The 60,948-nt window shown below is 39.1% G+C and overlaps 6 protein-coding genes and 1 pseudogene across 6 annotated transcripts; 3 read left to right on the top strand and 4 right to left on the bottom strand.

Annotated features, from left to right (window-relative positions):
* Positions 1 to 1,275: 1,275 nt before the first annotated feature.
* Positions 1,276 to 5,268, top strand: LOC125217154 (uncharacterized). Its single transcript, XM_048118989.2, has 6 exons — positions 1,276 to 1,717; positions 3,009 to 3,223; positions 4,127 to 4,301; positions 4,408 to 4,493; positions 4,568 to 4,659; positions 4,829 to 5,268. The coding sequence occupies exons 1-6, from the start codon at positions 1,439 to 1,441 to the stop codon at positions 5,086 to 5,088; spliced, it is 1,107 nt and encodes a 368-aa protein (XP_047974946.2). The 5' UTR covers positions 1,276 to 1,438; the 3' UTR covers positions 5,089 to 5,268.
* Positions 5,269 to 6,312: 1,044 nt separating this feature from the next.
* On the bottom strand, positions 6,313 to 9,739 carry LOC125215067 (protein DEHYDRATION-INDUCED 19-like). Its single transcript, XM_048116373.2, has 5 exons — positions 9,364 to 9,739; positions 9,094 to 9,275; positions 8,362 to 8,439; positions 7,976 to 8,235; positions 6,313 to 6,868 (listed from the first exon to the last, which is right to left on the bottom strand). Exons 1-5 carry the CDS (start codon positions 9,425 to 9,427, stop codon positions 6,769 to 6,771), a joined length of 684 nt encoding a protein of 227 aa, XP_047972330.1. The 5' UTR covers positions 9,428 to 9,739; the 3' UTR covers positions 6,313 to 6,768.
* Positions 9,740 to 11,261: 1,522 nt separating this feature from the next.
* Positions 11,262 to 14,164, bottom strand: DBE1 (debranching enzyme 1). The gene has a single exon (XM_048116730.2). The coding sequence runs from the start codon at positions 13,855 to 13,857 to the stop codon at positions 11,371 to 11,373; it is 2,487 nt and encodes an 828-aa protein (XP_047972687.2). The 5' UTR covers positions 13,858 to 14,164; the 3' UTR covers positions 11,262 to 11,370.
* Positions 14,165 to 21,972: 7,808 nt separating this feature from the next.
* LOC148930032 (uncharacterized) lies at positions 21,973 to 23,277 on the top strand. Its single transcript, XM_089066348.1, has 2 exons — positions 21,973 to 22,524; positions 22,780 to 23,277. The coding sequence occupies exons 1-2, from the start codon at positions 21,973 to 21,975 to the stop codon at positions 23,275 to 23,277; spliced, it is 1,050 nt and encodes a 349-aa protein (XP_088922474.1).
* Positions 23,278 to 24,190: 913 nt separating this feature from the next.
* Positions 24,191 to 28,253, top strand: CSLD5 (cellulose synthase-like D5). Its single transcript, XM_048114859.2, has 3 exons — positions 24,191 to 25,198; positions 25,280 to 26,093; positions 26,279 to 28,253. Exons 1-3 carry the CDS (start codon positions 24,333 to 24,335, stop codon positions 28,043 to 28,045), a joined length of 3,447 nt encoding a protein of 1,148 aa, XP_047970816.2. The 5' UTR covers positions 24,191 to 24,332; the 3' UTR covers positions 28,046 to 28,253.
* Positions 28,254 to 30,709: 2,456 nt separating this feature from the next.
* Positions 30,710 to 32,648, bottom strand: LOC125213866 (putative galacturonosyltransferase-like 7 pseudogene; annotated as a pseudogene).
* A 13,303-nt stretch (positions 32,649 to 45,951) lies between these two features.
* LOC125209127 (uncharacterized) lies at positions 45,952 to 52,861 on the bottom strand. Its single transcript, XM_089066347.1, has 4 exons — positions 51,668 to 52,861; positions 50,618 to 51,625; positions 50,333 to 50,428; positions 45,952 to 46,305 (listed from the first exon to the last, which is right to left on the bottom strand). The coding sequence occupies exons 1-4, from the start codon at positions 52,859 to 52,861 to the stop codon at positions 45,952 to 45,954; spliced, it is 2,652 nt and encodes an 883-aa protein (XP_088922473.1).
* Between the last annotated feature and the right edge of the window lie 8,087 nt (positions 52,862 to 60,948).

Genomic DNA, 60,948 nt, shown 5'->3' with positions numbered 1-60,948 from the left:
AATTAGAGCAATAATAATTTGACTACATTGATATCTCACTTATTACTTATTACTTTATTAGCGTTATCTAAAATTGTAAATGTAAATTAATCATAAAGTGCAAACTGCATTTAGAGTAACAACTTCATTTCTTATATGTCGAAAAAAATTAATAAATGAAATAGTTGCTATAAAATCAAAAAACTAGTATCTGAAACCATACTAGCCAGATCCCACCCAATGTTACTACAATTAATGTGTGTTTCAAATCGTACCATATATTACATCTAATTATTTAAACACATTAACTAATTGTAATTTACACTATACACTAATAAAACATGATGAGAAATGTAATGACAAACAAAATAACGGTAACAAACGATTAGATTTACTTCCATAAATACAATTCCGATTTTTTTTTTCATTTTACAAAATTAAAGAATCAAACCTCATGAAAATAGAAAAAATCCAACCTCTATATTGTGTCACTAATAGTAATTATCCCTCAATAAATGTTAACTACATTCTGTTTTTGCTAAGTAGGATTCATATTAGACTAATGTACTCATGTATTCAAATTCTATTACAAAGCTACTCCAGAAATTATATTCATATCCACTCATAATACTAAACTAATTCATTAAAATTTTATTAAAAATAAGATTATTTGATTATAAAATCACAAAATGTGATCAACTTACGAAGAACAATCACGAAGTTTGAAAATTTCTCATTTATTTTGCCTTTGCGATAGCATTTTTGGGATAAATCTAGTGCAAAATTAGCGCAAACATGTACAAATTTGGTCATTTCAATGAACAACAACTTAAATATGTATTAATATGGCAACGTAGATGCTAAATGATCATTTTAATCCTAAAATCTACAAATGAAAAAAATAAATAAATAAAATTTGATCAAATAGAACGATAGTTACATTATTTCTCATTTAAAATTATAAAATTGACTATAGTAGTATTTTACATTAACCCAAAAATATATACAAGGAATCTATTTCCCCCCTCCTTTCACAAATTTAAAATCGCATAAAGGGGCAATTCCGTGAAATCGCAGGTGGAGAATTGACTATATCGCGTTAGCATGAATGGAACAAAGTTGGCAGCCGAAAATGGCTTTGTTGTATCTCCCACCAAATTTCATTAATATCTCCATTTCCAAAAGTACCCCCGGCTGAGAAACAATCCAAAAGCAGGCTACGGAGTAGTGAGTCGTAAACCTTCCACCTCCTTTGCATATTACTAACAAAACCTTCAAACCAAAATATAAAAGTTCCCAAATTCAGTTGAATTCAATCACATCTTCACATCTTCAACCTTTCAATCGCAATTCCTCTCAAGTCAAAACGCTTTTTCTGCAACTAATTCACGTATAAATAACCAGGCATACTTTTCAATTTTTCTTTTCTCACTCGATTTGAGCCTGAAATTGAAGAGTGATGCCTGGTAAGGGAGGTCACGGAGGGGCTCCGCGGCATCGGAATGGCGGAGACAGGGCTTGCAGAGAGAGGCTGGCTCAGCAGCAGCAGCAGCTACTGGTTCGACAGCAGCAGCAGCAGAAGCGGCAAATGCAGCCGGAGGCGGAGGCGGAGGAGAAGCCGCGCGATGGAGATGATTCGTCGATTTTTCCTGCATTGTTCGTGCCGCGCTCTGTTACCAACTTAGATCGTCTGATGGAATCGGTTGCTCCGTTCATCGAGGCGCGTTTTTCGCCGGAGGTATGCACAGGAGCGTGTTGATTATGTTTATCTCGCTAAATTTGGAGTTGAAACCCTGAATCGCTATTTGAATAACTGGATTGTGATGATGCATGCAAAACTAGATCTCTATGTGTTTTTAGTGTTCCGTTTGATTAAAGAAATCAAGATTTTGCGATAAGAAGGCTACTTGAAATGGTTCATGAAATTTGAATTCGTAGGCAAGATTTGTTGCGAGCTTGTTTTAATGGTTGTGGTAGAGTGTTTGTTTGCATGTAAAAAAGTGATTTGGAATTGAATGGAAATTTTATTTGGACTCAAGATCCTGGCTTAAACTTAATCAAATGTAGCCTACATGCAAATAGAGTTGAGTGTTTGGATGATGTGGTTTCTGAAATCTTGATTTTAGGTGGTGCTTCTTGTGTCATTCCTGGCTGAGCTTCCAAAAAAATTTCAATGGCCTTGTGGCTTTTGTCGAAAGTGCTTGTTAGTAATGATTCTTGATGTTGTACAGAGTTCTTTTGGGTTGTTTGTGCCTGTGTAGTAGTTTCGAAAAGTTGTTAGGTTCGCGGTCTTTTGAAAAAAATAGTTTGTATTTAATGATTCTTGATTATGCATAGAGTTTTTTTGGTGTGTATACCAGCGTATTAGTTTCGAAAAGTCGTTAGGTTCGCGGTCTTTTGGAAAAATTAGTTTGTATTCAATGATTCTTGATAATGATCAGGGTTTTTTTGGTGTGTATCCCAGCGTATTATTTCCGAAAAGTCGTTAGCTTCGCGGTCTTTTTGGAAAAATGAGTTTGTATTCAATGATTCTTGATAATGATCAGAGTTTTTTTGGTGTGTATCCCAGCGTATTAGTTTCGAAAAGTCGTTAGGTTCGCGGTCTTTTGGAAAAATTAGTTTGTATTCAATGATTCTTGATAATGATCAGAGTTTTTTTGGCGTATACGGCAGCTTATTAGTTTTGAAAAGTTGTTAGCTTCGCGGTCTTTTGGAAAAATTAGTTAGTTTTTTCAAAGGTCGACACCAAAGACGTTTCGAACACGTGTTCTTCGGAGATTTGTTATTGAAGAAAACTGTTTTAATGATCTTTAAAACCAGCTTCTAATTGCCAAATATCAGGTTACTTTTGCAAATTTAATTAATCCGTGGCTGCTCATTCATCGAAAAAAGTTATTACTTTTGGAATTTTAATTAATCCGTGGCAGCTTATTCATCGGAAAAAGTTTTTAGCTGCATTTGTGGAAGTAAATTTTTTAATGAACGCGACAAAAAAACAATTAATTGCACAAGTATCGTTTTGTTGACAGGTGTATGCAAGGGGATTCGAGACGAAAAAGGTGGATTCGCGTGCCTTTTTTTACTTGGAGGATCTATGGGAATCTTTTAGCGAATGGAGTGTGTATGGAAGAGGAGTACCTCTTCTGTTACCAGGAGGAGAACCTATCCAACAATACTATGTTCCGTCTCTCTCTGGCATACAGTTGCACATTCATAAGTCAAAGGCTTCTTCTACTTTGACTGCGTGAGTTCTAACTCAACCAAGCTAGGTTCTCGTAATATTCGCTAGTTATTGTTTACCTCACTAACCTCTTAACTTGCTGATATTGCTTATCCATAATGGTAGTTTTGTTTCTTTTGCTGATGTGGTGAATTATGATCCTCTGGTCCTAGAATCTGTTTGGTTTACCACTTGTTTGATCTTTATGTACACATCTTATTCTTTTTATCCTCATTCCTATCTTACAGTGTTATTGTTGAACATGAAAACCTAAATACAGCTTTTAATTTGGACTTGAGATTTTTATGCATGTACACACTCTAAGACTTGAAATTATTATGCATACATTTAGAACTTAATTACAAATGCCCCTGACTGCTTTCTATTTCCATAGTCCATTAGATACGATACGTCTTTTGTATGCATTCTTTTGATAACCTGTGACAATGTCTTTTGCTTGTTATATTTATTGATACATTATACTTAGTGTTTAATGAGGTATTGTTAATAATCTAGGATGACTCCTGTAGTTTTTTCTTCATTTGCATTCAAGTTAGTATGCCCTCATAATGTTGGCATCTTTGTACATGAGTTTATGGCAAAAAAGGAAATAGATACTTTGTATCCACAGTAAAGCACAAACGGTTTCCTAATGTGTATTCGTGATTCCGTTGAGCTCTGTGAGAGATCTGTGCTGCATAGTTGTAGTAGGAAGTTTGGTAGATGTGTAGTTCCCTGCATTATTGATCTTTTTTCACTGTATGTTCCTTTTCTCTTTCTACGAGACATTTGGTTTTTACATAGCATGTGGTGTATTTACCTATTTTCATAAATGCTAAAAGTAGAAAGAAATTGAACTTCTTATGTGCTCTTATTTTAGTTAATTTCCACTGGAACCACTCAGGAGACTGATGCTGATTTATGTAGGTTGATGAGCAGTGCTGGCTGCGGCAACTGGGAAGTAGATAAAGGAGATGAATATGTTTTTGATCTCAATAGAAGACAACTAATTAGAGTTGATAATGCTGATTCACCTGGCCAGTTTTCAATTCAGTTTTTCGAAAGGGAATTACCTCACGACCGTAGACCCTTATCTGATAAGGTGAATCTAGTTAAAAAAAATTCTAAATGCTGAACTGTCGTCTTGTTTTCCATCCCATCAAATGATTGTGGACTTGTGGCTGAAGATGTTGCTAACTCATGTGCAGATGTCGTTACTTGCTTCCCCTTTTCCTGTGCTTAGTAAAATCAAGAGCTGTGATCTGCTCCCTACAAGTTGGATTTGTGTTGCTTGGTAAGTTCTTCACACTAGTATTATTCTTGTGCAGCAACTGTGTTTCATGGCTAATGCATGATGCTCTTTTGCAGGTATCCCATCTATAGAATTCCAGTTGGCTCAACGATGCAAGAGTCACAGGCAGCCTCTTTGACATTCCATTGCTTATCGACACAGTCTAAAAGTATATATCTCGTCTCTTATATCCATGCTTTTTCCAAGTTTTTCTTTGGGGGCGTTGTGCTTTTGGGTGGGGGAGCTAGATCAGCCGAGAGTGATGAAGCGTGCCATTATATTTTCAATGCGTGGTTCCTACGCTAGAGTTCGTGGCTAACTACTATTTGTTGATCCAGGTAGCTCCGCATCACCTAAGTTCCATCAAGCGAAAACCAGAACTGTTCATGGCTTGGTTGATCCAACTGCAAGAATCTCCTTACCAGTCTTTGCCCTCGCTTCAATCAAACTCAAAGAGTCGATTTTCGGTCCACGTGGGACTGAAGAATTGGAGCAAGAGAAAAGTCTTACGCAAGCTGCGGAGAATTGGCTTAAATATGTGCAGGTTGATCTACCTGACTGCGTGTACTTCCGCAGAAGAAATGGAGTGTGTTTCTAGCTGTTTGGAATGTTGTAGTTTTATATACTTACTTGACAAAACGAAAGAATAATGAAATCTAAAAGAACAAAAAAATTGTTCTTTTATAGAATATCATAATGATTTAGCGTTTTGGCTAGATTCAGGAGAGATGATACAATTGAGAGTAGTTAATGGTATATGTAAGTTTGTACTCTTAGATATACATGCTCTTATTTGACTAGTTTTCGATTTTGTTTACTATTTGCTAGTTTTGGTTCATATTTGATTGCCATTTTTAATTGGATGGTGATGTTTGTGATGGAAATACTGTATTCATTGTTTTAATTGTCTTTTATTAGAAAAGTTTATGGAGACTTTATAATTTATATGATTCTCTTCCTATATATACAATCCTAATATACATGATAAAATCACGTATAGGGATTTACTTGGAAAATACAACTAAATTTGGATTTTTTTTATGATGAATTGTAACTTAGTTTGTAAGACGACTACATGTGGGGTTTGAGTAATTGCGGTTATGATAATGAAAAAATGGTTAATGGTCATTTTTAGGAAAAAAAGAAAACAAAATTTTAACAAGGATTTTTTGTATTTTTTATTTGGTGAGAAATGAATATGGAAATTGAACAGGAATACTCCATGATAAGAATAAGATTTAAGAACCATTGGTCATGCAATTAGTACTAGTAATAAATTTCAAGCTCCCAATAGACAGAGGAAAAGGGGATAATCCGAGAGTGTAATAAATAAATACTTAGTATAAATAATTTGAATTTTATCCATTCATACAATTTATTACATATATCCCAGAGTGTAATAATAGAATAATGTAAATAGAAATGTGCCAAATGAGGAATGTCAGAGTGAAACGAATTGTAAAGAGAAAATCACAAATCAAGATTCAAACATTACATATATCTACAAAATTAGAATTATTATAAATTTAGATTGAAATTTGATATCATTGCAATTATTTAGTAAAAATTATTTCAATTATATCTTCATTGTTCACTTAATAGGGAGTAACAATTTTGTACAGTTTAGGAAAATTCTATGTTTGATCTTTCACCTTTTAAAAACATACTATGAAATTGTAACATTGTATGTAGCATATTAATGGTTCCGATGCCTAGAAATTCACCATTGAAACCCGAGTTCAGGAGATGATTTTAGAATAATCTCTCAAACAAACTGATTGTTCAAACAGTATAGAAAAAGGAAATTCGAGATATTCCCAAATGAAAAAAAATCAAAACTTGGCCAATATTTATTTGATTATTGGATAAATCAATAAGAAAGTGAGCAAGGTTACAAGGCAATGCTTTAACAATAACACCAAGTCATCCTCTGAAGCAGATGCAAAATCACAAATTAAAATTTACTCGTGAAAATGTATATTGATAAAAATAACCTACAAAGAAGAAAGCAGGCAGCTGACCATGGTCTTATCACAATACATTAGCTGCTTACATTATTACACTATACACTAACTAGCTCACGACGATCGGACCAACACAGTCAATATAAGGAGCTGCATCTAACTGACCACAGAAACTGTTTGTGTCTCCGATCACGTTCAATTGCACAGGCAAGATGTGGTTAAAATCACAAGCAGAGTCAGTGCATGAGTTCAACAATCGCCTCTCTGTCAATAATTAGGCATCACAAAGTGGAGCTTTGGCATACCAGGCTCTTTTACAAATCATCCAGAATGGTGGATAGCAGCAATCCCTGTGCGAACTCAGACCTTCTGGCCATCTCGTTGTTCCTGTCTGTTGACAGAGACGGTGGAAATCTGCAATGACACGCACATAAGAGAATATGTTACGAGTTCTGAAATCAGAAACACATCTGATGCATTAGGAGAATATGCTGATTGCACTTGGTACATCTTCACCAATGTTAGTTCGATAGTTTAGATCCTATTAGCTGATGTAACATCAAAATACTGTACAAATAAGATACGTCCAATCCCACCGCTACCAACCAACACAGGCTTGCTCTGTCCAACATCAACTATGGAAAGAACTTCACTACCACAAAAAAAATATATAGATAAATTATGTGACTGAAGCAAGAGAAAACCAAATAGATGATTTCTTATCAACTACATGTAAGTATCACCTAGTGAAATGCTTTTAAAAATAAAATAAATTATGTTGCAAGTCCCAAAGTGACAAGAAAACTCATCATAATTACTGGTTCTCCAGCAAGACCAAGATGATATGGTTCGATGAAGGTTCTAAGGGGGAAACAAGAAACGCAGCAACAGAGATAGGCCTTTATTTGAAGGCTTCTGGAGACCTCTTATCAATATCTAACTCTTTTTAATGTCCCAGAACTAAAAGGATAAAGGTCAATCAAGAACATTGTTTTACTTCTCACTGAGTGACCGAAGTATGTGGATGGAATGGTGCAAAAAATTGTCTATGACCTATAATGCCAAATACTCCTACTTATATAAGTAGTTTTACAACTTTGCATTAAGTAACAGAAAGCTAGTTGATAGAACTCCATATTAAATACATAGCTAACTATATGCAGGATATATGCAACACAACACCGCCATCTAAGATCCCAAACCTACTTTCAAACTGCAAACCCTTTTCAAGTTCAATCCAATTCCAACCATCTGCAACATACTATGTAGAACTGATGAATTTCCCAGCATCAAAAACATTATAGTACATAGCAATAACTAATCAATCAGCATAAGCTCTATGTTCCACTCTACATGTAAACAGATGAAAGTTAACAGCTTATGTAAAAATTTGTATAATCATTTCCCCGTTTAGTTGCTATAAGGTGATCCTCTTTCACTGCTGGACAACAATCACATTTCTCATTTCATTTGTATGGGGTTCGATAACATGAAATTTGAGATGAAAAACCATTGGCTTACCTCTCAGCAGAGTCATCATGGGAATTTTTTTCTGATAAGCTTGCTTCAGACGGAGAGGCAGCTTCAGTGATTTGGGGTCTGTAAGCTGGTTGAGGACTATTGACAAACGACAAAAGCATGGAATCAGCTGCTGCATTAGAGGAAGAACCAACAGAAGGAGACTCCTTAACAGCGCGTAAATGTTTCTCCTGCAATTCCTTCCTCAGTAGATATATTGATGAACGAGAGCGAGTGCTACGATGCTTCTTATTGCAGAGAGCGTACAAGTAAGTTAAGGTAATCTTTTTCATAACGAGTAAGTCTTTAAATAACTCAACAATCAACAGAGGAAATCCAGATGCGATAAACAAACCAAGAGAAGAATGTAAACATATTTCAAAGGATATCTTCAAAATACTCTCGTGATGAGTAATCACATGTGAAGCCATGTTTATCCGTACCTTCACAGCACAAACAGGGCAAATCTGGAAACAAATGAAACACTATATTAGGTAAATCAAATATTCCTCTTAGCACTAAAAAGTACTCCAAAAGACAGCAAGCCTTGCATGACCCAACTTCCACCTAATATTCAGCAAGCAAGAATCATACTTTCAACGGAAAAAGAGTTTTTCTTTATATCTATCCGCTATTTACTAGAATCCCCCATTCTCCAAAGCAAAAAAGTACACACTTCCACCATTGGCAGCTAAAAAGCCACTCCAGTCTATCAGCTCTCAATCATCTCATCACTATCAATCGAAACACTTTTTGGCATCTATGCCGCTCAAATAGAAACCAGCCTTATCCTTGACCCTCAAAATACAAACCCATCCCCAAAACACACACATCGCTATACTAACTAAGCTGTTTCTGCAACTAATAATGAACCAAAACACAACAGTGCACCTATCATGTTCTTAATCACTCCCTCTTGAATTTATTACCATGCAGGGGTACCTTTAGGTGTGATGATAACTGTTGTAGTAGCACCTATCATGTTCTTAATCACTCCCTCTTGCTGCTGCTGCTGCTACAACAGTTATCATCACAACTAAAGCACTCCCGCATGGCAATAAATTGTTGACTAGAAACCACCCAAAAACCAGGGAAAAAAAGGCGAAAAACGTCAAATTTACCCCGGGTTTAACCTCCATGCGATGGTCGGCATCAATGTGGCAGCATAATCCCAACACATCAAAATCCTCGGAGCAAAAAGGGCACGCCAGTTCCTCCGATTTCCCCCCAATTTCAACATCGTTGACCTCCTCCTCGTCCTCATACTCCCCCTCGGTCTCCTCATCCTCTTCATTGTAATCATCTACAAACATTCACAATTAAAAAAAAAAATCAATCAGCGCAAATAATCACCATCGCGAACAAGCTGGACCGCGATTCACGAAGCTCACCGTTGCTATGTATGGAATAAGAGGACAGCGCAATCTCCAAATCATCGTACAATCGATCGGCCATGTCTAATTAAAAAAATGAATCAAATTAAGCTGAAAAAAATCGAGTAGAATTACACACGACGTGGAAAAATCGGAAATCGGAAAAGGGGAGAAATTGAACGGCAGTTTAGTAGGGTTTGGGGATGGTTTATTGGCTTTGTAGGTGCGATAAAATTAAGGGGAAAATTGAATAGTTGGAAAGAGAGAGAGCGTTGAAAAGGGCAAATTTAGGAGTCGGCGATTTGGAAGAAACGCGGATCGGGCTTTCCAAATACTCGTCGACTCCCGCGTTATTTCATCAACGGCTGCGACTTTTTGTTTGGTGGAATGGCTACTCACTCACCTTTTTTTTATTTCCTTTTCTCTTTTTTTTCTTCTATGGAGTGTTAAAGAAGATGACCTGGCATTTTGATAATAACAATAAAAGATACTAAACTATAGATATTGCAACAAACAATTTAGTATGTTCTTGCTAATCAATTTTTGGACGGCATGCTGATTCACGTTTATAAAGTTCAAATTTCACTAAAAAACAAAGATATATAAAATTATTCTTTTATTACATTTATTTTCGGCATAAAATTTAAGAAAATAAGATTTTCTCATATAGTATGGATTTTGTCAATCTAAACACATACAATATCATATTTTACTATTTGTAATATCAATGAAAGTTTAGGATGTTTTTTGAATAATGTACTACTTTAGGATTTTCATGATTTCTTTTCTTCAATAGTACTAATGTTTTGGGATATATGTAAACTTACCTTCTGTATTTTCAAGAAAATAAAAAGAAATTGTATACATTGTTAGAAAAAATAGAATTATTTGTGAAGAAGATAACATTGAATCTTATGACAAATAGCCCAGTCCAATCCTTACAGCTGCCGCCCAAACCCGAGAATGAAATCATGAAAACCTAATTGGCTAATTTAGTAAAAAATAGTAATAATTTCCTTTAGGTATATACGAAGTTTGTTTAAATGCTTTGTCATTTTCCACACTTGGAAAATATTGTGAAATAATTATAGTTTAGTCATTTATCCACGTAACATTTGATATAACTCTTTGGTCATTGCGCACCAAATTCAAATTTAATTTTTTGTGATATACATGGTGAATTATTATAAATTGTTTATAGCATCATTATCAATTAGAAATGGAATTTTTAGAATTTGACTCATTACCATGAAATATGGTTTATAGCTCAAAATTTGAAGGAGAATGCTTCTAGGGGTGGGTAGGTACGGTATACCTTACCGAAACCACCATACCGTATACCTTACCTTAAATACGGCATGCGAAAAAGTCATACCTTTACCTTACCAAAGTTTTCGGTATACCGGACTTTGGTATACCTTATTTTCAATATGAAGAATTTCCATACCGATACCGTACCTCATTTTCGGTATACCGTACCGAACTTCGGTATACCTTACTTTTGCGATATACCTAACTTTCAACGTCAACTAAAATAGAAAATTAGAGTTTTTAGAATATTATTTATATTTTATAATTTTAAAAATAAATTAAATATAATTTATTCATAATTATATTTATATTTCACAGTAGATTTTATAATTTTAAAATATATAAAATATATTTTATATATAATTGTGTTTATATTTTTGTGGTATATACCTTAATTTATGGTATATACCGAATTTCGGTATGGGGCGGTATACCGCGGTATTTGAAAATTCATACCGTTACCTTACTGGAATCTTTCGGTAAGGTATCATACCGTACCGAAAGTCACGGTATACCAAAAATTCGGTATTTTCGGTATTTTTTCGGTACGATAAGGCCGGTATTTCGGCATTTCGGTATTTTTCCCCAGCCCTAAATGCTTCAAATAGATCAAAACCTTATATTACAAGAAATATGGATTTAACATTTATTTACACACTCTCATAGAATATCTATATATGTAGTATGGTAGTGTATATCATAAATAGAGCTGAGTCAAGACAAACTCAACCTCCGAGCTTCAAACAATATGCAACTGTGAGACTTCATCTCATATGTCAGCTTCTCATCTTCTTCGAGCCGAACGCCTTCCTCACTGAAAAACCCCGGGAAGGGAAGCGCCGTGTCCACCAGAAGCACCCAAGTCGTCTCGTCATCTGCAGGGCGTGGCAGACCTACTTTCTCCAACTGACCAGCTGCATTGAAGGCGACAAACAAGTCACCGTAGCTTGATCCTGCATCAGCTTTCAGAGTCATGGCTAAAAATTTGCAGGCTGGATCATCCCATCTCGGCGGTAACTGCTGCTTTCCGTGCCATTCGATACTGTCTTCCTCGAGAAAGCTCCTCCTCTGTAGAAGATCACCTCGCCTCATCTTCAGCGAGCTCAGAAACGAGATGAACTGACTGATCTGAGCGCAAAAGCTTAACCCTAACGCATTCCAGTCCAGAGGTTTCCGGTCAGCAGCAGCAGGGCTGCCTCCGGTGGATTGGCCACACTCGTCTCCCATGTTGAGCACGGGGACGCCCAGAGAGATGAACAGTGTGAAGAGGAGGTTGCGGATTTGCTTAAGCCGCGTCTCAAGCACAACCTTCTTGTTCGTGGCTCCTTCTTCCCCGCAGTTCCAGCTCAACTCCAATTCCAGTTCAGTACTAGAGCTGAAGCTAACCAAGTCCAGTAGAGTGAGCCCTGCATTTCTCGTGACGTAATTGAAAGAAAATGAAGGTCCTCGTCCTGCCAAGAACAGATCCCCGCTACCACAGAGACGCGTAGCAAATTCGCTGATGAGGCCACGGCCCCTCAAGAAGTTCTTCACGTCGATGCTAAACTTTGAATTCATCTCTGCCCATCTCTGCCAGTGAGGGAACCCCACCTCCTTCGTCGCCAAACCATGTGGAATCCATGAGTCTGCAACTATCTTGACTCCTGCAAGTACAGGATCGAAAGCAATCGCTTCGACCAAGGGAGGGCGCGAGAGGAACTCGCCCTGCGAACCTCTAGTCAGAGAAAATGCATCTATGAAACAGAAACCATCGACATGAAACTCAGTCACCCAATAACGTAGACTCTCTAAGACTAATTGCTGAACAGTCGGGTGGTTGCAATTTAACGCGTTTGTAGAACTGTCAATCTCTTGAAGGGCTCCAACATCACCAGAATGTGTGAAGACAACTTCAAGCAAAACCTCAATTCCTCTGGAGTGCAGCTTCTTGACCATCTCTTTCATCGATTTAGCAACATTCAACGGGTCTCCAGAGGGTCCGTACAGGCTTGCCGGAGAAAAGAAATGACAGGGAAAATAAGGACCATTTTGCTCATCAAAGGGGAAAACTGGTTCTAACAAGATGGCATTGACACCAAGATCCTCAAAATGTTGCGATTTCTCAGAAATAGCAGAGAAACTTCCAGCAATGCCACCAGATAACTTACTAGACTTGTCTTTGGTAAAACGTGCAACATTCAGTCTATACACAATCATCTTCTCCATCGGTAAAATGGGACGAACTTCATCACTCCAATCAAATGCAGGCTCCTCACACAATTTCCCAAGCCATTTTAGAGGCTGATTCAAAACAAACCCTTCAATAACCTTCGCATATGGATCCAACAACACATGATGCTCTTTGTTACCAACACCATTTCTGCAGCGATAACCATAACTCACAAATGGCGCAGAACTATACAGCAAAGCATGCCAAATATCACCTGAGCGGTTGATATACGGATCAAGATTAATCTCCAAAGCAGGTTTCTCAGCTGTTGCATTTGAATACAGACACAGACCAACACTTTCCACATTGCACGAGAAGAAAGCAAAGTTCACTGATCCATCGCTTAGAAAGGAAACCCCTAACGGAGAAGGACTTCCAGCACCAAAACCAACCGGTACAGTGAATTTTGTGTTCCTGTGGCTTCTGATCATCGAAACTTTTGAATCAGAACCAGAGTCAGACTTCAGTAGAAACGACAGATAGGACGGTGCTAAATCCGCCTCAAAATCCAACTCAACAGCACCTCCCACGAATGGAGTTTCACATTGGCCATCAACACTCGATTGCTGGAAATCTAACGGCATCAAACATTGTGAATCAGCTGTGAACAGCCCCCAAATCATGACTAGCTCCTCCTCCCCCTCAAGAAGCTGCAGTGACTCCAATTCAACATGAACTCCATACTTGTTACTATACTTCCTTTCCACTACTACCTTCAATCGACCACCAAGCTCCGTCCTAAGCCGATATGTTGCTAATTTTTCCGAGGCTTTTGCAACATAAACATCTGAAGTGGCTAATGCCTTGAGTTTTGAACGATCACAATGAATCCTTTCAATACGTTTCACGCATTCAATTTTAGGATTCGAAACCAATTTATTGAACATCTGATCTCTTTTACAACTGCATGTGAACAATTTAGATGATTCAGAAGCCTCGGAGCTTAAACCATGCGATCGCATCACATAACGAACTGGCAGCAGCATGGCCATATCCCAATACACACACAATTGATAAATTTAAACACTTGGAATGAACGACCTAACCAAAATGTCTGCTCTTTCTCTCTAAATTAGCACTGCATCCTACTACTTCTGCACCGCGGCGCTACGGCCGTTCAGCTTAAATTGAGTTCCATTTCAGCTCCACTTCGTCCATGGCGGCGGCTGATGTATTTCGTGTCGATCTTCTCGGGGAAAAGCGATGAGCGATGGCGGTGGTTTGAGGATAAGATGAGATTAAGGTGGGATTTGAGAGACTTCTTTTTCTACCTCTCTTCGACTGTGAAAACTGAAAGAGAATTAGGGCTTCGAAAATTCAATTTAGGCATTTTGGAGTGACAGGCGGTGAATTATTTTGGAGAAAATCACATTTACCCTTTAAGAAAAGTTTTCAAAAAAATAATAACCCTATACATCATTTTATTTACCACTTAGTTGAGTCGTTTTTTCATTTTGGTAAGTTCTCTCATAGTTAAGTCATTTCTATATTAAATACTCCTAACTTAGTTCTCTTTCTTACTTTATTCTTACGTACTTTATTCTCTCTACTTTACCCACTTTCTATTTTACTCTCTCTTATTTTATTCTCTCTCTTACTTTTTTATCTATTTATTTAACACACTCAACATTTTTTTTAAACTTATTGCCAAAAAGTTTTGCCTCGACTATAAAGAAATGGAGGGAGTACTTTTTTCTCCTCCTTTCTACTTTTTCCCCTTCTCTCATACTTTACCAATTCTATTTTTTTTTCTTCTCTCTTACTTTACCAATTCTATATTAAAATCGTGTCATACACCAATTGCTCTATTTTTTTTAGACGGAGGGAGTATGTGTTTTATACTTTTGTCCAAAAGTTATTCATAATAATACTAGTAGAATTTAGGATCGAAAAAGAGGAATGCAGAATAAGTTGGTAAAGGTAATTTGAATATTAACATTTTAATTTCAAGCGTTTTAAAGAACAAAATTGGAGTTATACTTATATACATGAAATTCCCCTCATATTTCTATCTAATTCAAGTTGAATAATACAGTACTATACTATCACTATGCAATTTTATTTCGAGAGGAAGAGATTAATGTTAATTCCAATGAAGTTGGATTGAACATTGCAAATATCAAGATTTTTTTTAGTTCAAATTTATGCCGTCTGTTACTTTCTCAACGAAAATATCGAAATTCTCATTATTTGTTATCATGCGAAAGTATTTTCTCAATATCCACTCCACTCTATAAGAGCATCCGCAATGGTCGGCTAGCGACCGGCTAGCCGATTCGTCGCGCTAGCCGAACCATTGCAATCGGCGAGCGCATCGGCGTGGGCTGGCCGATCGCTCGTCGCTAGCCGATCCGCTGGCCGATCGGCTAGCCGCCATTGCAGAGGCCCGATCGGCTAGCGATCGGCCAGCGGTGTTTTCCGATTTTTTTTTTTTTTAAATCATATATAAACGCGATTTTCGTTTCATTTTCATTTGCACCACTTGTTTTAACGAGTTTTCTCTCTCTCTAACTTTCTGTTCAAGAGCATCATCGAGCGATGGATCACGCGGGTGGTAGCGGTAGCGGTAGTGGTGGGGATCCTGAGGAGTACGAACGGAGGATGAACGAGGCTATGGAGGCCTACATGAACCGCGGGATGGAGCGGTACATGCGTATGGTGGAACAGCAGGCGATACCTCGCCCTCCTCCACCAGTTGTCCACCACCGAGCAGTGATTGATCGGGATCACGTAGCTGCACATCAGCGGCTGTACGAGGACTACTTTGCAGAGTACCCGCGGTTTCCCACCAACATGTTCCGGCGCCGTTTCAGAATGCGCAGGGAGTTGTTTATGCGCATCGTTAGGGCATTGGAGCGTCAATATGTGTTTCCGCTTCAGGCACGATGCGGCTGGCAGACCCGGCCACACCCCTATCCAAAAGTGCACGGCGGCAATCAGACAGTTGGCCTACGGAGGCGCGGCAGACATGTGGGATGAGTACCTCCACATCGGTGAGTCGTCAGCCCTGAAATGTCTGAAGGAGTTCTGTGGGGGCGTGATCAGCATTTTCGGTGAGCAGTACCTTCGAAGCCCTACTCCCGAAGATTGTCAGAATTTGATGCAGATGCACGGGGAGAAGCATGGGTTCCCCGGGATGTTAGGCAGCATAGACTGTATGCATTGGGAGTGGAAGAACTGTCCGACTGCCTGGAAGGGGGCCTACACGACCGGCTACAAGTCAAAGAACCCCACGATAATCCTCGAGGCCGTAGCTGATTACCGGCTGTGGATCTGGCATGCGTATTTTGGGGTAGCCGGGTCGAACAACGACCTCAACGTCCTGAACTCGTCTCCCCTCTTCAACGAGAAGTGCCAGGGCGTCGGTCCAGCCGTCTCATTCGTGGCCAACGGCAACCGGCATGATATGGGCTACTACTTGGCGGATGGGATATACCCTCGGTGGCCTGTCTTTGTGAAGACGATCCGACAAACAAGTGATGAAAAGAAGGCCTACTTTGCGCAACGACAGGAGTCGGCGCGCAAGGACGTGGAGCGCGCATTTGGTGTGCTCCAGTCCCGATGGGCGGCAATCAAGGGCCCAACGCGTTTGTGGGATGTCGGATGCGTTTCCGAGATAATATACGCCTGCATTATCCTGCACAACATGATCGTCGAAGACGAAGGCGTACAACTGACTAGTTGGGTCAGTGACGATGAAGCCGGTCCAAGCCACGGAACGGCCACCCCTAGTGTACGACAGGGGGTACCCCTCGATGAAGCCGGCCGACTCAAGGAATTTGCCAGCATGCGCCAAGTGGATGCTCATATTCAACTCCAAAAGGATATAATTGAAGAGTTGTGGGCACGGAGGACTGCACGACGATAGTTTTTTTTCTTTATTATGCATGTACTTTTTTTTTATCTATGTAACTTTTTAAAATGCAATTAATGAATTTTCCCGTATACGTGTCTAAATTTAATTCCGTATTTTAATCGTAATTTTAAATGGCTGGCCTATTAACCATTGCGGATGCTCTAAATTTAAAGAATATAATGAAAAGCACTTGTAAATAAACAATACTAATTGTCTAAATAATTAACAAACAAGGGGCGGTAGCCCCTGGCTGGGGCTAATTTGCTGTATTAAAAATTCATCCGAAAATATAATTTCTGAAAGTCAAAGGACTAATTTGCAATTTCGGAAACCTTTTGAAAATCAGTTATTTTCGGTTAATATTCCCAACGGATGCACTGTTTCATCAACAGCTGCACCGATTCGTCTTCTTCAAAATCTGATCAATTCTTTTGGTTCATCATCTCGAATACACATATGAATTTTCTGAATTCTCTGAATTTTATCCGATCAAATAAGTTTGATAGAACCACCGAAATTGATTTGATCTGAAAGTGATTATCACGACTTTCAGATATCCGTTTTTCTGTTCTATATATTGAATCTCCCTAACAAAATAAACCTTAACTAAATCTTATCACCTAAAAAATAAACAAAGAATTAAACAAAGGCATGCAGTAGGAGTACATAATATATCTAGAAAATTGAAATCAAACAATCCACTGCATCAGAAGAACTTTGCAATGAACACGTTCCACGCATATGTTGATATGTTTAAATTGTAGTGAGATTATTATTTTAAAGGGAAATTGGTCTCTAAAATCATGAACTTTACCTAAAATTTGGTATTTTCCATAAACTTTGAAATTGGTATATAATATCACGAACTTTGCATTTTGTTTGGTATTTCCCAAACTCACTCAAATAAGATATTTTCATCAAAATCTTATTTAACGTAGGCAACCGTGATATGTTTTATAATATTTTGAACCACTTTTTAAGTTCATAACATGTAGGATAAAAAGTTACGTTGAAAATCACGTTGATTTAATTGTGTGAAGTATGATGAAAAAGCCTCGTAAGTTAGTCAAATATAGTAATAGACATGCCGTGGGAAATACCAAACAAAATGCAAAGTTCGTGATATTATATACCAATTTCAAAGTTCATGGGAAATACCAAATTTTAGACAAAGTTCATGATTTTAGAAACCAATTTCCCTATTTTAAACGGCATGAACACAAACATGTAATGATAAATGTTTTTCTGTATTACTACCAAATTGATTGGAAATGTGGTAATATTCAAACTTTATAACCTCCCTCACAAAACAATTTTGTCCTGTTGGACCATTTTTCTTGTAAATAAAATACTCTTGCTCCTTTGTTTACTTCTTGTATACTTGTATATTTTAGCATAGATGTATGAATGAAGATTATTTTAGGCTATTACCATCGCTAACATTTGAGGGGTCATCGCAACTGACAAAATACTCTCTCCTTTATATGGTAGTGGACTCATTTTGCCATTTTTGTACGTTTCATAGTAGTAGAGTTATTTTCCTTTTTAGTAAACGTTAATATATTTTTTGTCACTTGCTTTACTCTTTCTTACTTTATTTTCTCTTCATCTTTCTACTTTTTTTATTTTCTACTTTATGTGCATCGGTACTCTTGCCGTCGGCAAGACCACGTCCATGCTCACCGCTGTGGTAGTAGCCGTTTTTTTTACCATTTTTTTCAAAAAAAAATTTGATTTCGAATTGGGCTGGGAAAGAACAATTATTTTAGCGCTAAAAGTAGAACCGTTTTCTCGACAAAAGAAATAAACGCGAAGAATTTTCAAGTGCACAAACGACGTCCTTTCAAGAACAAATAAAAAGGACGAAAAAGTCGGGGTGGTAGATGACTTTGGAAGTTTCTGATCTCTATAATCAGGGAAGCGTCTCTATGTTGCTCCACGGTATGTTACAACTTATTAATTGATCATTTCTCTAAGCGTTGTTTGTATTATTTTGCATTTGTGATTCAGCCTCTCGTGGTTTCAGGAGTTTAATTCTTTATTAACTTGATCTTAATCCTTCCTAATAGAAAAAAGGTAGTATGTTTTTTGTATTGCTAATTGCTTTTGTAGATTCTTGGCTTTTTGTCTAGGCTAAAGAAACCATTAATGATTAATACAGTACCGGAGCGGATCAGCTAATGCATATTATACAACATTTGCTAAGACACCAATTAAAACATGACACGTGTATGCTATTTAAGAAGAAAAAATATTAAAATTCAACTCAAATCTTTTCTATCTTCAACCAATATCTTGAGATTATCTCCCTGTGCTTTTTTTACTTGAAGGATGCCGAGGAAACCAAGTTCTTCTTCACGCCATCTGGTTAAAAATACTCATTTATTTTCTCTCTCTCACACACACAGCCTTCTCTTTCTGAGGGAGAAGATTATAAATAGAAGTTGAATAGAATGAAATCAGTTATTTGAAAACGTTGAGTTTTGTAAGGTGACTGCAGATCTGGGAAATCTATCAAGAGTTCATTACTTTTGATCCTTAAAATAAGTTAATTTATTGATAATCAAAAAGCCGGAAGACAAATCTTTGAACCACGTTATACAAAATATATTCCACAATACAGAAGAAGAGAGAGAGGGTGATAAAACGCAAAGAAGAGAAATAAAGATTGGGTGAAGAAATGAAAATTTGAAAGAAATAAAATGGCAACCCAAAGTAAAGGCTAAAGCAGAAAAAGAATTCAACCAGATGAGAGATGCGCCGGAGAATGAAGGATTACGATCAAATAAAATACTAGTAACTGTTATTTTTTCTTCTTAAATAGCATACATGTGTCATGTTTTAATTGGTGTCTTAGCAAATGTTGTATAATATGCATTAGCTGATCCGCTCCGAGTTACCACATTACTTGGCTTTCTTCAAATAGAGATTTATACAATAGTACTACCATATAACATTGGTTTTGATCTTGTTGTCATGTTATCAATCTTTATCAAACAATTCAGAAATTGGCTTCAAATTTGAGGCGTTTTGCCATATTTTTGCAGCAAAAAGAATTAGACAAAGGCATGTAGTACATAAATACTCTACTAGTAGAAAGTTGAAATCAAATAATCCAATACTACAGAACTACGTTATGTAGATATGTTTTAATTTTAGTGAGATTATTATTTCAAACGGTATGAACACAAAAATGTACGTAAGGATAGATGTTTTATATTACTCCACCAAATTGAGTGGAAATGTGGCAATATTCAAACTTAATAACCTTCCGTTGGATCATTTTTCTTGGAAATACAATATTATTGCACCTTCTATTGTTGTATAATTGTTGTTTGGTAGTACTATATGCTATCATAGATTTATGAATGAAGATTAGATTGTAGGGGTAGGGATCAGACCAGTCCCGATTAACTAATAACCGAGACCTCTTTGTTCTTGTACAAGAGAACTCAACCAAATTCTCATCCACGCAGCTGATTTTATAAAGATTCAAACTAGATTACAATGAAACAACCTAGCTATTACAAGACTTCACCGGAACCCTAACTACTTCCTTGACTATCCATTGTCAAGCCTCACGAGGTCCTGCACACTAAGGAACCTTGTTAGTAAAGCAATAACCGATCTTTTCGGATCTAAAATGTAAACAACAAGAGAAACAAGAAAATCGAATAGATCAAAGAAATTGGCTCAGAACCCGCCAAACAACACAGATCTATTCAACCAGAACTAGATCCAAGGGAGCACATATGAATCAACTAGAGATCAACCTCACACCACCAATACCTCCACCACAGAATCCCCTCACACCAGATCGAGTTCCACCGAACACAATCTCAGAGCAGAACACTCACACACCACAAACCCTAGTTCTCTCCAACACACAAGCAATCAAAGAGATTGCCTTCCCCAGTTCTCACAAGAGATCTATCACTCAGGAAACCGTGGAAGATCACAGAGAAACAACTGGAGAAACCATCGGAGAAGAAGGGAATAGAGAGAGAGAGAGAGAGCAAATCTAGCACTTGAGAGAGAGTGAGAAAGAGAATGAACCGTGAGCAAACCAAACCAACACTCTCTCACGTATCTAGCACAGCCCTACATCCAACAGTGCAGAATCAAGAGCCAAGTGAAGAGGACACATGGCAGCATCCGGTGGTAGAGGTAAGTAATTGGACTCAGCCCAATTAATTCCACATGGGCCAATTTAATTAGCAGCCCAAATAGAAGTCCACAAATATCCAACAGTAGGATATTACTCCCTCCGTCCGTCATTAGGAGTCTCATTCATGGGCGGCACGAGTTTTAAGAAATGTTAAGAAAAATTGGTGAAAAAAAGTTAGTGGAATAGGGGTCCCACTTGTATATATTAGTTTTAAATGAAATGTGAGTGAAATGAGTTAGTGGAAGGTGAAACTCTATTACCATTTATGGAAAAAGTGAACCGGGACTCTTATTCGTGGACGGACTAAAATGAAAAAACGAAATTCCTATTCGCGGACAAGTAAATCGTAACAAGGGGGTCATCACAACAGACAAAATATAATATGAGTGTAATTATTTATAAAAAGGGTTGCAAACATGGAAGTGACCGGGTGACATTTCAACCAAGGTCACAAACCAAGCCAATGCACCTAATTTTGACATGTGTATTTACTTTACATTGTAAAATAATTACTCACTAATATTTCTTTGTATTTTTATTTTTAGCACCATGAATGATCATTTCATATACTTGTATTTTATTTTTAGCACAATACATAGTCATTTCATTTATGTGTATTTTGGTTTTTAGCACAAGTCATTTCATTTACTTGTATTTTGATTTTTAACATAATGAATGATCTGAGACATGTTATAATCCATACAATGGCTTTGAATCTGCCACGTAACAAAATACTGCAACATTAGTAGCTACTACTAAAGCTCTTAGAGCATCCACAGTGGGGGAGCCGCGGCTCTCGGCCCGGGCTTGGGCAGCCCGCGGCCCCCCACTACTGAGGCGAGCCATGCCCGCGGCTCGGGGGGGTGGACGAGAGAGAGCCGAGCGCTCGGCCAGGCCGAGGCTCTTGGGCAGGCGGCTCGGCCCGCCACTGCAAGGGCCGAGAGCCGCGGCCCTGCCCACCGAAATTATTATTATTATTTTTTTTTCCCAAAATTTTTAATATATTCATCCCTTCTCTCCCAATTTTTTTACCCCAAACCAAACTCTACTCTTTCCACTTGATTTCAATTTAAGATTCAAAACATGGATTCCGGCGACGAAAATTTTCAGCGCTTGGTCGATGAGGAGTTCGAAGAACTCGTTGCAACGGTGCAAGATGAAGCCGACGAGGAGGAGGCGGCTTTGGCGGCGGCGGCGGCCATCCCTCGGCCGAGATACCGTCGCCGGTTTATCAACCGTGACCATGTCGGAGCCGACCAGCGGTTGATGGAAGACTACTTCGGCGACAACCCCCGTTATCCGCCGGAGATTTTTCGTCGGCGATTCAGAATGTCGCAACGACTCTTCATCCACATTGCGGATTGTTTGTCTCAGCGATACAGGTGCTTCACCTTGCGGAGTGATGCCACCGGTCGACCCGGATTGTCGACATATCAGAAGTGCACGGCCGCAATTAGGCAGCTTGCCTATGTCGGGCCTGCTGACATGTTCGACGAATATCTACAGATGGGCGAAACGACTGCCCTCAAGACGCTGAGGCAGTTTTGCAAGGGTATCAAAGAACTCTTCAAAGGGGAGTACCTACGGAAACCGACGGCCGAGGAATGCCAGAGACTGATAAATATGCACGGGACAGTGCATCATTTTCCGGGCATGATGGGCAGCATCGATTGCATGCACTGGGAGTGGAAGAACTGCCCGGTGGCTTGGAAGGGGCAGTTCACTTCTGGTTTCAAAGGGCGACATCCCACGATGATTCTTGAAGCCGTTGCTGACTACCGCTTGCGAATCTGGCATGCGTATTTTGGTGTCGCTGGGTCGAACAACGACATCAACGTTCTACAATCATCGCATCTCTTCAATGACGAGTCCCGGGGTGAGGGCCCGCAGATCAGCTTCGTGGCCAATGGCACGCAGTACAACAGGGCATACTATTTGGCCGATGGAATATACCCACGCTGGCCCGTGTTTGTCAAGACGATCCGACAACCTGTTGGGCCGAAGCAGACCTATTTTGCAAAAAAACAAGAGGGTGCTAGGAAGGATGTTGAGCGGGCTTTCGGAGTCCTCCAATCGCGATGGGCCATTTTACGGTGTCCGGTTCGACAATGGCACGAAGATGATGTCGCGGACATCATGACTGCGTGTATCATACTGCACAATATGATAATAGAAGACGAAGGCTTTAGTGCAGAGCGTTGGGCACCGGAAGATGGTGCTAGCACAAGTCACGGTATTGCAACCCCTCCTCTGCAGATGGGTGTACCACGCAGTAATGAATACTTGATTCAGCGCTTCACCAATATGCGGAGTGAAATATCACATTCAACACTGCAGGCTGATTTGGTTGAAGAGGTCTGGAACCGTAGAGGAGGGGGCGCAGCGTGATAGGGGTTCTCTTTATTGTTCACGTTGTATCGAAAATTTTCGTTGTGTAATTTTCCCTTTTATTATAATACAACGAAAATTTTGTTATAATTTAGTTTAGTTTAATTATTTCTATGTAATTTAATAATTATATGCAAATAATTTTTATTTTAGCTAAATTAAAATATATCAAAAAAGTTAAGAAAATAATTTTAATTGGTGGCCCGGAGGGCCACCATTGTGGTGGCCAAGTTTTGAGGGCAAGGGCCAAGTTTCTTGGGCATGCCCAAGAAATGGTGGCTTGGGCATGCCCAAGAGGGCCACCATTGTGGATGCCCTTATCATGGAGCAGATGTTATTTTAGGCGGCATTCTTGATAAACTAATTATTTATTTATTATTACTCTGAGTATTAAAAATAATACTATTACGTGTGACTATTTTATAGTCTATACAATAGTACGTACCATCATTGCATCCTTAATATTACTACATACATATACATCATTACAAACACAACCTGAAAATTAATTATTACAGCAATCTAGCTAGTTCACAATAATGTACAGAGCTTAGTTTATGACACCCAATTATTTGAATACATAAACTTCGTATAAAATATACTTCGTGTCACATGTATAGTTTAAAATTAAATAAATCAGCGTTACAAAAATCAGATCTCATCTTTTTATTTATTCGACCGTTGAAAATTTAAAGCTGCATCCCCCCAACTTTTCTACCTCTTCTTTGTTGACTTCAATGTCCAAAAACCAATAAAATAAAAGAAAAAGAAGCTCTGCCACGTCGGACGGTCCCACTCACCCAATCTGACCGTTTCAGCTCAAACAACAGCCGTAGATTTCACTCTCATCAAACACTCGACCGTTACATTCAAATTCTCTCATTAATAAAGAAGATAACAATTCATGTTCAAAAAAACAACTACAAATTTCCACATCCAAAAATTCAAAAACCAAAAAGAAAATGCTTCAAATTTTTGAACCCTAGCTAGCTGCGATCAAATCCACATTCCTCTCTTCTTCAATCGATTCATCAATCCGTTGAATTATCTCGAAAATGATGAAACCAAATTCTCCGACGTCGTCCCCGGTGACGATCACGGTTACTTCCACCGACGGATCTCGCAGCGCCGGACTGACAAGCCCCAAGCTCCGCCGCCAATCGATCTCGAACAACAACAACAACGCCTCCCCGCTCTCCGATAACCGCCGCTACAGCTCCGGAGGCCGCCGCCTGGCCTTCTCGAAGGAATCAGCCGACGAATTCGTCGCCTACACGGTCCAAATCCCGTCGACGCCGGAGCATCGCCCCCTCACCGACTCCCCCCCTCTCTGCTCCGGCAAAAATTCTTTCATCAAGGACGCGATCTTCACCGGCGGATTCAATTCCGTCACGAAGGCGCACATGAGGAAAAGCTCCGACGGAATTCCTTCGGCGACGAAGTCGAAATCGGTGTGCGGAATGGACGGCTGCGACGAGAAAGCAGCGGGAGGGAGCTTCAAGAGCTACTGCGACTGTGGATTCACCATCTGCCGCGATTGCTACTTGGATTGCGGCGGCCATTGCCCCGGCTGCAAGGAGCTCTATAAAGGCGAATCCGAGGAGGAGGCCGAGGCCGAAGACGAGGAAGAGGAGGATCAGGCGAATCCGCTGCCGGAGTGGGGGAAAGGAGCTAGATTAGACAAAAACCTCTCTGTTGTGCAGTCTTTCAAAAACACTAACCACGATTTCGATCACACGCGTTGGCTCTTCGAAACGAAGGGGACTTATGGCTATGGAAATGCTCTGTGGCCTTCAAATGGCTACGAATTTGGAAGAGAAAATGGTAACAGATATGAAACCCCTCCTGATTTCACAGATAAAAGAAACAGACCTTTAACTAGAAAAGTTGCAATTTCTGCAGCAATTCTCAGTCCTTACAGGTATTTTACACATTGATTTGATGATGTTGAAAAAAGATGCTAATTGTTTGTTAATCCTGATTTGAAATTTGAAAAATGCAGATTGTTGATTGCTATTCGTTTAATCGTCCTTGCTTGCTTCCTCACATGGCGGATTATGCATCCCAACCGCCAAGCAATCTGGCTATGGCTAATGTCGGTTATCTGCGAAATCTGGTTCGCCTTCTCATGGCTGCTCGACCAGCTCCCGAAGCTCTGCCCGGTGAAAAGAGTCACCGATCTCGCCGTGCTAAAAGACCGGTTCGAGTCGTCGGAGCCTAATCTCCGAAACCCGAAGAAGTTCTCCGATCTACCGGGGATCGACGTGTTCGTCTCCACGGCCGACGCTGATAAAGAGCCGCCTCTCGTGACTGCCAACACGATCCTATCCATCCTCGCGGTTGATTACCCTGTTGAGAAAGTTGCTTGCTACTTGTCCGACGACGGCGGGTCGCTGGTCACGTTTGAGGCTGTGGCGGAGGCGGCGAGCTTTGCGAGGATTTGGGTTCCGTTCTGCCGGAAGCATAAGATTGAGCCGAGGAATCCGGAGGCGTATTTTGGGCAGAAGAGGGATCCGTTGAAGAATAAGGTGAGGCTGGATTTTGTGAGGGATAGGAGGAGGGTGAAGAGGGAGTATGATGAGTTTAAAGTGAGGATCAATGCGTTGCCGGAGACGATAAGGCGGAGGTCGGACGCCTACAACGCGCAGGCGGAGTTGAGGGCGAAGAAGAAGGAGGTTGAGCTCGGGGAGGGCGGTCTTCCTGAGGCTGTCAAGGTCCCGAAGGCGACTTGGATGGCCGACGGGAGCCATTGGCACGGGGCATGGCCTTCGGCCGAGGACGGCCATTCCAGAGGCGATCATGAGGGCATCATACAGGTAACTACTACTCTTATACTAATTGCTAGTTCAAGTTCAAATTTGTTTTTGATGCAATTATGTTGTTGTATCAAATACTAATACTCTTGTAGAACTAGTTGTTTTTCTACAGTAGTACTAATTGTTAGTCCAAGTTCAACATGTGCTTTGAATCTGATGTTTTGATTTTGTTGTTGTTGTTATAGATTATGCTTGTTCCGGCTAGTCCAGAGCAGCAATTCGGGCAAGAGGCCGACGACGAGAACCTCATCGACACGACGGACGTGGACATCCGGACGCCAATGCTAGTCTACGTCTCCCGCGAGAAGCGGCCAGGGTTCCACCACAACAAGAAAGCTGGTGCCATGAATGCATTAGTCCGCGCTAGCGCCATCATGTCGAACGGGGCCTTCATCCTCAACCTCGACTGCGACCACTACGTCTACAACTCGACCGCCATCCGCGAAGGCATGTGCTTCATGCTCGACCGGGGCGGCGACAAGATATGCTACGTCCAGTTCCCCCAGCGATTCGAAGGCATCGACCCCAACGACCGCTACGCCAACCACAACACGGTCTTCTTCGACGTCAGCATGCGCGCCCTCGACGGCCTCCAGGGCCCCATGTACGTCGGCACTGGCTGCATCTTCCGCCGCATCGCCTTATACGGCTTCAGCCCACCCCGCGCCACCGAGCACCTCGGCTGGTTCGGCCGCCGCAAGCATCGCAAGCAACTCCTCCGCAACAAAAACAAAGACCAGCCAGACAATGAGGAAAATGAAATACTCATCCCCATAAACAGCAACGGCGAAAACGACAACGACGAAGCCACAAGAAGCTCCCTTTCAAAACAATTCGGAAACTCAACCACTCTAATCGACTCGATCGGAGTGGCCGAGTTCGGCGGGAGGCTCATCCACGAGCTCCGAGGCAAAGGCTGCCTTGGACGCCCGTCTGGCTCTCTCGCAGTGCAGCGAGAGCCGTTAGACGCGTCAGCGCTGGCGGAGGCCGTCAGCGTGATCACGTGCTTCTACGAGGATAAAACAGAGTGGGGGAAGAGAGTAGGCTGGATCTACGGTTCGGTGACAGAAGACGTCGTGACAGGATACAGAATGCACAACCGAGGATGGCGCTCAGTCTACTGTGTCACCAAGCGCGACGCCTTCCGCGGAACCGCTCCGATCAACCTCACCGACAGGCTAATCCAAGTCCTCCGGTGGGCAACCGGCTCGGTCGAGATCTTCTTCTCACGAAACAACGCGATTTTCGCGTCTCCTCGGATGAAATTCCTCCAGCGGATCGCCTACTTCAACGTCGGAATATATCCTTTCACCTCAATTTTCCTCCTAGTCTACTGCCTCCTTCCGGCGCTCTCGCTCTTCTCCGGCGAATTCATCGTTGCGACGCTCGATGTCACGTTTCTAGCGATGCTATTGACGATCACGGTGACACTGTGTCTACTTGCCTTGTTAGAAATCCGATGGTCGGGGATAACGCTGCACGACTGGTGGCGGAACGAGCAGTTCTGGCTGATCGGAGGGACGAGCGCGCATCCGGCGGCGGTGGTGCAGGGTCTGCTGAAGGTGATCGCGGGGATCGAGATCTCGTTCACGCTGACGTCGAAGTCGGGGGTGGCGGAGGACGGGGAGGAGGAGTTTGCGGAGCTGTATGAGTTCCGGTGGACGACGCTGATGGTGCCGCCGATGACGATTATTATGTTCAATGCGATAGCGGTGGCGGTGGCGGTGTCGAGGACGGTGTATAGCCCGTTCCCGCAGTGGAGCAGGCTGGTGGGGGGAGTGTTTTTCAGCTTTTGGGTGCTGTCGCATTTGTATCCGTTTGCCAAGGGGATGATGGGGAAGAAGGGGAAGATACCGACGATTGTGTATCTGTGGTCGGGATTGGTATGCATTGTGATTTCGTTGCTCACGGTTTATGTGTATCCGCCTGCGGGGAGTTTTCAGATGCGGTGATGGATGGATGGATGGATGAAGATAGTTGTTAGTTGGTTTCTGTTGTGTGTTTGTGGAAATGAAGTTATGCTTTAACTTCGTTTTAGTTTGTTTCTTTTATTAAAAAAAACTATTGTTTGTAGTTTTTGTGGAGATTGGTGTATCAGTTTGAAAGATTTGTGAAGAAATGAAAGTGAAAATTATGGAAGATTTAGTCCAACTTTTTAAAGCTCTTTGTTTTCATTTTAAAGATATAGTGTTAATGTGTTATATTTGGTTCTTAGAATGGGAGAAAGATTACAGAAATTAACAAGGGTGAAAATGAGAATGGAGAAAATTCCAGAAATTAACATCTTTAAAATCTTGCATTTTTTTGTACACTGAAAAATATAACATTGACTCAAATACAATCGTGGAGTACTAATTATGTAAGGAAGAGGAGATGTAAGGTGGAAGAAACGAAGGACTTGGGGGAAACCATAAAAAAGGATAATCCGAAACCAAAATACACATCCGAAGAAGGTGGAAATGCGGACTTGGGGGGAAACAAAAATTATGAGGGTTACATTGGTAATCTCACCACCATTTCTTCATCACTGTCGCGGACGAGATTTACAATATCAAGTTGGAAGCGTGAATTATTTCAGACAAAAGTTAAAGAGCATGGTGCGGGCCGAGGGTTTTTTCGAGGGCCATGCTTGTTCAGTTATTGAAACCGAACCGTCTATAATGCACTGATTTGACCCCAATTCTGGTCTATTAGTGATAACCGAACGAGCCCTTTAGTATTTGGTATTCTAGTAGTACTATAGTTGTGTTGTGTGAAAAAACTGCTTTTGTAGAATGGAGAATGGAAATAGTATTGTGGACTTGTATCATTAACGTTTTTTTATGCTCCACTTTGAAGAGAAATTAATGTGGAATTTCATTTTGTATGGTTAGGTATTTCATGTAAGGAGAAATAAATGCAAGCAATGGAGTTATAAAAAAATTCTGTTTTGGGCTAAAATAAAGCCCAATGTGTAAATAAGTGATGAAATAGGGAGTAGGACACTTACACACGTCTTTAATAGAGAGAATGATTGGGTCAAAAGTGTTGAGACAAAATATATATTTCGACATGTACTATTCCAGTCCTTCCTAATTCAAAAAGTAATCTATTTTGTTATTCTGTAAATAGATTCATATTTATTGACGTTACCCACATTATTCTATCTATACCAATTTACTGTACTTATCATTTCTATCCACTCAAAATACATGTATCAATCATTACTAACCTTAAAAGAGTTAAGGTGGTGAGACTTTATTCATTTATAATACTTCAATTATTTTTATTAAATCTCAGGTCAATTGTCAAACCCTCCATTAGGCCAAAATTATTACTCCCATATTTATTTTTATTAATTCTATATAAAACTAGGATTTATATTTGAGCCAACATTTTAATATTAGCACATTCACGAATGATCATATTCTAAAATATAAAAGGAACAATATGAAATCATGTTAATATGGCATAATTAATTAAAAAAATCATTATTTTTCATTTGATATATTATAAATTTAAATGATTAAATTTCAAAATCCTATAGCCTGTATTCGATCTGTGCCATCATTTTAAACTTTGATCGCGTACGATTATAATCCTATATCTGTACTATATTAAAATATGAAATAGCAATTCCCAAAAAATTGAAAGAACCATGTGGTAGTGCGTTGTTCGACGATCGGTCGGCATCAAAATAAATAATAGACTACTATTCACTAATTCTATATTTAAGAGCATCATCATCAGCAAATTAATATTCACAAATTATTGTTACGTGCATACAACAATCATTCAATCAAAACACTACCTTTGCCGACATCAAAATCAATCAAATCTTCAACAAAAACAATCAAACACTCTTCACAGATTACTCATAACAAAAATAAAGCATGTATCCTCTAAAATATGGCAAAAAACAGACAACAGTTGAAAGCATTATTGTTCTTCAAAAATCTCAAAATGATAAAAACCACAATCGACACAAACAAACCAACAAATTTAGAAGAAGGGGGGGTTAGCTTAGATCATGATATATCAACCAAAAAAACACAACTTTCATTACAAATGAATCTCGTGCTACCTTTTTTTTCCTCCATAAATTTCATCACATATTCACAACTACTAAAGGCCATGGAGTGCAAAAAACACACTACACACAATCACGAAAAGATGATAAATATAGAATATGAGGCAATTATTTACAGAACATGTAAAATCAGTTTGAGATATCTAAGAAAGTGGGAGAGAGCAAAGAATGATTCCACACCAACAAATGAGCTCCAATCAACCCAATAGAATATGAATCACTAGACACCAACCACAAAAACAAAACATTAACCATTGATTTTTTTCACAAACTAATACTAGTAGACAAATTGTATGATCATTGTCTACATAGACCCACCCACTATGTGCCCAACCTGTCACCATTTCTGCGCTAGTAACATCATACACATAGCAAACGAAAACGACAAACACCAATTCATGAAACGACATCAACTTGAAAGTTCAAGAAACACACACCATTGATTGAAATTACTAAACTAGACATATGCAGACCGACAACATCGAATCCTCTGTATACAGGGGTAGTTTCGTAATTAACAAAATCAACACAAATAAATTCAAGAAGATGAAATCAGAAATGTGTATAGTGTATATATCTTCCTCATTCACTTTATTTTTCAAGAAACAGAGAGTAATAAACAGGATATGGTACAAATCGATCATGACAAGTAATGTAACGAGTCAATCATCAAAATAAACAAGTAATTAAAGAAAGAAAAAAGGGGCTATGATCAAACATAATAAAAAATGTGAAACTGTAGAGAAAAAAAAATCATGAAGTAATTGTAAAAAAGTGGAGGAGCAGTCACTGAAGGAATTACCGGCGGCCAAAAAACAATTTTGTGAAATCTTTTCTCCTTCTTCACACTGTCAATGTCCGTACAAATCGAATGGCGCCCAGAGCGAATCGAGCGGGCACGGCTGCTTCGAATCGAGCCGGAGCCACGGCTTGCCGCTGCCGCTCCAGTGGAGAAGGCTCACCGGACCAGCGTGGAGGTCACGGCAGCTGCCGCGCACATTATCGCCGCCGAGGCCGTGCTGATTCCACCGGTGCTCGATCGGCGCCACCTGTCCGGCGAAGACGAGCAGGAACGGCGGCAGCGAGCCGAGCTCGTAGATCCGGCTCGCGCTGGTCTTCTGGATCTCCATCCACCGCTCGATTCGGCGCGTGTAGCCGACCCGCCGCCATCTGGCCAGATCTATCACCATCACGCCGGTGTTGAAGTAGCACGGATTTCGGCCGGAGAATACGCCGGAGAAGGCTGGTCGCGACCAGAAATGCTCCGTGAAGTATTTGGTGAAGTTCGCGTGGCAGTACTCCGGCGCGCCGATCGTTTTCTTCCCCAGCTCCGTGCTCCAGAGCTTGGAGATGTCGTCGACGACGACGAGATCGGAATCGAGGTAGATGACGCGATTGACGCAGGCTTCTAGAAGATCGGCGAGGTAGTTTCGCGCGTAGTTGAGCGGTTGCTCGAGCGCTTGCCTCACGGAGCTAGAGATGAGATTCCGCACTCTCTCTGGATCAAAATAGTACACTTTGAACTTCAATTCCGGGAAAGTAGATCGGACTACCGATTCGAGAGACGTTTCCGAGACCAGGAAATGGAAGAAGACGCTCTCAGGGCACTTGGAATGCTGGAGGACCGAATGGACGGCGGCGATTGAGCCTCGGAGGTACTCCAAATCGAGCGTGATCGCCACGTGGACCAGCGATGGATCGCAGACGCTTGATTCCCCGAGTCTCGAGGCGCGGCAATCGCCGGCATTGCGGAAAACCGGCGCTCTGCGGAATGTGAATTTCTCGGCGGCAGACGTCGGCAGGCGGAGGTAGGATTTGGAATCGGAATCGCCGCCGTGAGAGGAGCGAATCGCCTCCGCCGGGTGGAAGGACTGCAGAGACGGGGAGAGGACGATCATGACCATCGCGGCGGAGAAGAACCCCGAGAATCGCATTATCCACAGCATTTTCGATTCCCGGCGGAGGTACCCGTGGCTCTTCCGCCGCGATTTGAATCCGAAGGCGTCCGATTCGGAGGCGAGCGAGGAGACGAGGAACGCTAGGGTTCCTCTGAGGTCCGCCAGAGTTGGAGAGACACTTAATTTGGGGGAAAATCGGATAGCATTCCAAATCCCAAGGGGAAATCAAATTTGTGCTTTGCTTTTTTGGTATGCCGTGAGAATAAAGCGAATTTCCTCAGAGAGAGAGAGAGAGAAACCAATCAAAATCAATTTAACGAAAAATGGAAGTTGATAGGAGGCGATGAAAAGGTCTCTCTCGATGTAGCACCGACGTGCGTTGCAGTCACCGAGTCACGCACAACAACACAGGCGCTGCTCTCTCTCTCTCCTTTTCCCTCTCTCTCTCTCTCCTCTGGATGGGGAAGATGATAAAAGGAAGGACTACAAAGCACAATTTTTTACAACGGGAGAGAGAGAGGGTGGATTGAGATTGAGACAGAGTTTTTGGGAGGGTTTTTTTTTTATTTTCGGCTGCCTCCATTCGTTTTCGCATTCTCCACCCTAAAATATGTGAATTTATTTTACCCTAAAATATGTGAAATTTATTTCAGGACTAATTATAATCTATCCAATTAAATCGAATTCACTCACTCCCGTAATGCATATCAAATCGGGATAATACACGATTGCATTTAGTGTAATTTTGAATGAAAATACATTGTTCGGGATAATTCACAATTGCATAATAGTGTAATTTTGAATGAAAATATAAAATTTGGGATACCACAATTGCATATAGTGTAATTTTGAATCAAAATATAAAATTTGGGATAATTCACAATTGCATATAGTATAATTTTTAGTGAAAATATAGTACGAGTAGAATTACAGTATATTAAAAATATAGGATCTTCCATTAATTATAATAAAAGTGAAATCAGAATTTTATAAAGAAATGAGATTCTACTGGCTAAGATTACCTCCAATCATACACTAAATCTCTTTTTCTTAAAGAAAATTTCTCCAATAATATTGTAAATCCAAACCAATTTTAGTGTTTTTCTATGGAAAAAAAACAAATATGAATGTACACATGTTGCAAAACTTTCGTGAGATATATTAAAAATTGTATAAATTTTGACCTTAGTGTAAATAATTGGATTATAATTATTTTTTTTGGCATGACACGTGTCCTTAAAGCATCTTCAATCATTTGCATTAAACTCAAGTATTAATTGATGTTGTGATATGGTGATTTTCTCATTAATTAATATATTTCATATTTTTTAATTTGTCAAAGCTCCATCTTTAACTTTTATAAAATAAATGAATAACCAAACTGTTATACTCTATTTTAATTGGAAATTTGGCAAGTCACTCAAAAATGAATTCTTATTACTACTAACATATTAGATGTGTCTAAAGTGGAATCGAATTATCGAGATTGGTTAAAGATTTTGTAGTCACAAACCCTATCTAAGACGTTATTACAAAATCATTAATAGATCTCGATAATGTGAATCCACTTTTTGAAATATTTCTCGAATGACACGGGTTTGCTAACCTTTTTCCACCATAGTGAATTGTGATATTGGTTCAGAGAGAAATGCATTTTTAAACATCCAAACTCTAGCTAAGCCGTTATTACAAAATCATTTATCGATCTCGGTAATGTGATTCCACTTTTGGAAGTGTCTCCTGCATCACACTGACTTGCTAACTTATAAATTTGAACATATTTTAATAGTTTGATTATACATTACAAAAAATTGAAGGTTGAGGTTCGATAAACTCATATATATAAATACTATTCCATCCGTTCCATAAGAATATACACTATTTTTGTTTTAGTCCGTCCCACAAGAATATGCACATTTTAATTTTGAAAACTTTCTCTTTATTAAGGTGAGACTTAATCTCTGTTAGCAATACTTTAATTATTTTTTTTCTCTCTATTTTTATTTTATCAATTGTTATGCATTAAAACTCATATCAACCAAAAATACATATTCTTGTCAGTTCAATAAAAATTATGTAACAAAATCTATTAACCCTTATTAGACCAAAATGTTCTTCATTCTTTATGAAATAAAACAAGTATTACGCCAAATTGATATCACAATTCACTTTAATTACTAAAAGTAAACGGGAAAAAATGATCAAATTGTTTTACTAACTACTAGTAGTATTATTCTAGGCGGTCCATCATTAAATATCATATTTTGATGATAAAAAGGTTTCAACCATTAAATATTTGGTCATATTATCGATAAATCGTTTCACTCAACTAATAAAAGTAATTAAACATAGCTACTTATATTTCAATGCACACTCTACATTTCTAACAATTTTTTAAAAGTCACGTCAAAACCAAATAGGATATTTTTACATACTGTACATTATAGATTCACCTACATTGCGTATTAATTTTAGAACGTATAATATAAATAAAACCTAATAAAATGTGACAATATAGAAAGGCCAGCTGTCGTTGTCCATTGACACAATGACAATTGCATCCCAACACGTCCGTATTATATAAAACAAACACACGTCCTTTCTGTACACATGGCCTCTCTCACATACATCATCATCTTCATTTTTTATACTACTAATTTAAATATATTTTTGGTATTCATTTGTTGGAAATTAAATTCGTTAAAAATGATAGTATGAAATTGTCTCAAATTAATTCAGTCATAAAATATTTGACAAGATTTATAAATCAAGATTAATTATCCTTTCCATTATTTAAAATCGAATACCCTCTTTAGTCCACAATTTTTAGAAGTGTATATGGCATTTACTTCACATTGCCGCTTTGTCAATATGGTGCAATATTTTTTATATCAATTTCAAATGTATAAATAGAGGCAAATGTTGTTTTATTCATTGGCTTCTTTTATGTTCAAAGAGATAAATATAAAATATAAATCGAAGTTTTAACTTTTAAAAATTTATGTACAATTATTGATTATGTTTAAGGCATTAAAATTCAAATAAAATGAAGTGTTCATGAAAAAATATTATTCCTCGTTTTAGATATGATACTTATTTTTCTACTTAGAGATTAAATCGAATTAGAAGGTTTGTTACTTGGATAATGTGTTGCGTAAACGGCAATTACTTTTAGCAAATTGACTTATATCAAATTAGTAAGTAATAATTTATTATCTTCAAACACATGCATATGTGACGAGAAATTTCACTTCAATGAAAAGCCATAATTAAAAACTATGTAAAAATAAATTATCAAATATACATAATCTGCAAGACTCTTATCCTTTAACCAATAAATAGACATTCGAGATATTTTGAGTATATAGTACTCCACTATTCTAAATATACAAATAAATATATTATGAGTATATAAAAATCCATATGATAGGGGTATAAACATAATTTTTTTTGCATATTCTCATTTTTCATGTACCGGTAACTAGGAGTATAATTTTGTGGTTGTTTTGATGTTTCATTTATAACCTAGCTAAGTGCAATGTCCTACATTTGAATATGTTATTACAAAACGAAAATTTATCTAGCTATAATTAAGAAGAAGCATTGACTTCAATTTTCGCATTTGTTATTCATGAAAAATAATTTCATCATTGCTTTGTTAGGAATTTGTTTCATTTCTACTAAATCCATATTAGAATATCATCCTACATCACGAATATTATTACGTTAAAAAGGAATATTCGACTTTCGTATTTCTCAAGCTAGTATTATTTATTTCTCTTTTAATCTTCACTTGTGTGAGAAGTAGGTAATTGATGGTAGTAGTTAACAAATTCATGAATATAATATTTTAATAATAAAGTTATACTTCGCTTAATCAAGGGAACCAACTTGTGATTATTATATAATCATAGTCCATTTTTTTCCTTGATGGGGTCTCTAGTTAAATCATCTCATTAAAGCATGCCCTTCACTCATTTTTTAATTTGAAGGAACTGATAAAAATATTTTTTTCAAGGGAAATATAAACATTTTTAACATAACACAAATATTTATAATTTGATTTGTCTGTATAAATGTATACTAGGAATTTGTTCGGCAAAAACTACAGTATGATTTTTTATATGGGCTGGGCCAGCATTCATAGCCCAAAACTTTACTGGACTTAAACCGCAGATCACAAGATACAGAAATCCGTTCAATTTCTTCTGATTCATTTTTATAACCAACTCTTTTTTCTTATGTTAAAGTACTGAATTATTATCTTTTCCATTATACAAAAAATATGGATAATTAAAGAAGAAACAGTCACTAAAACTTGATGCATATATCAAATCAAATTGTAGCATGAAACAAAGTAGCTAAACCGAACCATTTTAGGCACTATAAAGTAGTGCAACATCTAATTGTACATATTATTAAGTGTAACAACTAACTATATAGTAGTATTTATTACTCATATAGATTTCATCAAAACATTTAATAATCTAAGAGCGATTCTCAGCTTGCCTCGGCACTCCACCTTGTCCTTGTGTTGTCTGAGAAGTGGATCGAGAATCGAGACGCTCCTGGTCTTGTATTTTACGAGCGCCGGGAAAAAGGTCGACGATTTCAGAATCGGCGATTTTCCCGGACTCGAGGGGCGTGCCTCCGACGTAGGCAACTCTAAGAGATTCGTCCGGCGATACTTTGGCCTGAGCTGTGCCGTATTTAATGTCGTCCTTGCTCTGCGCCATCGCTCTCACTATGTGTTTTTCAATAAGTTTTTTGGAGATGGAACTAATATATACACTAGTTGATGGAATTTAATTTAAGTACTTCATATTGGTATTTTATCACTTAGTGTAACGGTCGATGTGTGACGTGGCAACGAGTTTCGTTGGTGGAGCGACACGTAAGATGAAATTGTGACACGTGGCTGAAAAAATGTGCGAGGTATATATGATGATGTTAGATGTATATTGGAAAAAAGGTTTGTGTAAATCCATTTTTTCATTTGATGGAAAACTAAATAAGCAGTGCTATACTTTAGTATATTAAATGGGGCCAAGATATTTTTCTGTTATATACATCTTCAAGACCTATGGAGGCCCAATCAGTAATACTGAGGCTACACTGGAGTATAATTAATTGATGAAATGTTCTATTATTTGTATGGATTTATGTATGGATTTATTTTTATCATAACTACACTACATGCCTACACATATTTTATGACAAGAAGCTTGAAGCGCAAAATATATATGCTGATCTAATTATATTGTTGTTGAGTTTTTTTGAATTTTCAATGTTCTAATTAGTATATACAGTAGTAGTAGTAATTATTTTGACTGATTTTGCTTTTACTTGTAAATACATTGGAGTACGATTTATACAAATTATATTTTCTCTGATTTCTTACGTAGATGTCTTTTAGCTCGAGTGAAATTGAAATTATAATTTTCTTAAATTATCAAAAAAATAATTATGCGAATTAGTATTGTATAAATGGCACATCAATTGGTGAAATATTAAAAAGTTGTCTTTTTTGTTAATTTTTTTTCCTACGCCGGCCCTAAAGTGAATTTGCTATCATTTTGAATAAGAAATACTAACGTGGGTAAGACACAATTTGACTTGATCTGATTATTTTTAAGGCTTCGCAGTTTTTTATTCTCCTAAATTATTTGGAGTTATTATCCCATTTGTCCTAAGTATTGATGCTTTTGCATACAATCCAAACGCAACAACGACTTTTAACGCCATAAAACAAGATATACAATAGAAGAATCGTCTCTTCATTTCAAAGGCATCTTCCCATTTTATAGTATGTTTTATAATCGTGTAATATTTACAAAAATAAGTAATAGTAGAATAATACTTTAAGCTTAGAGCTCCCATAAACTATGGGATTTAGTTGTCAATTTTATTAGATGATCACAATTATACATAGTCAAACATATTGAAGAAAGCATACAGTATAAAATAAAATCTTATTGGCTGCAAGGGAATTGAACAATTAGTATAATATACTAGTATAAAATTATTGGTTACAAAGGAATTGAACAATTATTATTTAAAATAGTAGTACTATTAATTAGTATGATGTGGTTGAGATTGATACATCAAACTGCCCTAACATTATTAAAGACATCAATCTGCAAAAATTAATCTGTTTTCATATATAAACAGTACCCCACAATATATTGCCCCTTAATGCATTACTTTATTTACATTTTCCATGGCTCGTCGCATTTTTCACCAATAATATATTCTTTAATTATTACTCATCTTTATCTTTGCAAATGGACATATTATGATTAGAGAATGGTACCAATTAAAAATAGTGTTAATAAGAGTTGAACTGTTGACCATAGGATTTAGACAAGTAGTCAGAAGTACTTGTCCTAACCAAATTACCTAAGTATTCGGTGGCATTAAGCACGATTAATTTGATGTTGACACTTCCTACCTACACTAATTTTTAATCTTCATGATACTTAATTATCATCTTCTAATGACTAAACGCATTAATATTTTAATTCCTTTCCAACATCTATCAATCAACAAGTCGTTTACGCATTTTATTTTTGCTAAATGTTAAGTCATTGTCCATGTCATTGCTTCATACACTATCGTAAACATAATTGTTAACAATATAGAAAAGATAGGCATTAATTTGTAATTTTGAATACAATTCGGATTAAGGTATGAGAACAATTTAAACATTATGAAAGGTTCACTCATTCTGCATATAATATCTCGTTTTGACTTGGTGTAGATACTTAAAAATGTGAAAGAAAATAATACTCTATGTCTATGTGTTCATGAAATCAAAATAAATAGATAAACTGACCAGCAAGACCTTATTCTATTACGAGCTCTTTCTAGTTGCAAGATTATATCTCAAAATTAAATATGTATTGTTTAGTTCATTAAATCGAATCTCACAATTATAGATGGACAATTATATGATAATGAGTTATAGTCATCTCTCCAAGAAAAATAATTTTACGACTTAATCTTAAATAGATAATTATATGATAATAAATCATATCAACCAAACATTACCAAATGAAACTGATGTCTCCGAATTTGATGTTGATTTGGCTAGACATCCATTCATAGTCATTGAAGTATGCAATTGCTCACCTAAAAGAGCACACAACCAACTTTTGACAACATTAAATTAGCTTTTCCCTATCCATTCATATGAAAAATGGAAATAGAGGAACCAAGAAGAAACCAATATAGGAGTGGTTGATTTCCCGGCAGATTGCGAATAGCAATTACTGATATAGTACATATTTTTGTAACACAAGATAACATATAGCTAAATTATGGAATCCTTGAAATATTTCGTGTTGGAACATTTAATATGGTTCAAACTTTATAAATAATTTGGATTGACTAAACAAATCAGATAATCGTTTTAGTTTGATGTCTGAGTGACATATACTAATGATTTGGATTGACTAACATTATAGGAGAATCATTTTAATTTAGAGTGAACGGCATAAAAGGTCTCTAACTTTTCGACTTGTTGCACCGTTGACCCATAACAAAATAAAATTCCACTATAGGAGTCTAATAAAAACTAAAATTACAAACCAGGTATTTTCGGACAAAAACACCCCTAAGCCCTTGAAGGGCATTTTCGCCCATTTGTGGTCGCCGTCTCTGCATGTCTCACTGCAACATGCAGTGATGCTGACAGCCCCAATGATGTGATGGAAATGTCAAATCTCTCATCTCTCTCACTTGAATTTATGCGCCGTTTGGCTTCTCACACGCAGAATAGTGTGTGTTGTTTGTTGTACCTGAAATGAAATTTTATATAGAATAGATTGGAGGGAAATATATTAGATAGGAGGGTTATTAAATCACTTATTTTCACTTCCCTCCAATTCACTTTCACTTTTAGTCCTTCCTCTAATTCACTCTCATTTCCCTCCAATCTCTCTCTCTCAGACGCCATTCATCAATGCCGCCTAAACGAAAAGGAACTGCTACCGGTGGAGCGTCCTCGTTCCGTAGTTCGTCGCGGCGGAAAAAGCCTCCGGCACCGCCGCCCTCGTCGTCGCGGCGGAAAAAGCATCCGTGCCCGCCGCCGTCTTCGTCTCCGTCTCCGTCTCCGACTCCATCTCCGTCTCCGCCACCGTCTCCTAGACGCGGTCGCGGTCGTCCGGAGGTAATCGACGTAGACCCAGAAACTTGGGACATCCGCAATCCTGCGTTGGATATCTTTTACCCGGAAGAAGAATACAGTAAGTTCAATTTTATATTTCACAAATCGGTCACATACCAAATTTGTGATTTAATTTAGGGTTTCGAAAATTGTTAGTTTTGGGAATTTGTTTTGATTACCTTGTGTTCTTCGCTGATTAGGTTTTAGGGCCTAATGTGACATTTGTTGGATTAATTTTGGTATTTTTTTCTTTTTTTCTAATAACAGGGGAGCATCCTGGGAGGTTTTCCGTTGCCTTTCATCACAGTGGTTCACTCTTCGAAATCAATGGACAAAAGAAGTATGTTGGGGGTCACTTGACATTCTTTGACTATTGTAATATTAATCAGTTCGAGCTATTAGATCTCTCCATTATGGTGTTAAGGTTGAAGTATGATAGGAAAACCGTCTGCGAGTTCTTTTACGTTCATCCAAGGTATAGTGGTGATTGTATGGGCGTTGACATACACGGTGAGCTGATGCCCATGATTGACGACCCACATCGGGACGCTTTTCTCGAGGTTGCGGCTACTAGCACAAGGCTAGTTCACATTTACGTCGTCGAGATGACGGCGGCGGCAGCCTTACTTAAGAAGCGGAGGGAAGAAGCAGGGGAGTTTCTAAAGTTTGTCCAAGATAGGAAAAAATCCAAAGTTGTGCTTGAGGAGATTGACGAGCCTGAAACAATTATTGTGCCCAAACCCAAACCAACAAAGAAGAGAGAACAGGCGGCTGAGTTTAAGAAAACAGTGTCACCATTGTTGATGATTGAGTGGTACCCTAGGGATGTTGAGTTTGAAGAGTTTTTGACCAAAAGTTTAGAAAAATCCACATGCATTTATAAGGTGATCAAGCAAATAAATGTATAAGCACAAGAGAAGTCAAAATAACCACATGAGCCAAGGCATAGAAAACGGAAATCAATTAAACATAAGAATCATTGTATCTCCCCCGTAGAACTCTACGAAGGATTTAGCTACTCATGTTCAACACAAAAATCAAAGAAATATTCAAAGAAATATTCAAAAACATTGTTTGAACAAGAATAAAACTAATGGTAGAAACTCCTAGAATTGGATTGGGCGGATTGGAAGCCTCGTCTTCAATCTTGCGATGAATACTCGTCCTCTACTCGTTCTTCTCTTCTTTCTAGGTGAAAAAGTGGTATTTTTGGCCGCGTGTAGAATGATGATGGAGGCGTCCCATGCATGGTATTTATAAGTAGGGCTCGAATTTCCTTGTTTGGCATTGTCGGCCGAACCTGGCGGGTCGCCAGGTTCTATGTGGCGCGAAGCTGGCGAGACGCCAGCTGCTCTACGCAATTCTGGGCGAAGGACCTGGCGAGTCGCTAGGTTGGTAATGAAGCGAAGCTGGCGAGTCGCCAGCTACGTACGGCGATTTCGTCCTTTTTCACCCTGGATGCCTCCTTTCGCCATTTAAGCTCATTTTCGACCCTTTTTCGACACATTCTTCACAAAATGGTCAAAATACCAAAATATAGAGAAGTAGCTATAAACCATGTCTGAAAATACACAATATACGATCAATATCAAGTAAAACTACCCTCTAAAAGCATGTAAATTCCAAGTGAATCAACTCCCCCAAACTTAAACAATTGCTAGTCCTCGAGCAATGAAGAAAATGAACTAGAAGAAACTTGGATTCAAAAGAGTTTTAGACATCATCATCGTCTCAAATAATACGGAATAAAAGAACATATCACAATACAAATTCCCTCAAGTTAAGACGTCGAATGCACTTTTACTACTAACTCGTATATCACATTGGATTCATGCTTCACTTGGTAAGTATATGTGTTTATATTCACCTCACTCAAAGTGTATAGGATATCAAGTAACACTCAAATCAATCAAAAATGCATGGTTTACCATAGGCTTGCTCAGTGTCCTCTCCTCTACTTCGTGTGACAATAAATTTAGAGTCCGAAAGGTCTTTTATTTAGGTTATAAGATAGGCTTTTTGGTAAGGTGGGGTAATATTTGGCTAAAGTGACTGAAATTCCCAAAAAGATATGAAATCCCAAGACATTACACAATCCACATTCAACTTCAACCATTCACCTAAACATTTCTCAACAAAAACTAGACTTTGTCTAATTTCTTCCCAACTTCCAAATACCTTAAATTATTCTCTATACACTATTTTTTCTTTTTATTTTTTTCTCTTTTTTTTATTATTTTTTTAAGTACAACCAATTTCCAACTTGATAACTAAACACGACCAATTCTTTCAACAACTAAACTCTCCAAATTCTTCTTTTCATAACTTAACAAGTCTAGTCTAGATTCTCATCCCATTTGATTAGCTTAACAAAAGAAAAGGCAATAGGCTCAAACTTGGCTATCAAGGGTATTATATAATAAGGTTAGTGTTTAGGTAAAAATGAGGCTAACAACGATGATCTAACATCTTCCCCTATCTTTAAGGTCACTATGTAGACTTGAGAAGACAAGGAGCAAGTTCTAGAAACACATGCACAAATGATGATGAATCACACATGAAAGAATAAAAAGCTCAAGTCTCACCGGGCAAATAGCATGAATCAAGGCAAACAAGCAATTCGTTACTTATGCATCCTATTACTCAAACTCTCAATTCAATGGTCAAGTAATAGCTCAAAATGGATGGTTCTTTTATCATAGACGACTAGTCTTCACCCAAATTACTACCAAATTTTCCAATCAATTTTTTTCAATCAATCCCAACCAATCAAAGCAAAATTCATAGAGTTCTAACAAATTAATTCTATCCTAAAACAAAATAAAGCAACATATGAACAACTAAAACAAAAATAAAGCTAAAAACAAGATGCGTACCTCGTAAGTGTCACTATCCACCATATCACCCCCCAAACTTATTCAAAGCTGTGCAAAGAATGAGTTTGAAAAGTTGGTGGAGAAGTTAAACTTACATTGCACTACTGTGGCGGTGGATGCGGCGGGTAGTTAGAGAAAAAGTTGGTGTTCCATTGGTTCATCATGGCAGTCAACTGATCTAACTGCTCTCTGCTCTCTCGTTGCTCCCTTTGCACTTCCTCCAAAACTCGTGCAGCGTGCATATCCCGATCATACATCGCATTCCATTGGTTAGTTTGGAATTGCTGCCACTGGTCATGGTTCTGCTGATGCTGATCCCACGTTTGGTTCCACTCTCCATGCCACTGTTGATGCTGCACCCACTGAGATTGCTGTTGGTCCCATCGCTCATCCACTCGATTAGACAAGTCGGTGTAGGAGTTCTGTAGGTGCTCCAACTGGTGAGTGACAGACTCTTGAAACTCTGTATCTCGGGCATTTTGGTTTCTTCTTCTGCTTCGATTCCTTTGTTGGTACCTATGAGAGGTTCTCAAAGGTTCGACCATCTCAACTCCTTCCTCCTCCTCATCCTCATGAATCGCCATACGTTGGCTCGAACCAGCTTCAACTCCCGGGTCTAGAAAGGGGCCTGCAAGTGGATACTGTCTCATCTTCCAAGGTAAGCATGCAGTATAGGCCGCCATCACTCGGTGGTGTGCGGATGTATCCATCTTCCAATTGGCCTGGACGCTCTATCCATCAACATGTGTCAAATCTGGGCTAGGCAAAGGAAAATGATCACCTCGTGAACCGCCCTGATAGAGATAAGCGTAACAGTTCTGATCCCTCTTGATTACATCCATTTGGTGGAGGACATCATAAGTCAAGTACATCTCTCCTGGAATTTTATGGTCCGGGTTGAGCTCGATGTTGAAGAAACTGCAGATAGCAGTTACGTGTCCCCCACAGCAGATCGTCCCCGTGCTATTCCTAGCAACTCTTTCCCAATACAAAGGCACATACTGATTAAGATGGATGAGCTTTCCACGAAGAAGGCTGTATAGAAGAAAAATCTCGGTACTATTAATGCTTCCACTATCGGAGCGGGCAAAGATCGAATTCGAGATCCCTCTATGGCAAAGTCGAAGCACCGGATTTCAGATGGCACTCGCCTTCGAGGTGCCGGCTGTATAGTGCTCTTCTAAAGTGATCAACTTCCAAAAAGAGTCATGGTTGAAGTCCTCTTGATCTCCATTCATGGCAGTGTTAAACACAACATCAAAATCAGCCAAGGTAAGAACTCGGTCTTGATTGTCTAACCGAAATTCTATTCTGTCTATTAACTCGTGCCTGCCAACAGCCCTCTTGATGACCCTGAGGGAGCTCAAAAACTCTAGTATGAATCGGCGGAAAGAAGGGTAAGCTCTAAATAGGAACTCATGGATTCCTTGTTCTGGTTCACCCACTAAGCTCATCTTGACTATGTCATCCCCTATTCCTAGATAGTTGAGCATATTCTCCTTCAAATATCGAGTAGGCACAGTTGGCCTACGGGATAGTCTATCCCATGATTGCTTCTGCTCTTGGCTGAGCCCGCGAACACCATACCTGCTCGGTGGCTCGGCTTTTCCTGTAGACGACATAGTTCCTACAAAAAGAACGTGTGAGTTTACCAAACAATAAAATGAGGGGGTGAGTTCTCTCGAACTCCCCCAAACTTTCATCTACTTCATGATTCACGTTAAATGTTAAAAGAAACATCATGAAGTAGGCATAAAATAAGCTCACATAGGAAGATAAATTCAATTCCTATAAACTAGGAAGATAGACTCGATCCCTAAAACATCAATTATCTAACAAATGAGGGAGATAGACTCAATCCCTACAACAATCAACTACAAATTATCTCCCATTATGAAACAAGTCATTCAAAATCAAACCAAACCTTCATGAACCAATTATACCTCCTAACACAATTATTCAACACAAATCAACATTCAAATCCCACAATCATCAAGAATAAACATGAAATTTCCACCAAGGCCAACTTTAAAAGCATCAAAATCTTAGTAATCAACAAGAACACTACAATAAAACTCAATTCAAAAGGAATTCACCAATGCATCAAAGAATTTCATCATAAAACAAGTTCTAGCATAGCAAAGACTCAACTTCAATAAAAACCCATCAACAATTATGGAGATTAGAGTGAAAGAACATACCTTTTGAGCTTAATTATCACAAATTCGAGCAAAAGAGAGAATTCCCTTATCTTCTTCAATAAACATTCAAAATCAACAAATTAATGGGTGAATCCCTTCTAATAGGCAAGAATAGTGAATGGGTGGAAGAAATTTGAGTATAATTGGTGAAATATTGTGGAAGAATGAGAGGAATTTGGTTGGGAGGAACTAGGGTTCAAAATTGGGGAAGAAGAAGTAAAGAGAAAAAAATTCGAAAATTACCTTTCTAAGTTACTGCACGTACCTGGCGGGTCGCCAGGTTGGTGTATTAACGAAGCTGGCGAGTCGCCAGCTAGCTACGGGGTTTTTGAACGACATACCTGGCGAGTCGCCAGGTTGGTGTAATGACGAAGTTGGCGAGTCACCAACACCTGCAGATAGATACGACACGCCTGGCGAGTCGCTAGGTTCGTATTATTGCGAACTTGGCGACCCGCCAGCAAGCTACGGGATTTTTGATTTTTTTTTTATATATTTTTAACCTTAAATTCGAAAATCTAGCTAACTCACTAATATAAACTAAACTAAAAGACTTACGAAAATTAAAGAAAAATTACCTACTAGGGGTTACCTCCCCTTAAGTGCCTTTGTTTTACGTCGTTAGCTCGACGTCTTGAAGCTTTTCCTTAGGCCAATTTGAGCACGAACACTTCCCTCGCCTGATCTGGGCTGTAGAATCTCTTGACATATTGTCCATTGACCTTGAATATTCTTCCATCATCTGCTAATAACTCCAATGTTCCATTTGGCATCACCCCTTTAATAAGATATGGCCCCGACCATTTGGACTTTAATTTTCCGGCGAATAACTTGAGCTTGGCATCGAAAAGCAACACCGCTTCACCCGGAGCAAACTCTCTCTTTTCAATCATCCTATCATTATACGCCTTCATACGTTCCTTGAGAATAGAAGAATTTTCAAATGCCTCGTGCCTAAACTCATCAAGCATATTCAATTGAAGCATTCTTTCCTTGCCTGCCTTTGCAAAATCTAAGTTCAACTTCTTCACTGCCCAATGCGAGCGATGTTCCATTTCCACTGGAAGGTGACAAGATTTACCGAACACCAATTGATTGTTGGGGTTTGTATACTAAAAGATGCTTCGAGCGTACATGCCTTTGTACAGTCAGCTTGTGCATGTATACGAGAAACACCACGTCCACTTGTTTACCTAATTATGAGAATAAATAATATAATATAATGGTTTATTATTGAAATATGATAAACAAGTCTAAGGCCTTTTACTAAGAAGGTCAAGTAGGGAAATTCGATGAATCTCCTCATGAGTTTTCCCAGTAGGGGACTTGGCCAGATCTAGTAAGAAGAAAAACGTATTCACAACCTAGATAGGCTTTGGCTACCTATTGGAACGGTTGCGGTGTTTGTGATAATTCTCTCTTACCTAAGACGAGATTAGTAACACCGGTGTGGTAAAGCACTGAAAGGATCTAATCCGAAATGTATTCTTTATTGCTATCTACCGTAAGAATATATTTCAGAAAATTTTGTATTTTCTAGTCTATGGAATTAATATCAATATTGTTTATTCAGTCAGACGCCACTTTGACTTATCAATATGTGAGAGTTTGTACGTAACTCAAGTTCATGATACCTTGGGTGGTAGTAATTGAATAACATGAAGGTATTGGAATATTATTTCATAGAATTCGCGTGCCCAGTGTGGTATGATTAAATCCCTAAAGGGTGATCCCCAAGAGGTGTTTGAAAAAGGAATTTATTATTCAGAAAACTGCGCAGTTGGAATTTATTCCACGAATAATAAATAAAGTTTCAAACTAGAAAAACTCTTTGGAGAATTAATTTAAATCTAGTCATATAGCAGACAAAAGAATTAAATTGATGGATCAAGATAATCTTAAACGCGGGAAATATTATAAAATAAAATGGACCCAAGTTATTTGTAATTTGGTGATTTAAGTGGGAGTGCAATATTATTCTTTAGTGGAACAAAATAATATTCCATTGATAATATATTAAATCATGGGCCATGTGATTTAATTAGTTAATTATCTAATGGGTGAGCCCAACACTTAAGTCATTCCATGGATCCCCTTACTTGCCCATTAGGTCTTTTATAAATAGTGAAGAGTATGGGAAACCCTAGCACACAATTCAAGACAACACAAACCCTAACCCTAAGGGAGCAAATCGGTGCCTCCTCTTCCTCTCTCACTTGTCTCGATTTTCGTGCCTAGCACGTGGGAGAATTAGGGTTTTGATCTTCGTTCTTGTTCTATCCTAATTCATAGGATTAGATCGAGACGATCTCGTGTTTGTATTGGGTTTCTCCTAGATCTCTTCAAAGCTATTTGTTGATAATCCAAGATCCGCCCACACGGATGGATGATCAAGGACAAGGGAATAGTATGGAAGATTCGTGGTCGATAAACCAAGGATCGCAAGGAGGTGCAGCTAGCAACGTCAATCCGATGATGGATCAAGAGGTAACAATCGCATCTACATCGAATATGCATGATTATGTGTTTATTTGATGTGTAATCTATAGATCTATGTTAATTGCATGAAATTGGAATCAAATGCATAATCACCTAAATAGATCCGTTCTAGGACCTGTTTGATTTCCGTGTCTTCCGCTGCGGTAGTGCCAACATTGATATGGTGACATCCCAATCGGAGTCTTGTATGCCGTCCTATAAGCCCAAAGTGCATCATCGAGCTTGAGTGACCAATCCTTTCTATTAGAGCCCACTGTCTTTTGTAGAATTTGCTTGATCTCTCTGTTAGCCAACTCGGTTTGGCCATTGGCTTGAGGATGGTATGGTGTCGTCACCCTATGCTTCACTCCATATTTTGCAAGCACGCTTTCCAACCATCGATTGTTGAAGTGGGAACCTCCATCACTAATAAGAGCTCGTGGAGTGCCAAATCTTGTAAATATATTCTTTTGCACAAATTTAATGACTACCTTGGAATCATTGGTGTGGGAAGGAATGGCTTCTACCCATCTTGACACGTAATCCACCGCCAAAAGAATGTATTGATGACCGCATGATGATGGAAAGGGCCCATGAAGTCGATCCCCCAAACATCAAATAATTCAACCTCTATAATCGGGGTCATTGGCATCTCCTTCTTCTTTAACACACCCCCGGTTCTTTGGCACTCATTGCATTGAACCACGAACTTTTGGCAATCACCATAGATACTTGGCCAATAAAGACCGCTTTGAAGCACCTTTATTGCTGTTCGATTGGCTCCAAAATGTCCCCCAGATGGGGACGGGTGGCATTGTCTAATCACTGCTTCCCATTCTTCATTAGGCACACATCTTCTTATCACCATATCTGCACATCTTCTATAGAGGAACGACTCATCCCAAAAGTAGAACTTGATATCATGGAAGAACTTCGTCTTTTGATAGGTCGATAAGTTGGTTGGGATTATTTTGACCACCAAGAAATTTACAAAGTGAGCATACCATGGATGATTATCTTGAGCAAGGAACAAATGTTCATCGGGGAATACTTCATTGAGTCCAAATTTTCTCCTTCAACTGCTTTCTCTAATCTTGATAGGTGGTCAGCGACAACATTCTCACAACCTTTTCTATCTCGAATCTCTACATCAAACTCTTGCAGCAGAAGTATCCATCGAATCAACCTTGGCTTGGCATCTACATTAGCAAAAAGATGTCGAATTGCTGCATGATCAGTGTATACTATCGTCTTGGCCCCAATTAAGTAGGCACAAAATTTGTCGAATGAGTACACAACCACCAACATCTCCTTCTCTGTGGTAGTGTAATTTGCCTACGCGGAGTCCAAAGTGCGGCTTGCATAGTATATCACTCTAAAAAGGCTGTCTCTCTTCTGCCCAAGGGCGGACCCAACTGCTATATCACTTGCATCACACATTATCTCAAATGGTTGAGTCCAATCCGGCGTGATTAACACTGGAGCACTAACTAACGCCCTCTTCAATTTTTCAAACGCCTGCAAACAATTAGAAGAAAATTCAAAAGCAACATCTTTTTCTAATAAATGACATAAAGGCTTAGCTATCTTAGAGAAATCTTTGATAAACCGCCTATAAAATCCGGCATGTCCTAGAAAGCTCCTAACTCCCTTCTCCGTAGTGGGTGGTGGGAGCTGCTCAATTGCCAATATCTTTGCTCTATCAACTTCGAGCCCTGCAGCAGAAATCTTGTGGCCTAACACTATTCCATCTCTAACCATAAAGTGACATTTTTCCCAATTTAAAACAAGGTTAGTTTCTTCACAACGCTGCAACACACTTGTTAGATTTTCGAGACAATGATCAAAAGAAGTACCATATACCGAAAAATCATCCATAAACACTTCCATTATTTTCTCAATCATGTCATGGAAAATTGCCATCATGCATCTCTGAAAAGTAGCTGGAGCATTACATAAACCAAATGACATTCTCCTAAAAGCATAAACTCCATATGGATATACAAATGCAGACTTATGTTGATCTCCGGGTGCAATTAAAATTTGATTATAACCCGAATACCCATCAAGGAAACAATAATATTCATGTCCTGCCAATCTATCTAACATTTGATCAATAAAAGGAAGTGGGAAGTGATCTTTCCTAGTGGCTGCATTCAAAGCACGGTAATCAATACAAACTCTCCACCCAGACACAACTCTAGTGGCTATCAACTCATCGTTCTTTCCTTGCACAACTGTCATACCACCCTTCTTAGCTACAACTTGAGTTGGACTAACCCATTCACTGTCAGATATAGCATAAACAATTCCTGCATCTAACCACTTTATGACCTCTTTCCTTACTACATCTTGCATAATTGGATTAAGTCTTCTTTGATTTTGAACCTTAGGTTTATACCCTTCTTCTAACAAGATTTTATGCATGCACAAAGTCGGGCTAATCCCTTTAATGTCAGAAATAGACCATCCAATAGCACTTCTATGTTTCCTAAGGACTCTCAACAACTTATCAAGCTCAAACACAGATAGGGAAGAAGATACAATTACCGGATATGTTTCATTTTCTCCAAGGAATGCATACTTCAAATGAGTTGGCAATGGTTTTAGCTCAACCTTGGTCCCCTTTCCTTTCTCCTTTTCTTTCTCTTCATCCTCGTTCCTTAATGGAAGGAATTTTTGTTGACGACGAGGGATCTCTTCGGAGGAGTCAAGTGCACCTACAAAATCAAGTAATTCAGAGTTAGCATCCGTTATTTCATCAATATTAGAGGAATAAAGAGACTGAAACAGGCATCGCTCAAGTTGATCATGTGAAGAGTTGATCTCGGCCACTCCTTCAACACAATCTTCCACCACTTGCACATTGTTGCAATGCTCTATCATCTCCACTTCTTCATCATCATGTACTTTCATGGCCTTGTAGATGGAAAAAGTAATGCTTTCATTGTCAAGGCGAAGTGTAAGCTCTCCCTTTGCCACATCTATCATTGCCTTCCCTGTAGAAAGGAAAGGTCTTCCCAAAATCAATGGGATCTTTTGGTCCTCCTCCATATCTGACACAACAAAGTCCACCGGATAGATAAAGTTATTTACTTTCACTAGAATATCTTCTACAAGGCCTTTAGGATATGTGACTGTCCTGTCTGCCATTTGGAGCGTGATAGTAGTAGGCTTCAATGTTCCAATCTTAAGCTTTCTGAAGAATGATAGGGGCATAAGATTAATGCTTGCCCCTAAATCACATAATGCTCTCCCCACTTGATTGTCCCCCACTATGCAAGAAATAGTGAAGCTACCGGGATCCTTAAGTTTGGCTGACAGTTTCTTCTGAATTATCGCGCTGCAGCTCTCGGTCAAGTTGACAGTTTCATATTCTCCCCACCTTCTTTTCTTGGAGATAACATCCTTAAAAAATTTAGCATAGTTTGGCATCTCTTGCAAAGCTTCCACCAATGGTATATTGATTTGCACCTTCCTAAAAATATCAAGAAATTTGGAGAATTGCTCATCCATCTTCTTCTTCTTCTTCATCTCAAAGGGGAAGGGCACCTTCACTGTCGTAGGAATAGGCGGGGGGGGGGGGGGGGGGGGGGGCTTCTTTTCTGGCACTGACTCTTTCTCTGCTTGACTATTGGCCTTGTTCTTCCCCTTGGAATTCTCTTCCGCACTGACATCATCCACTGGAGTATTCTTCTTACCCTCTACGGGCATGGAAGGTCCTTCATAGCTTTTAGCGCTCCTCATGGTGATGGCCTTGCAGTCCTTGGGATTATTTATGGTCTGTGCTGGGAATTGGCCTGGCTGATGTTGAACACCTACGGCTTGAGAAATTTGAATGATCTGAGTGTCAATGCTCTTCATATGCACGTTCAAGCTTTGCACGTCGTTTTCAACCTTCCCCATCCTTTGACTAGTGCTCTCCATGTACTTGTCGGCTTTCTCCATGTACTTGGCAGTCTGATTCATGAATGCTGCCAAGATATCTTCAGTAGTAGACTTTTTCTGTTGTTCGATCATCCCATTAGATACTGTAAATCCTGGCGGTGGTTGCAGAGCATTGTTGGGATTCCCATATGATAGATTAGGATACACCTTGTTACCAAATTGATTATAGTTACCACCTCCTTGGTTGGAGCGATAGTTGTTGAAGTTTCTGTTGTTTCCTCCTTGGTGCACATAGTTTACTTCTTCAACTCCTCCCTGCAGTTCTGGTCCAGACTGTCTCATCTCCATTATCCCCAGTTGAGTGGTCAACAGATCTAGCTGCTTCGACATTTTGTCTATTCTATCGTCTTCTGTAACAGATGCCACCCTGTATGACTTATTTATTTCATTATTCCATCCTTCATCAGTGGAGGCTACTCGCTCAATTACTTGCATGGCATCATTCTCTCCTAATTGAAGGATTGCTCCTCCTGCGCTCCAATTCAGTTCACGCATTGCGTCTGAAGTACACCCTCTGTAAAAAGTTATGACTTGATGTCCCGGACTTAAACCATGCTTGGGGCATCTCTTCAACAGTGTCTTAAATCTGGCCCATGCTTCTTGAATTGTCTCATGAGGCTTCATCTGGAACTGAATTATCTCAGCTTGCCTTTTTAGAACTTCGCTGGGTGGGAAGTACTTCTCCAAAAATAATTCTACCATGGCATTCCACGTTCTAACTGATCCTGGTCCCATGTTATCGTACCAATCTCTAGCATCATCTCTCAAGGAAAATGAGAATAGCCTTAATCTGATTTGTTCACCTCTCACCCCATTAAGCTTCACCGTGTTACATATCTGAATAAACTTGGTGAGATGCTTGTTGGGATCTTCATTGGCCTTCCCCCCAAAAGCATTAGCCTCAGCCATATTAAGCAATCCTGGCTTGAGCTCAAAATGATTGGCATCGATTCCATCATTGCCAATTGGCGGGTTCTCCACTTCTCTGTAAGCGTACATGTTTTGCACTGGCAATACAACTTGTTGTTCATCTTTTTCCTTTAACTGTCTCACCAGATCTGCAATATCTAGCTGGAGTTGTTGGACTACCGGATCTGGATGTGGTGCATTGTTCTCTCCATTGTCCGCCATTGTTATTGCAACTGGAATAGGCGGTTCTCTGTTAAGGGGCGAAAGTGGTCGCCTTTGGTTGAGTCTTCTCTGAGCGTTCCTCCTTCTGTTGGATGCTTCGATCTCAGGGTCGAATAACTCTAATGGTTGCCCCTTAGAGCGAGTGAGCATACAACCTGAAAAGAAAAACACAAAAGTGAGAATAACTCAAAAAGAAAAGAAAAATAAAGCAAGTAAAATCTAGATTAGTAATCTTAATTTTTATCACGATATTAGGCTAAAGTAACACAAAATTGTCCCGGCAACGGCGCCAAAAACTTGACTCAACTTATTTTTAACACAAGTATACCCGCAAGAGTACGGGGCTAATGTAGCAAATAGTAAGCAAGAGTATCGTATCCACAGAGATAATCAGTGTCAACCTAATTACCACGAACCAACCTTAACTACTATCTAGATGAATCGGAGAGTTTTGAGTTTTCTAAATCTATTTAAAAGAAAGGTAAAAGCAAATAAAAACAACTAGAGAATTAAAAGCAAATAAGAAAATAGATTTAGATCAAAGATGAGAAGGGTAGAATCCTACGGGATCGATAACAACTATCCTATGCTCAACTAATTTCCAAACTATGCCAACAAAGGGTTTCAAGGGTTATTAAGCTATCACTAAGGTAAAACTATATCTTTTCTCAAAGCATATAATTTGTAGATTGTTACCTAGAACTGAAATGTCCTTCCTAGAACTAAGGTAACAACTCCTAAAAGCTCCTAATATACGTAGCTTCATTCAAAGGCTCAAATCTGTCGATTATATTGGCAAAGACGTCAACTTCTCTTCTTTCAAATTAAACTATTCACTTCCCAGGTATTGTAGTAAAATCCACATGCATTTATAAGGTGATCAAGCAAATAAATGTATAAGCACAAGATAAGTCAAAATAACTACATGAGCCAAGGCATAGAAAACGGAAATCAATTAAACATAAGAATCATTGTATCTCCTCCGTAGAACTCTACGAAGGATTTAGCTACTCATGTTCAACACAAAAATCAAAGAAATATTCAAAGAAATATTCAAAAACATTGTTTGAACAAGAATAAAACTAAAGGTAGAAACTCCTAGAATTGGATTGGGCGGATTGGAGGCCTCGTCTTCAATCTTGTGATGAATACTCGTCCTCTACTCGTTCTTCTCTTCTTTCTAGGTGAAAAAGTGGTATTTTTGGGGTAGGAGGCGTCCCATGCATGGTATTTATAAGTAGGGCTCGAATTTCCTTGTTTGGCATTGTCGGCCGAACCTGGCGGGTCACCAGGTTCGTTGTGGCGCGAAGCTGGCGAGACGCCAGCTGCTCTCGGCAATTCTGGGCGAAGGACCTGGCTAGTCGCCAGGTTGGTAATGAAGCGAAGCTGGCGAGTCGCCAGCTACGTACGACGATTTCATCCTTTTTCACCCCGGATGCATCCTTTCGCCATTTAAGCTCATTTTCGACCCTTTTTCTACACATTCTTCACAAAATGGTCAAAATACCAAAATATAGAGAAGTAGCTATAAACCATGTCTCAAAATACACAATATACGATCAATATCAAGTAAAACTACCCTCTAAAAGCATGTAAATTCCAAGTGAATCAAAGACAAATGTCGGGAATGGAAGAGGGAAGAGGAGACAACCCGTAAGAATTTGGAGGAAGCTTTTGCATCATATAGGAGTGCAGAAGGAGCACAACCCGAAGCTGTTGTGGTTGCTGTTGAAGAGCCTGATGCAGTAGTAGGAGACGTAAATGCATGCCTGCAAGAGTTAGGTTGATGTGTTGTTTGTGATTTCTGGGTTGCATTGCAATATTTGGTATGCTTTTGTGATTTATGATGTTTTGTATAGATATTGTAGGATGTCACAGTTTCAAGTAGGCCAACTGGGCAGTCATTATCTCCACTGCGGCAATCTGTATCACATACTCAATTTGAGGTTGAAGCCGACAAAGATAATGCTGTTGAAGAAGTTATAGTAGGTGGGCCAGCTGTCCCTGAATGCATAGCAGAGGTTACTACTCAACTTCTAACTATATTTGTGATTTATGTTTTGTGTTGGGTATGCATTTGTGAATAATCTTTTTTGTCCATTGTAGGTTGTAGTTCCAATGGCCCCAGTTGAAGAGCCAAGAACAGTTGAAGATGATGTTGTACCAACCCAGCATGAACTTTGTTGCAACCCCACCGGTTTGTCAACCGCATCTGGAAGTTCCCATCGTGGAGATGTTGGAAAATATATACTAAAAGCATTTTTCGAGTTTATTTTGAATTTGATAAATTGCTTGTATATTGTAAACACTCTTCATTTAATGAGAATAATAAATGTTTTCTTCATGCTGTGTATTTTACTTTAATGGGTATTGACCGTATTTAATTATATATTAAATTATATAATTAAAAACGCCGGAAAGTAAAATCAGTCTAAGTCTTCTACATTGAAGGTTGAGTCGTGGAACAGGTCATCACAGTAGGTGGCCCAACCGGTACCTTGTAGAAGTAAAACTTTTTCACAACCTAGATAGGCTTTGGCTACCTATCGTGAAAGGTTGCAGTGTCCATCCGAAAGTCGTTTTTACCTTGAGAATGACTAGAGACACTGGTGTGGTATAACATCGAATGGATCTAAAGTATAGACACGTCTTTGTTGCTATCTACTGTAAGACGATGTCTTGGAGATTTAATATTTCCTAATCTTTGTAATAATATAGGACACACGTTATTTAATCATACGCTGCTTTGACTTATCAATAGGTGCGGGTTTTTCGCAACCCAATATTCCTGATATCTTGGGTAGTAGTAATTAATAACTAGTATGGTGTCAGTTTTATTATTACATTGAATCGTGTGCCTGCGTGGTTTGACTATATCCCCAAGAGGTGTTCGAGAGAAGTTCTATTATTCGGAAACCCGGCCGGTTTGGATTTAATCCAAGAATAAATAGAAAAGGAAAAGTATATTTTGATATACATCTCTGAAGCTCTCTGTTTGGTTTAACCCCTGCATGCTCAGAAAAGGATAACGAGTCTCCTAGGTCCAGCAAATCCACTAAATCATAAGATCTAGCAACTCGCAGATCTGGAAGTTCTCGGTCGTTGGACACACAGGAAACCTCTTCAAAACCCTCAACCACAATACTAAAACTAGCACAGGGAAGTAGGGATCGATCCCACAGAGATGGATGCATTCAGAATATGCTCAATGCTTCGGAAACTATTTTTGGTTGGCTGCTGCCACGCAATTTTAGGGTTGAGGAAATTAACTAGACTAGGAACTTAACTTGCTAAACTAACAACTAGATCTAGGCATAACGAAATACCAGCAATGAAAATTTGAGAACAAAACACTTACCGGATCTAGGAACTACCACCTAAATTATCTAGACCTAGGAAATAGAATGCAAGTGGGGACCAGTACCGAAAAGGTAAAATACGGACGGAAAAGCTGCGACACAACTAACTAAAGCATAAACCGACGTTGACATCATCTTCTTCAATTAATCTGCAGAAACTTAGTAACGAAAAGAAAACTGAAAGCAAATCAGAAACAAAAATAAACGGATTTAGAACGACTCAACGACGAACAACACAGAACGTAAAATGCTACGCTACTGGACGAAGTAAGAAAACAGCAAACTCAAGATCCATGCACAACTCAACAATCCCCCTTCAGATCCAACTTCGAACGCTAAATCCACTCCGGATCCAAGCATCCGACACAAGCTCCAACCAAATAACAACAATCCATAACTTCAATCTCAACAACAACCTCCGATCAACAACAATTACACAGATCTACAGCCAGAATCCCAGATCAAACATAAACCATCATAAACATCAAAATTCAACATACTGATCATCGGAATAAAACTCTCAAAAGCCAGATCAACATAAATAAACTCGAGATATAGCAGATAAGAACGAAACTAACAAAATGCATAAACCAAATAGTATCATCGACAGCAGATTCGACTTCCAAAAGTGAAGTTCGAAAATAACGAAGCAAAAACAACTGAAATGTAAATGATTGTATCTTCGCCCTCAACAGGACGGTGTTGCTACCAGATTTCTCACGAAACGACCCCCCCGGAATCTATCTAACTGACCCCTGCTTCCATTCCCAAGTGTGTGTTGTGTGTGCGAGCTAAGAGTGAGTGAAAAAGTCATTTTTTTTTGTGTGTTGCAGACTCCTCTATTTATAGGCGTCGAGGTGGGGCTCGGCGAAATATAGATGGACTTTGTTGCCCTCAACTTCTAGCTCCCTTCCTCTAGCCTTCTTTTCCTTTAAGTTCTGCTTTATTCTACTTCAATTCCTCGCTAGATTGTCTCCTCCAGCATCTCCTGGATCTAGCGCTTCTATCACACACCTGGCTTAAAAACATGTTATACCCCGCAGAATGTGATGCTTTTCACCCTATAACCGATGCATGAAATTAGCCTTATCAAATTGCTCACACTTAAACCATACTTGTCCTCAAGTATAAAGACAAGAAGAAAAAGAATAAGGCAAATTTCAGGCAAGGTTATCCCCTGACCAACTCTTTAGACTCTAAACAAACTCCTAGACCTAGACACAATTTAAACTAAAACACTTAAAGAAAAACATACAAACACATAAACAAATAACACATATGCATGAGCTAGCTTCAATATTCAGGCAACCGTCCCCACAAGATTAAGGTCAATCCAACAGGCTGCAGTCCTCCAAATAGGCCCTCTCCCTTCCTTTACCTAGCCAATCTGTCGGTTCGTCAAGATAACCTTTTACTTACCCAATTATTTGATTCACTCGATCACTCATTCCTCACCAGGGATGTTAGGATCTATTCTCTCTTTAGTCATTACTACACCACTGAAGTGTCGGGTTATGAGAGTTCTGTTGGCACTACCGCAGCGGAAGACATGGAAATCAAACAGGTCCTTGACCGGATCTATTTAGGTGATTATGCATTCGATTCCAATTTCATGCAATTAACATAGATCTATAGATTACACATCAAATAAACACATAATCATGCATATTCGATGTAGATACGATTTTTACCTCTTGATCCATCATCGGATTGACGTTGCTAGCTGCACCTCCTTGCGATCCTTGGTTTATTGACCACGAATCTTCCATACTATTCCCTTGTCCTTGATCATCCATCCGTGTGGGCGGATCTTGGATAACCAACAAATAGCTTTGAAGAGATCTAGGAGAAACCCAATACAAACACGAGATCGTCTCGATCCAATCCTATGAATTAGGATAGAACAAGAACGAAGATCAAAAACCCTAATTCTCCCACGTGCTAGGCACGAAAATCGAGACAAGTGAGAGAAGAGAGGGAGGCGCCGATTTGCACCCCTAGGTCTAGGGTTTGTGTTGTCTTAGATTGTGTGCTAGGGTTTCCCATCTCATTCACTATTTATAATGGACTTAATGGGCTAGTAAGGGGATCCATGGAATGACTTAAGTGTTGGGCTCACCCATTAGATAATTAACTAATTAAATCACATGGCCCATGATTTAATATATTATCAATGGAATATTATTTTATTCCACTAAAGAATAATATTGCACTCCCACTTAAATCACCAAATTACAAATAACTTGGGTCCATTTTATTTTATAATATTTTCCGCGTTTAAGATTATCTTGATCCATCAATTTAATTCTTTCGTCTGCTATATGACTAGAATTAAATTAATTCTCCAAAGAGTTTTCTAGTTTGAAACTTTATTTATTATTCGTGGAATAAATTCCAACTGCGCAGTTTTCTGAATAATAAATTCTTTTTTTTCAAACACCTCTCGGGGATCACCCCTTAGGGATTTAATCATACCACACTGGGCACGCGAATTCTATGAAATAATATTCCAATACCTTCATGTTATTCAATTACTACCACCCAAGATATCATGAACTTGAGTTACGTACAAACTCTCACATATTGAAGTCAAAGTGGCGTCTGACTGAATAAACAATATTGATATTAATTCCATAGACTAGAAAATACAAAACTTTCTGAAATATATTCTTACAGTAGATAGCAATAAAGAATACATTTCGGATTAGATCCTTTCAGTGCTTTACCACACCGGTGTTACTAATCTCGTCTTAGGTAAGAGAGAATTATCACAAACACCGCAACCGTACCAATAGGTAGCCAAAGCCTATCTAGGTTGTGAATACGTTTTTCTTCTTACTAGATCTGGCCAAGTCCCCTACTGGAAAACTCATGAGGAGATTCATCGAATTTCCCTACTTGACCTTCTTAGTAAAAAGCCTTAGACTTGTTTATCATATTTCAATAATAAACCATTATATTATATTATTTATTCTCATAATTAGGTAAACAAGTGGACGTGGCGTTTCTCGTATACATGCACAAGCTGACTGTACAAAGGCATGTACGCTCGAAGCATCTTTTAGTATACAAACCCCAACAAGTTCCTCCTTTTCCCTGGGTCAGGTTATCATTTTTCCTCTGGACTTCATCCAGCTTATACCTCCTTCTCAAAGTAAATTTTTTTTTTTAATATTTTTTTTTACTTGGACTTCGTCCAACTTATTCCCCCATTTTCCCTTTCTCTCCCCTGGACTTCGTCCAGCTTATACCTTCATAACCCAATTCCCCTAATTTTTTTCTCCTTCACAACTCTTCTCCCTAAGCATTCAGTGGTGGCCCCTTAACACGTGTTAGCTCGAAGTTATTTAAGGCTTATAACTCACCTTTAAAGTAGGGCTTCACAACTGGGTAAGTAAAGGCACTTTCTATCGTTCTCGCTTCACTCAGATTGGTTCGGCTTAGTAAAGGAAAAGGCTTCTAAGTTGGAATACTTCCCATTATCAATTACTCTCACTAAGGGAATTATACCTTACTATATTCACTAGCTCATGCGACACAACAACTAGACCTAACGACTCCTACTCATGTTGACACTTACATGCATTGACTCCTCTCCCCCTCCCACTTCACTCAAGCTTGTCCTCAAGCCATCGTCGTGAAGGGGGGAACAGAGAAATCAATGCAAACATAACAAAACAGGAAACAGAAAATAAAAACTTCTCACACTTAGACCAAGTAATGGGTTAAGTGGGAGAAAGAAACAAACACAATAAACAGAAAACACAAACTTCTCACACTTAGACCGTGCAGCGGGCTAAGTGGAAGAAGGCAAACATCACAGAAAACATGAACTTCTCACACTTAGACCAAGCAGTTGGCTAAGTGGGAGAAGAACTCACGGGAACAATTAACAGACAAACAACATAAACAGAAACAAACAAAAACTGAAAAAAAAACAGAAATTAAAAGTTACTTGGTCAAGGGGGGTGTTCACTGCTGGGGCTGGCTCCCTCGAGAGCTAGATGTGGGTGAGATTCCGGGTCGGGTCACTTTCACCTTCTTCTTAGCTGGCTGATCCAGCTCTTCTTCTTCCTGTCTCGACTGATCGTGTACCGGCTTCTTCACTAGGGATTTTGACTTGGTTGGGGCTTGCTTGGAAACGGTTGGAGGGGCCATCTGCTTGAGCGATTCTTGGGAACGCTTGACGTAGGGACTGCTCTGGATGGATTTCTTGACCTCACTGCTTGACCCATGAGTTTCTTTCGTCTGGGTCAAGGGGAACGTTTGCTGCAACCACTTCAACATCCTCATTGTGAGCTCCACTGCTTCCTTCATCCGCTCATTTTGTTTGGCGCATTTCATGGCCAAATCTGCTACATTGTCCCGCAGGATTGTCGCGTCCTCTCGGTTCCCGTTTAATTCCTTCCTGATCCCACCAAGCTCCCTTATCATTTCCTTCCTCATCAGCTGCATCTCCTTTCTCACATCCTGGATTTCCTTTCGCAACTCCTCTACTTCTTCACTGGGCATGGTCTCCTCGGCTTCCTCCGGCTCTTCCTTGACCTTGTCTCCTAATGAGTAGAAAAGGGTCTTGGCTCCCCGAGTCTGCAACAACCCCTTGTTGAAAAAGTGCTCAACACTGAAAACCTCCGGGGGTTCGCACATGACTACCAGAGGAGCGGCCTTGGAAATCTTAATGGCAATGTTTCGTTGGAGATAGGCGCCGAGGAGGTGGCAGGTGTACAT

Source organism: Salvia hispanica, chromosome 3, assembly GCF_029641045.1.
Source record: "Salvia hispanica isolate PSC_SH4W2 chromosome 3, Shi_PSC_v1, whole genome shotgun sequence".
Lineage (NCBI taxonomy): Eukaryota > Viridiplantae > Streptophyta > Magnoliopsida > Lamiales > Lamiaceae > Salvia > Salvia hispanica.
This window is presented reverse-complemented; position numbering and strand designations above follow the sequence as displayed.

Coding starts and splice junctions, on each gene's coding strand:
- LOC125215067 (XM_048116373.2), bottom strand. CDS start 9,427: ATGGCCGATCGATTGTACGATGATTTGGAGATTGCGCTGTCCTCTTAT. Junction 8,440..9,093: donor GCATGGAGGTTAAACCCGGG/GTAAATTTGACG, acceptor ATTTGTTTCCAG/ATTTGCCCTGTTTGTGCTGT. Junction 6,869..7,975: donor CATGATGACTCTGCTGAGAG/GTAAGCCAATGG, acceptor GTGTCATTGCAG/ATTTCCACCGTCTCTGTCAA.
- LOC125209127 (XM_089066347.1), bottom strand. CDS start 52,861: ATGGCGGACAATGGAGAGAACAATGCACCACATCCAGATCCGGTAGTC. Junction 51,626..51,667: donor TGGGGAAGGTTGAAAACGAC/GTGCAAAGCTTG, acceptor ATTGACACTCAG/ATCATTCAAATTTCTCAAGC. Junction 46,306..50,332: donor GAGAAAATGAAACATATCCG/GTAATTGTATCT, acceptor GATTTTGCAAAG/GCAGGCAAGGAAAGAATGCT.
- DBE1 (XM_048116730.2), bottom strand. CDS start 13,857: ATGGCCATGCTGCTGCCAGTTCGTTATGTGATGCGATCGCATGGTTTA.
- LOC148930032 (XM_089066348.1), top strand. CDS start 21,973: ATGGATTCCGGCGACGAAAATTTTCAGCGCTTGGTCGATGAGGAGTTC. Junction 22,525..22,779: donor TGATAAATATGCACGGGACA/GTGCATCATTTT, acceptor GAGGGCCCGCAG/ATCAGCTTCGTGGCCAATGG.
- CSLD5 (XM_048114859.2), top strand. CDS start 24,333: ATGATGAAACCAAATTCTCCGACGTCGTCCCCGGTGACGATCACGGTT. Junction 25,199..25,279: donor GCAATTCTCAGTCCTTACAG/GTATTTTACACA, acceptor TGAAAAATGCAG/ATTGTTGATTGCTATTCGTT. Junction 26,094..26,278: donor ATCATGAGGGCATCATACAG/GTAACTACTACT, acceptor TTGTTGTTATAG/ATTATGCTTGTTCCGGCTAG.
- LOC125217154 (XM_048118989.2), top strand. CDS start 1,439: ATGCCTGGTAAGGGAGGTCACGGAGGGGCTCCGCGGCATCGGAATGGC. Junction 4,494..4,567: donor AGTTGGATTTGTGTTGCTTG/GTAAGTTCTTCA, acceptor GCTCTTTTGCAG/GTATCCCATCTATAGAATTC. Junction 4,660..4,828: donor CTTATCGACACAGTCTAAAA/GTATATATCTCG, acceptor TTGTTGATCCAG/GTAGCTCCGCATCACCTAAG.